Below are 71,592 nucleotides of genomic sequence, written 5' to 3'. Positions count from 1 at the left end.
AAGATGAAGAGCATCAGTGACCTCCATATGGAGTTGCCTCAATTATGTCAAGCTAGCCAATGGGCAAAGAAAATGCCCATGCTTCAACTACACATAAACATGTCCAGAAAGGACAAACAGATGCAGGAAAGTCGATTGCCAAGCTCTGTCAAGGCAGGGGAAGCAAGTCCTTTATAATTCCAGCTTCACAAAAGGTCTGTCATACTGGGCCAGAAGGCTAGAGGTAGATGCTCCAACATTATAGAGAATACTGGGGATTCTCCAGATGGCCAACTACCTCTGTCATTTCTGTAATTTTTGGAAGCTGCATCCCTAAACTTCCTGCATACTCAGATAATATTTATTCATTACCATGTCTCTGATGGGGCTGAAGTCTAGATAGTCGTAGTTCTCCTGTAAGCTTAAGTTGCTTAGGATTTAAGATGGTCTAGGTCTAACCCAGGTTTTTAGGTTAGTAATACAAGTTAGGATAAAAGTTTAGATAGAAACCAAACTTTGAAACACCAAGATAGGATAGGTAATAAATTTTTTTCTTAATTGACAAATAGTGTGGACTGCACATTTTAAACATATACCATACTTTATAGTTTTCATAATTGTTCACCTACCAATTAAAAGCCTATGGCCTATGGCTTAGGCAAGAAATAGAGGTGGGACATCTGGGAGACAGAGAGGATTCTGGGATAGAGAATGTGCCTAGAAAGATGTGAGGAGATGGACACATGGTACTTGAGCACAGGTATCCTGCCACATGGCAAAATGTAGTCAAAAGTATATAGGTTATCTTAAATTATGATTCTAGTCAGGGAAGAGCCTAGCTATATGGCCAAGGTGTTTGTAAATATATTTTGAGCCTGAGTCTTATTTCCAAGAGCATGGAGCTGGGAGGCAGAACCCATGTAACTTCAACATTTTTATACTAAGATTTCCATTGTGGTTACTTTTGAATTTTTGTTTATTTTGAATAATGTCACAATGATCATTAGGTTCAGGAGTCTTCTTCAAGATTTCCTTTAATAGTCTCCCTAGCCTTTTCTCTCTCTTGAAACATAATCTCACTCTTAGTCTATCTCAGTTGACTTAGAATAACCTTTAGGGTATTGGGACACAGATTCTTTTACTGTCACCATGTACACAGATTTGTCCCAAACTTGGCATTTACCTGATTCTAGCTACATAATTCTTGGATTACAGAGGTTCATCTCCATGCTCAGTTTATGGTTTAATTTTCTCAGGTCTGTACTCAGAATGGAAAGGTGGATCATACAGAAGATCTGTTTTAAGTTTTTGAGGAATCTTTACATTGTTAGTCATCATGACTACCAACTACAACTCCCACCAACGTTGCACAAAGCTTCTGCTTTCTCCTTTCTTGTCAGCACTTGTTATCTTCTGGTTTTGTATCCATCCTAAGGGGAATGTAGTACTATTATTGTATTTTTATATGCATTTCCCTGATGACCTTATTTCTACCATTGGTGTATAAATTATACATGTTTTATCTTTTAAAAAGGAATTATTGACCAAGGAATTATAATATACAATTCAATTAGTCTTTGTCTAGTTTCATGAAGTGAAATGTTCTTGTATAGTATATGAATCTATGTCCCAATACTCTAAAGTTTATTCTGAGTCAACTGAGAATAAAAGGGGGCATTAAATAGAATTAAAGAAATAATGATCAAAAATGCCCAATTTTGTTCAAAATATTTTTTGAAAACCTTATGTATCTAAAACCCCAAGAATAACAAAAATAAATTAAACTACTTCAGGCACAACAGAATCAAGTTGCTGAAATCCACTGGCAATGTAATAAAACTTTAAATCTTCAAGGGAATAGAGATATATTATATTGATATAAAGAATGATATTTTCTTAAAATTTATACACATATGAAAAGAATCACCAGATCATAGGAAAGACAATGCCTCAAGTAGACCTCTTATGCTAATAAGTAAGACTCCCAAAGGGTCAATATAAAATGAAGTCAATGTTTTTGTTTGTTTGTTTGCTGGAGTTTTTGTTTACTTTTGTCATTTTTTTGTCTTTTGGGTTCTGTTTTGACTTTTGTTTCTGTGGGAGATTTTTGTTTGTGTGTTTTTGTTCTTTTTTTTTTGTTGTTGTTGTTGATGGGAGCATGAATTGCTTTCAGCTCTTTATAACCTTATTTTGTTCTGAACACCCAGTCCTTAGCTTTGGGAAATTTTCTCTGAGGACATTCAGATCAGTCCTAAGCAAAGAATCCACTTCAGATCCCCACACTTTATTCTCTGCGCAACGCCATTCTTTTTCATATATTACACTTTTCTTACTAGAAATGTGGATAACCTCAAACTTTGATTTTCTTATTCTTAACAGGAGTGATTTAAAAAATATCACAACCTGAAAACTATACTGTGACCAAAAATCCCTCCTTAAACAACAGCATAGAAGAAACCAAACATGATTAATGAACTTTCTTGTCCATGATTAACCCTATGCTGCTGTCAAATGTTTGAGGACCATTGCTTTTTATAAACTTTGTTAAATATTATAGTTGTTTATAAATAAAGAGAAATTCCTGATGCTGCTAATTTTTTCTGGTCAAAGACAGCCTCAAGTTCTCTCTGAACTTACTCTAACATGCCCCACATCAAGTCCACCAGTGATGAGATTGCTAACTCAATTCTACCTCTGTTTTTACAACTCATAAATGGCAAATGCTTCTTTGGAAGTTATAAACCACAGTCATGTGATAAACATCATGACATGGAGGAACACCAAGTAAATCTCCGTAACAGACTAACCCAATGCAAATTAGTCATGAATTCTTCCCACTTCTTAGTGTGAGGCTTACAAAGGTAAGATGGGTGACATATAACTTGCTTGAAACTATACATTGTGTCTTAGCTCCTGTTCTATTGCCCTGAAGAGAGACCATGACTAAGGCAGCTTCTAAAAGAAAGCATTTATTTAGGGGCTTGCTTACAGTTTCAGAAGGTTGGTGTACTGGCTGGTTTTGCTTGTCAATTTGACAGAAGCTAGAAACATCAGAGAAAAAGGAAAGGTTAAGAAAATGTCTTAATGAGATCCAGCGTTTTCTCAATTAGTGATCAGTTGGGGACAGCTCAGTCTACAGTGAGTGGTGTCAACCCTGAGCTAGTGAAACTTTGTTCTATAAGAAAGAAGGCAGAGGAAGTCATGTGAAGCAAGCCAGAAAGCAGCACTCCATGGCCTCCACATCAGCTCCTGCCTCTAGGTTCCAACCCTTTGAGTTGTTCCTATTCTGACTTCCTCCAATAATGGATTATGATCAGGAAGTAATCAGTTGAATAAACCCTATTTTCCCCGATTTGCTTTTTGGTCATGGTGTTCTGATCACTCAATAAAAACTTCAACTCAGACTGTTAGTCTATAATTATCATGGAGGGAAGCATGGCGGCAGGTAGGTAGGACACTGGAGCAGTATCTGGGAGCTTACATTTTACGTCCTGTTTTCAGACAAGAAAAAGAGAAGGAGAGAGAGAGAGAGAGAGAGAGAGAGAGAGAGAGAGAGAGAGACAGAAACTGGGGGCCCTGGTATGGACATTTAAAACCCCAAAACCCACTTCAAATGAATACCTTTTCCAACAAGTCCCAACAAGTCCACACCTCTTAATCCTTCCTAAACAGTTCCACCACCAAGGGACCAAGCACTCAAATATTGAGCCTCTGGGGACAGACACTCAATGCAACATCTTTTACTGTTGTTATTTAAATTTAGAACTGATAAGACTAATAAACCAGGGGCTAATTGTTGTAGGAAAAAATGGCTTGTTGCAGTTTCCAAGAAGTCAGCTCAAATTAAAACAGAGAACCCTATGGGAAGCGCAGGAGCTTCCTAGAGATAGAGACAGTAAGCCTGCATTGGACTTTCATGAAAGGGATAGACTGCATAGGACAAGATCCTGGATACTTGAATACCAGGCAAGACAGAGGGAGCTGGCTTGCAGAGGGCTCTGTTCTCTTGCATATAAGAAGTCTTCTCGAGGTAAGTCATTTGCTATCCTTGGGTAGTGGCAAAACGCAGGCCTCAAAGACTCATAAAACATAGAAAACAAAGTATACAAGACAGGCACAACTGCAGCAATCTGACTGTCTCAAAAATGTTTAATAGCAATGGGGAATGGATGAGACAGAGTCTGGAGTGTTTGGTCCAGATGTGAGTTCAGAGGCTGAGCTTCAGAGAACAGCAGTGAATGGGTCACCTTTCCTTCTCAGCTGGATTGTGACTATCTCCTCTCTGCTTCGAATTTTACTTCTCTCCTCCACACACATACACATGAGTGTTGTTTATATGATGTAAATTATATTGCTGGGGTATTTTTTCATACTGAAAACCTAGCAAGGTACAACCATTCTGGAAATCAGTCTGGAGGTTCCTCAGAAAATTGGACATTGAACTGCCTGAGGACCCAGCTATACCTCTCTTGGGCATATACCCAAAAGATGTCCCAACATATAACAAAGACACATGCTCCACTATGTTCATAGCAGCCTTATTTATAATAGCCAGAAGCTGGAAAGAACACAGATGCCCTTCAACAGAGGAATGGATACAGAAAATGTGGTACATCTACACAATGGAATATTACTCAGCTATCAAAAACAATGACTTTATGAAATTCATAGGCAAATGGATGGAACTGGAAAATATCCTGAGTGAGGTATACCCAATCACAGAAAAACACACATGATATGCACTCATTGATAAGTGGCTATTAGCCCAAATGCTTGAATTACCCTAGATGCACAGAACACTTGAAACTCAAGAAGGATGACCAAAATGCAAATGCTTCACTCTTTCTTTAAAAGGGGAACAAGAATACCCTTGGAAGGGAATAGGGAGGCAAAGTTTAGAACAGAGGCAGAAGGAACACCCATTCAGAACCTGCCCTACATGTGGCCCATACATATACAGCCACCAAACTAGATAAGATGGATGAAGCAAAGAAGTGCAGGCTAACAGGAACCGGATGTAGAGCTCTCCTGAGAGACACACCCAGAATACAGCAAATACATAGGCGAATGCCAGCAGCAAACCACTGAACTGAGAACGGGACCCCCATTGAAGGAATCAGAGAAAGGACTGGAAGAGCTTGAAGGGGCTTGAGACCCCATATGAACAACAATGCCAAGCAACCAGAGCTTCCAGGGACTAAGCCACTACCTAAAGACTATACATGGACTGACCCTGGACTCTGACCTCATAGGTAGCAATGAATATCCTAGTAAGAGCACCAGTGGAAGGGGAAGCCCTTGGTCCTGCCAAGACTGAACACCTAGTGAACGGGATTGTTGTGGGGAGGGAGGAAATGGGGGGAGGATGGGGAGGGGAAGCCCATACAGAAGGGGAGGAGGAGGGGTTAGTGGGATGTTGGCCTGGAAACTGGGAAGGGGAATAACAATCGAAATGTAAATAAGAAATACTCAAGTTAATAAAGATTAAAAAAAGAAAAGAAAACCCAGCAAGTGGCTACTTAGAATGTGTAGAATCAAATCCTAACTTCCTAATAGTTAAAATATAGCTATTAGTCCTATCCCTTTATCACTCCTAGTAGTGTCAGATACACTAAATTTCCCTGGTTCTTTTTTTTTTATTTTATTTTGAGATGAGGGTCTCACTATGCAGTGCTGGCTGGCTAGGAAGTTACTATGTAAACCAGGATGGCCTTATTCTCATAGAAGTCCATCTGCCTCTGCCTCCACACCCAGCATTTAATTCTCCTAGATCTCTTAATCATGAGTCTCCTCAGCCCTTCACACTAGCTCATGCCTGTTCTCACATCACAGGATCCTTCCCACCTTGATTCAGACACATGCCTCTTAGGTTTTGCTCACCATCTCCAATTCTGTCAGCTCTGAGGGTCACGCCCAGACTCCACATGACACTCAGAACTCTGTCGTGGCTCCGGTCACACTTACATGTCATCTCATTCGCTTCTCTCACTTGTCCTCACAAGGACAGAGACCACATAAACGATACCTCATATTCACTTCTGTATTGTGACTCCGAACACAAGGCCGTCTTTCAAGGGACATGGTCTGAATGCTTGTAAGTGAGTGGACCCAAGTAGCTCTAGGACAAGCAGAAGCCCGAGCTGGGACACTGGCTTGATAACTTCCTCAGTTCTCCAACACTTTGCTGGGTGGTTGACTCGAGTGGACCTGGGGAGGTGATTCATCACTCCTCATCTTGAATTAGAACCAAATTTCTTTCCAGGGGAAGAAAGAAAACACTGTATTCTCATGGGAGATTTTATCTCAAAAATTTCACTCTGGATCTTTTAGCTCTTTTTGCCCAAACAAGTTCGCATAGCCATGGGTGTCAGTGAATGCTCTCATCCTCCAGTGATTTTACAGTAAGGATGAAATGACGGTGCTTGAGAGAGCATGAGTCACGGGAGACCCAGTGTTGTCAAGGAGCAAATAACACTTATAAAGATTTCTTTTCATTTTTATTTTTGGCATTAGACCTGACATCATTACTTGTCTGGTTCTATCTTATGAGCCATATTTTCCAGAGAAAGAGAAAGAAATGTATTAAGCAGGATCTGAGGATCTGAGAAAGAAATCTTCAATGGGGGAAAAAAACCCAAACCTTGACATGGAAAAAGAAGTTACTCAAACATCTGCAAAGGAACAAGAGGTGATGGGGGGTTTCTAAGGAATTACAGTGCACTTTGTGTGGTGTCATGATGGGATGGTGATGGTGGATGGAGGTGGTGATGGTGGTGGTGGTGAAGAAGGTGTTGATGGTGGTGAAGGAGGAGGTGGTGGAGAGTCTGTGTGTGTTTGTGTTCTCAAGTGTGCAACCCACAAAGGTGTCAGTCCTCACTAGATTTTTTTGTTTGAGAAAGAATGCCTCAATAGCCTAGATCCAGATCTAGATCCAGCTCCAGCTAGCTAACCCACGAGCCTCCAAGGACCCACTGTCTCTCCCTTTTCTATCCCTGGGAGTACAGATACGGCATTTTATGTGGGTTCTGGGCATCCGGTCCATGCTCTTACATTCACAGAGCAAAGGTTTTCCCAACTGAGTCATATCCTCAAATCTCCAGGGAATTTTAATTGAGTCCTGGCCCAGAAAGTTGGCCTGAAATTGCTGCAGGATACACTAGGCTAGCCAGCAGGGAAAGTGGCTATGTAATCATGGTAACTAAAACAATGCCCCCTACATTTCTTTCATAGGTACATATACACCACCAGGCTAATATATACCATGTTTTTTTTTTTTTGTTTTATTTATTTATTTATTTATTTTATTAACTTGAGTATTTCTTATATACATTTCGAGTGTTATTCCCTTTCCCGGTTTCCGGGCAAAAATCCCCCTCCCCCCTCCCCCTCCCCCTCCCCCTCCCCCTCCCCCTCCCCCCTCCCCTTCCTTATGGGTATTCCCCTCCCAACCCTCCCCCCATTGCCGCCCTCCCCCCAACAGTCTAGTTCACTGGGGGTTCAGTCTTAGCAGGACCCAGGGCTTCCCCTTCCACTAAATTGGAATTTTTTTTTTTTTTTAGTTCTTTTTTTCGGAGCTGGGGACTGAACCCAGGGCCTTGCGCTTCCTAGGCAAGCGCTCTACCACTGAGCTAAATCCCCAACCCCTTATACCATGTTTTTAAGGCAACTTCTATTCACAAGCCACTTGCCACTCTCCAAGAAAACTTTGACTATTAAATGGTAGATTTTTTTATCTTTCTCTTTTAGTTTCTTTTACAAAAGAAGGAGACTCCACACTTCTAAATTTTCTCTTGATTACAGCTTTCTCAGCACTGCTCTCGCCCATGGCCAGGAGACATTCCAGAAACCGTGGAACTCACTAATGAAATCATCCCATCATCACAGAACGATCATGCTGGCCCTCCTGCACTCTGAGGGTGTATTAGGAACAGTAGTGGGGAGGGTGGCCAGTACCAGGTTGAGGGTGGGAGTAGTGTTCTTCCCTGAAGAACACAATTTAGGAAAATCCCATCCAAGTATAAATATTCGCCCTCAAATCTCCAACACCTGCCAGAAGGAGCATGGATGGATATCAAGATAAGGGCGGATTCCAGGGAATGTCATATAGGTAAGACCCTGCAAACCATTTGGGGATTTTAGACAAGGGTTTGTGCAGCTTCAATAGATTACAAGCCTAGGTCACACCGTTCTTTTCACTTCTGAGATTCTGTGATGCTATAATATATCTGCTGGGCACTATACAGCTGCCATGTTTGTTACTCCAAGAGTTCTCTGGTCTGTGATTTTTCTACCTTAACTACTCTCCACTAACACTTTTTTAAAAAGATTTTATTTATTTCATGTCTGTGAGTACACTGTAGCTGTCTTCAGACACACCAGAAGAGGGCAGCAGATCTCATTACAGATGGTTGTGAGCCACCATGGTGTTGCTGGGAATTGAACTCAGGACCTCTGGAAGAGCAGTCAGTGCTCTTAATTGCTGAGCCAAATATAGGCTTTGCAGTTTTCTCTGTTGTGGTCTTTAATATCTTTATAAAAGTGAGGTGAGAGTTAAGTATGGCAGCACATGCAAAGACCAGTGAGGGCTGAGGTTGCTGCCCTACGGAGGAAGCTTTGGGTAGGTGTACATTTTTCTCACTCTCTTCCCTGTGGCAGATTTGTATTGATGTGTTTTAATGTCTTGTTTGTTTATTTTATTTTGAGGCACTGGAAGTGGTACCCAGGGTCTCATGAAAGCTAGCCAAATGCTTTACACTCCTTGCTGTTACTTGGCAAATCTTTAAAAACCTGAAGAAGTAGGAAGGGAAGGAGGGAGTAAATAAGGAAGGTATGTGTACATGTGTGGGTGGGGCAGATCTGTTGGTCCGATGTTACCTTATTTAAGACCTTTAAAAACAGCTAATAATTTCTATGATTTTTTTTTTCCTAGAGTTGAAATGCAGTTTGATGAAGACTGAATCTTAGTTAAGCAAAGTCAGGACAGCAGACCACTCCCTCCTTGACTTCTGCGTCTTCAACCTCTAGAGGGCAGCATGCCATCAAAGAAACTCACCGGGAGCCCAGATAGACCGGGTGTAGCTGACCAGTTGTCTGAAGTTGTTTCATGTTGAGCTTAAAAAGGGAAGGGTGGGCGGCCTGGAAAATCCCAGAAAGATACAGTACCAAAATGTAAGCAACCACTCACTACAATTTGTAATGATTAGTGAATATTAGGTTAATTTGAACCCATCAGATGAATATACCCTGGGAAATAAGTAAGTCTAATGAATATGGATGGTTACCTGCAGGAAGGAAGTCACTAAGGAAGAAGCAGGTGATTTCTCAGACCAGGTACCGTCTTCATAAGTGACTTCCAGCTGTGACCTCATCTCTCCAGACTCTTCAAATCTGTGCATCACAAGTCAGGAACAGAGGCCCCAGCTCTTCCTCCTTCCATACAACCGACTTCCTTTGCTTTATTCTGTGCTCATTTTAGTATAGGGGCCCGAAGTCATCTACATGTGGGATCTTGAGCACTAAGTCAGGGTTTCTAGTGTTAATGTAACTACCCTAACTTAGCCCTGTTATAACCTGCTCATTCAGAATGGGGAAGAGACACAGCTAGACCACAGGAAAGCCCTTGAACACAAGCTTCCGGACCGATCCACACCTGCATGCCCAGGCTTACACAAACTCATGTCTTACATCAGAGGGTTTTGCTCTGCTCTCTAGGGTATTCCGGATCTCAGTCTAACCTCATCCCCTAATCAAAGCCTTATGATTGTAATATGCAAAATGAAGGATGCCAAGTGCCTTCCCCCACCTTCTACAGATGCAGATGCGGACTACTAGAGACTTTGATGCTGAGATCATCTCAGAGAAAACGGAACCCGATCACATCCATTCAGAGGCACACCTTTGATGCCCCTACGCCAACTCTGGGTGACTTGGATAGGTGGTATCTCCTGTCTTCCTCAAAAGATATCTAAGATTGGTTGGGATAAAAAAGCTTTCATTTGTGTGTGGGATGTTGTCAAACAGGACACTAGAAGATTTTTTTTTAAAAAAAAATGAAAAATAGCTCTTCCAATATTGAAAGGCAGTATCCATTAATTCGATCGAACATTATTTTCACAAGCAAATATGTTTGAGAAAATTAGCAAGCAAATGCATAAATAAATTACCGACATTGAAGGCTGTTACTGGCAGGTATGATAACACGTCTCCTGTTGACTAGTTTCCATTTCTTTTGAAGTGAATTTCTGGCTGCCAGTGTTTATGTCACAGATGGTATCCTCACCTGCTTCATTAGGGCCTGTTTAGAATACAGTGCTAATACAGGTTTTATTCCGTGCGAAGCCACCTAGAGATAATTTTAAATGATCAGATCGACTAACAAACACGTAATCAAGGAGCTCTTAAGATTTTATTAAAATTCAGGTCTCTCACCATTAGCAAGCCTGCTTCATTAACATATTAATAGATAATGTTCCTGCTCATAATTAGCGTGGATTTTCTCTGCATCATTGTAGTTGAAAGAATTCAGGTGGGGTTGTGTAAAGTTTTATGTGTTTTTAATTCCTGCTAACAAAGCACCTGGAAGCACCACTGAGCGCTTCTGACCACAGTTTGCGTTTTCATCTGCTTCCTTCTCCCCGAATTCTCCTTCTTCAATTCAATTCTGTGATCGATTCCCCCATAGCCAGGCCACTACGAGTGATAATGGTGAGTCATAAAACACAGCAACCTGGTCCACATACTGAAGACTGGATCCCACCTGCAAGAGAAACGAGGCTTAAAAATATCTAGACTTTGAGAGAAGCAGACACAGGAAAAACTAAACCTTTTTCTTTACAAAAAAAAATAGTAATTTAAAAGTCCAAGTTCTTCAAATCTTTCATACCTAGGACAGAGACTGGAGTTCATGTGAATAGCCCTCCGCCCCCTGCCCCCCAACAATGCTGCTGCTAAAGGCTATGTTTGTGTCTGTGTCCCTACAACAAGCAATGATCTGTGCCTATGTCGATGTCAGTGGCCCATGTTACCACCAAAGGCTACACAGTCATCCCTGGGCTGGGCCGAGGCCCAAGGCCATGTTGATATTGTAGGGCTTCACGGAGCTGGCCCCACCTCTCACGAGCCACAGCATTCAGGCAAGCTGGCCCCAGCCCTCAACTGGACAGAGTGGGAGAGCGGGCCCAGTGGCACAGTCTCAGGAGAGCTGGTATCTCAACCAATTCAGCCTGGGTGATCCCAGGCCAAGATGAGCTGGCCTACCCCGACATCCACCCCATCTATGAACTGCTGGAGCACATGAAGGGCTGGTCCTGCAGAACCAAAGCTGTGGGATCTCCATGACACAGGGCAACAAGACATCCAAGAGGAGTCCAGGTGAGGATTTAGTACTAATAGTGTAGCAGAAGCCAGAGGCCTCAAACCAGGCCAATGACTCACTGCAATGAGCATGTTTGCAAGAAAATCCGTTTGAGCAAAAGGTATACTGTGTGGCGCAGTGTGACACACACTGCAGCTTCCGTGGCAAGATTCTTTTAAATGTGTTAAACGGTTGCAAAGGGCAGAGGGCAGATTGGGGTGCATGATGTGAAAGTCAAAAAAAATCAATAAAAAGTTTTTTTTTTAAGTGCCATCCCTTTTGAGGAATGGTTTCTTACAAGGGGGAAATGATTATCTGTATGTCGATGACCACAAAACTCGAAATGCAGTCATGGTGTTATTTTGGAATATTCTAACTGAAGTAGTACGATAAAGTAACAATTAGGAATTAGATCCTTATCACCCTTAAAGGACCCAATTAAATAAAATAGAAAATTACATTTACATTAGAGCTGGCCAAAGTCTTCTAACGTGGCTTTCTAAACAATTGGCCAGTTCACTTTATCACCACCTTCCTGAAAGTCATGGTTTCCTGTGACTTTGAGTTTATCGGGAAATCAGGGAACACTGCCAGCGTGATCCAGGGACATGGCAACCTCTTGCCTGGGCCAGAGATGATAAGAAGCTTGCACTGGGGGTTGGGGATTTAGCTCAGTGGTAGAGCGCTTGCCTAGGAAGCGCAAGGCCCTGGGTTCGGTCCCCAGCTCCGAAAAAAAAAGAACAAAAAAAAAAAAAAAAAAAAAAAAAGAAGCTTGCACTGGGCTCTGTACTTGCCAGGTGGGTCTCAGTGCCTTAGGTCTCAGAGAACACCTGGACCTGCACTCATTTTATCTAGAAGCAAGTTCAGCCCCAGGGAAGTTTCGCATCCTTCTGTGTCTATCAGTCTTACACAGGGTGCAACTTCCCACCCTTGATTTCTTCTTAGATGTATAGCACACTGTACACACTATAGTATATGGTACTCTGCACACTCAGTTTCTGCAGCGATCAAAGCAGTGGGTTATCTGTTCCATCCAGTGTGGGAGCCAAAAACCCCACGTGGCTACTGAGCACTTAAAATGTGGTAAAGCCACCGAGGAGCTGAATTTTTATTTCATTTGATCTCAATAAAACTTAGATAGCCACGGACAGCCAGTGGCTACTGTGGCTACGGCAGAGAGTTAGCAGTCTGTAGATACAGTCATCAGTGAGCTAGAGACCTCTGGTGGAAGGTAGCGTCACCTACAAGACACATTAGCTGACTTAAGACAGGTGAGCGACTGTTAAAAAGAAGCAGACATTTCTAAACCGCTTACCTATTTTAATGCTAACACCATTGCAGAATGTGTTGTGAAAATTCTCTGTGGACTAAGGGATGAAACACTGAGGAATGTCAAAGCTAATTGCGATGATTAATGGTCACTGGGTGGTACCGAATTCTCCTCAGGCTTATTAACAGACACTGGGATGAATCACAGCGGACTGAAAATTGTTACATTTTAGATCTTTACAGGAGCAATACAATGCAGGAGTTGTCAGGACAGACGAGGACTCATTCTTCAAGACTGGATACAGTCCCAAGGTGTATTCCAGGAAATGGAGAAATGACACTGCAGGTTGACTGAAGTCTGTGCTGAATTCAAGACAACAGCTGCTTGGTTATCCAACTAGAAAACATGTGCCAACGCTGTTTGCACTTCCGATCGCTTCCCTAACCTTAAAGGACTCTCAATTCTTGTATGAGGTTAAAGAGATGTCACCACTTACTGCTCTTACAATGTGTTCCCTAAAGTGATGCCCGCTGATAAATTTGCATCTGTCACTTCCATGTGGCTTGCTGCCTTCCTTTGCCATCAAAAACACAATCACTTACACCACAGTCCTTGCATGCTGTGACTGTGAGGGCTCCTGTTTTTTTCCTAGCTCAGTATCTCACAAGTCACACCCCAGTCCATTGAATTTTATCTTGAGGCAGAGTTTTGGTACATAGCTCTGGCTGATTGTGAGCTTGTAATCCTACTTCTCGGTCTCCTGAAAAACTGAGACTACAGGTGTGGGCAAAGGCTTGTATTCAGTGCCAGGGATTATGCATGCTTTATCCCCAGTCCCATATAATTTAAATAAGTTTAGTTTTCATCTCGATATGAGAATATAACTATTCATTTTCCAGCTATGTCTTTGGGAAAGAGATGGAGTTTCCCCTCGTAACCTTATGTCCTGATGAAGTGACTAAGGTAAGGCCACATGGTCCTGACTCCACTTATTATCTACATAGACACTTCTGTGGTTCTGTGGCCCAACATAGTCACGACTGACTTGGTAAAGCAATTGAGATTTCTATTATGCAAACTTAAACTAGAACAACTGAAGAAGGCATAAGTCAAAATTAGCTGTCATGTGTCTGAAATAACTATGTTAGAATTTTGAGAGGAACTGAATTATATATGTATTTCAATTAGGAAAAAATGTGACATTTGAAACAGCCCCACATCTAAGATGCAGTAGTAATATGTCTTCACACTTATTTATGTCCTCTAATAAAATGCTATGATTATGATCTATGGCTTTTGCTTATTTATATATAAACACGTTTTAGTTCATTTTCTTCTCACTTTCACTATCTGAAGCTGACTTTTCGATGGGATACAGGAAATCTGTCCTGTGCACATATGGCTACCTACATTTTATTTCAATTAAAATTGGAGTCTGGCATGGTGGCACACACCTTTAATCCCAGCACTTGAAGGCAAAGGAAGAGGATTACCCTAACACTGGAACTCATCTCATGAAGATAGTAATGTCAAGGCCAGCCAGATCTACTTAACAAGACTCTTTCTCAAATAACAATAGTGATAATAACAATAAAGTGAAAATAAATTAATTAATTAGGATTGAATATGGTAACTTAGTCCCACTTTTAATTGACTATTACCATATTTTCTTTGAACTTTATAATTATCTACTTTACAAAATACGTTTCTTAAGTCTAATCAATTTAATAGGATCTCATTGATTTTCTGGGTACGTAATCAAAACATATCAGGTTTTTAAAAGTAGGCTTGGATAACTTAACTTGGCAAGGGAGAACTTACATCAGTTAGAAACTCAATGATGTACCTGGCAGTATTAACATTTTAAATGTCTACATAGCAGTAGCAGCTAGTAGACACTGAGTAGGATCTTATGAAGTTCATATCAGAAAGTGCTCCGGATACACTAGGTAGATGCTACTCTTAGCGTCTATTAGAGTCATGTGGAAGTGTGGAGCACTGATTGTTTTGAAGATAGAGACAAGAGAATTGCAAGTTCAAATCATTCTTGACTACATAAGGTTCAAACGTAGCCTGGTTGTAAGATCCTTCCTGGATAAATAAATAGAGTAAATTGTGACAAGAATAATATCAGAGTCCTGTGCTTCTACCAATCAAAGTCCAAGATCAGTTAGTTAATACCTTCTTACTGATCCAGTGAGATGCGTCAGTGGGTAAAGGCCTTTGCCAAGCTTGAGCGCCTAAGCAGAATCCTACATGTGGAATGAGATCCAATTCCAGTTAGATTTTACCTGATCTCCACATGTGCACTGTGGCATGTGAACACACACACACACACACACACACACACACACACACACACACACACAATCTTAAAGTACCTTATTGGGTTTTTTTTTCTGCTGTTCTGGTTTCAATATTGAACACCCTGCATGCCTCAGAAACCCTCAACCCTAGAGAGAAGTCATTCACCAACACCACTGAGAGAGCTTTTGACAAATAAATGCCAATTATCAGTAGACAGCCTAGCTTAGGGAGCCCGCTCATCAGTTTTCTCATCCCTGCACATTCACTGACATCTAGCTAGAAGCTAGCAAGCTGGAGGAGTGGCAGACCGTCTATGCCAGAGCACACTGAGGTTCAAAGCCGCACACCCTTGCTTGGCGCTCTTACAGAAGTGTACGAAACCACTGGTGGACAGTAAGAGGCGTTATCTCTGATTTGCCTCTACAGTTTAAGGTTGAAAATTACTTTATGCGATGAGAAGGCCCTTCAGCTTAAAATGTGATATGAAGTCGAATCCTCTTGTGCCACACTTTACTCTTCCCACTTGTCTGGGAACAGGAGATGAGAAGCACACTTATTCAGCGGAAGAACAACAACGGTAAATGCACAAAACAGTCGTATGGTGCCCTTTTCACATTATTTTTCTTCTGAAGCTGAACACATCCTACCTCTCTTTCTAAATAGACTAAATAAGAGTGTATCTGGAGATTACAAAAAAGTGAGGGTTGTCCTTTTCTTTTTTAACCTTGCAAGACACACGGTGTCTGTGTCTACCTTTCAACCCTGCTATTATAATGTGAAAGCAAACATGAAGAAGCAGCCAAACATGTTTTTTAACATATACATATGAAAACAGACAACAGCTTACTACCTGTTGCTTAGAGCAGTGGGTTTTTTTTTTAATGTTTTATTAGATATATTTCTTTACTTACATTTCAAATGTTATTTCCTTCCCAGTTTCCTGTCCTTAAGCCCCCTCCCCCATATGGGTATTCCCCCCATACATTCCCCCTTACTGCCCCCACATATTCCTCTGCACTGGGGGTCCAACCTTGGCAGGACCAAGAGCTTCCCCTTCTACTGATGCCCGAACAAGGCTATTCTCTGCTACATATGCAGTTGGAGCCCTGGGTCAGTCTTTCAGTAGTGGTTTAGTCCCTGGAAGCTCTGGTTGTTGGCATTGTTGTTTTAATGAGGTTGCAAGCTCCTTCAACTCTTTCAATACTTCCTCTAATTCCCCCCTAGGGGGTTCTATTCTCAGTTCGGTGGTTTGCTGCTAGTATTGACCTCTGTATTGGACATGCTCTGGATGTGTCTCTCAGGAGAGATCTATATCCATGGTCTCTTTCAGCATGCATTTTTTAGCTTCATCAATCTTATCTAGTTTTGGTGGCTGTATATATATATATATATGGGCCACATGTGGGGCACGCTCTGAATGGCCAGTCCTTGAGTCGCTGATCTAAATTTTGCTTCCATATCCCCTCCTATGGATATTTTTTCCCCTTTTAAGAGGGAGTGGGAGCATCCGCATTTTGATCATCCTTCTTGAGCTTCCTGTGGTCTGTGGATTGCATCTTGGATAGTAATTCAAACTTTTTGGCTAATACCCACTTATCAATGAGTGCATACCAAGTGTGTTTTTCTATGATTGAGTTGTCTTACTCAGGATGATATTTTCTAGTTCATTTGCCTACGAATTTCATAAAGTCATTGTTTTTGATAGCTGAGTAATAATCCATTGTGTAGATGTACCACATTTTTTTATTTATTTATTATTTATTAACTTGAGTATTTCTTATATACATTTCGAGTGTTATTCCCTTTCCTGGTTTCCGGGCAAACATCCCCTTCCCCCCTCCCCTTCCCTATGGGTGTTCCTCTCCCAACCCTCCCCCCATTGCCGCCCTCCCCCCAACAGTCTAGTTCACTGGGGGTTCAGTCTTAGCAGGACCCAGGGCTTCCCCTTCCACTGGTGCTCTTACTAGGATATTCATTGCTACCTATGAGGTCAGAGTCCAGGGTCAGTCCATGTATAGTCTTTAGGTATTGGCTTAGTCCCTGGAAGCTCTGGTTGCTTGGCATTGTTGTACATATGGGGTCTCGAGCCCCTTCAAGCTCTTCCAGTTCTTTCTCTTATTCCTTCAACGGGGGTCCCGTTCTCAGTTCAGTGGTTTGCTGCTGGCATTCGCCTCTGTATTTGCTGTATTCTGGCTGTGTCTCTCAGGAGCGATCTACATCCGGCTCCTGTCGGCCTGCACTTCTTTGCTTCATCCATCTTGTCTAATTGGGTGGCTGTATATGTATGGGCCACATGTGGGGCAGGCTCTGAATGGGTGTTCCTTCAGTCTCTGTTTTAATCTTTGCCTCTCTCTTCCCTGCCAAGGGTATTCTTGTTCCCCTTTTAAAGAAGGAGTGAAGCATTCACATTTTGATCATCCATCTTGAGTTTCATTTGTTCTAGGCATCTAGGGTAATTCAAGCATTTGGGCTAATAGCCACTTATCAATGAGTGCATACCATGTATGTCTTTCTGTGATTGGGTTACCTCACTCAGGATGATATTTTCCAGTTCCAACCATTTGCCTACGAATTTCATAAAGTCATTGTTTTTGATAGCTGAGTAATATTCCATTGTGTAGATGTACCACATTTTCTGTATCCATTCCTCTGTTGAAGGGCATCTGGGTTCTTTCCAGCTTCTGGCTATTATAAATAAGGCTGTGATGAACATAGTGGAGCACGTGTCTTTTTTATATGTTGGGGCATCTTTTGGGTATATGCCCAAGAGAGGTATAGCTGGATCCTCAGGCAGTTCAATGTCCAATTTTCTGAGGTACCTCCAGACTGATTTCCAGAATGGTTGTACCAGTCTGCAATCCCACCAACAATGGAGGAGTGTTCCTTTTTCTCTGCATCCTCGCCAGCATCTGCCGTCACCTGAGTTTTTGATCTTAGCCATTCTCACTGGTGTGAGGTGAAATCTCAGGGTTGTTTTGATTTGCATTTCCCTTATGACTAAAGATGTTGAACATTTCTTTAGGTGTTTCTCAGCTGTGAATTGTTTGTTTAGCTCTGAACCCCATTTTTTAATAGGGTTATTTGTCTCCCTGCGGTCTAACTTCTTGAGTTCTTTGTATATTTTGGATATAAGGCCTCTATCTGTTGTAGGATTGGTAAAGATCTTTTCCCAATCTGTTGGTTGCCGTTTTGTCCTAACCACAGTGTCCTTTGCCTTACAGAAGCTTTGCAGTTTTATGAGATCCCATTTGTCGATTCTTGATCTTAGAGCGTAAGCCATTGGTGTTTTGTTCAGGAAATTTTTTCCAGTGCCCATGTGTTCCAGATGCTTCCCTAGTTTTTCTTCTATTAGTTTGAGTGTGTCTGGTTTGATGTGGAGGTCCTTGATCCACTTGGACTTAAGCTTTGTACAGGGTGATAAGCATGGATCGATCTGCATTCTTCTACATGTTGACCTCCAGTTGAACCAGCACCATTTGCTGAAAATGCTATCTTTTTTCCATTGGATGGTTTTGGCTCCTTTGTCAAAAATCAAGTGACCATAGGTGTGTGGGTTCATTTCTGGGTCTTCAATTTTGTTCCATTGGTCTATCTGTCTGTCTCTGTACCAATACCATGCAGTTTTTATCACTATTGCTCTGTAATACTGCTTGAGTTCAGGGATAGTGATTCCCCCTGAAGTCCTTTTATTGTTGAGGGTAGTTTTAGCTATCCTGGGTTTTTTGTTATTCCAGATGAATTTGCAAATTGTTCTGTCTAACTCTTTGAAGAATTGGATTGGTATTTTGATGGGGATTGCATTGAATCTGTAGATCGCTTTTGGTAAAATGGCCATTTTTACTATATTAATCCTGCCAATCCATGAGCATGGGAGATCTTTCCATCTTCTGAGGTCTTCTTCAATTTCTTCCTTCAGTGTCTTGAAGTTCTTATTGTACAGATCTTTTACTTGCTTGGTTAAAGTCACACCGAGATACTTTATATTATTTGGGTCTATTATGAAGGGTGTCGTTTCCCAAATTTCTTTCTCAGCTTCTTTCTCTTTTGGTACCACATTTTTTTTAATCCATTCCTCTGTTGAAGGGCATCTGTATTCTCTCCAGCTTCTGACTATTATAAATAAGACTGCAGTGAACATAATGAAGCATGTGTCTTTGTTGTATGTTGGAGCATCTTTTGGGTATATGCCCAGGAGAGGTATAGCTGGGTCCTCAGGTAGTGGAATGTCCAATTTTCTGAGGAACCTCCAGACTGATTTCCAGAATGGTTGTACCAGTTTGCAATCCCACCAACAATGGAGGAGAGTTCCTCTTTCTCCACATCCTTGCCAGCATCTGCTGTCACCTGAGTTTTTTATCTTAGCCATTCTGACTGGTGTGGGGTCGAATCTCAGGGTTGTTTTGATTTGCATTTCCCTGATGACTAAGGATGTTGAACATTTCTTTAGGTGCCTTTTGGCCATTCAATAATCCTCAGCTGAGAATGTTTTGTTTAGCTCTGTACCCCATTTTTTAATAGGGTTATTTGGCCCTCTGGAGTCTAACTTCTTGAGTTCTTTGTGTATTTTGGATATTGGCTCTCTATCAGTTGTAGGGTTGGTAAAGATCTTTTCCCAATCTGTTGGTTGCTGTTTTGTCCTAACGGCAGTGTCTTTCACCTTACAGAAGCTTTGCAGTTTTATGAGGTCCCATTTGTCGATTCTTGATCTTAGAGCATAAGCCACTGGTGTTTTGTTCAGGAAATTTTCCCTACTGCCTATGTGTTCGAGACTCTTCCTTACTTTTTCTTCTATTAGTTTGAGTGTATCTGGTTGATGTGGAGGTCTTTGATCCACTTGTACTTAAGCTTTGTACATGGTGATAAGAATGGATCGATTTGCATTCTTCTACATGCTGACCACCAGTTGAACCAGCACCATTTGTTGAAAATGCTATCTTTTTTCCATTGGATGGTTTTGGCTCCTTTGTCAAAGATCAAGTGACCATAGGTGTGTGGGTTCATTTCTGGGTCTTCAATTCTGTTCCATTGGTCTATCTGTCTGTCTCTGTACCAATACCATACAGTTTTTATCACTATTGCTCTGTAACACTGCTTCAAGTCAGGGATGGTGATTACCCCAGAAGTTCTTTTATTGTTGAGTATAGTTTTCGCTATCCTAGGTTTTTTGTTATTCCAGATGAATTTGCAAATTGCTTTTTCTATCTCTATAAAGAGCAGTGGTTCTTAACCTTCTTAATGCTGGGACCTTTAAATACAGTTCCTCATGTTATGGTGACCTGAAACCATAAAATTATTTTCATTGCTACTTCATAACTGTAATTTTGCTACCATTATGAATCATTATATAAATACAGGAAATGCAGGATACACAACCCCTGTGAAAGGGTCATTCGACTTTTCAAAGGGTCACGACCAATAAGTTGAGAGCTGCTGACTTGACCACTGGACCTCAAGAGAGTGAGCATCACTAACTAAGACTGTGAATAAAATAAATGAGAAAGGAGTTGAAAACCATGCTGGTCTCTTTTGGATCCAATATCTGGAATATATAGCGATACCAACATATGGCAATATATCTGTAAATCCTTGGGTTCTTCTGCAAATTGTATGTCTAGAGGTTAATATCACATATTTGTAACATTTTAGCTGACAGGAAAGATGACAATAGCATGTAAAATGTAATCTCAAACATAGTTTTCCCAATGCTATTTACACTGTGGTAAGATAAAGCAAAAATGTTCAACAGAGAAAAGGAAGATCTCACTATGGAGAAAATCGGGGACAATATCTTTACTTCAGTGTTCTAAGAGTCACTGTAAATGTCAATCAAGCAAAGGATGAACACTGAGGCACACTGAACAGGTAGGAAGATGCAATTGGTATTCCTTTTTTTTTAAGCTATATTTCTTTTTTTATTGGATATTTTTTATTTACATTTCAAATGTTATTCCATTTCCCTTCCATAAGTCCCCTATCCCACCCTTTCTATAAGGGTGTTCCTCCTCACAAACCATCCCCCTTCCCCCTCCCTGCCCTGACATTCCCCTACCATGGGGGTTCCGGCCTTGGCAGGACCAAGGGCGTCTCCTTCCACTGGTGCCCAACAAGGCCATCCTCTGCTACATATGCAGCTGGAGCCATGGGTCTGTCATTGTGTAGTCTTTGGGTAGTGGTTTAGTCCCTGGGAGCTCTAGTTGGTTGTTATTGTTGCAACCAACAATATGGGGTTGCAAGCCTTGTCAATTTGACTATATCTGGATTGAACTACAAGCCAGAATTGGAGGGCTTGATCTTGAGACTGGAAGACACAAGTTTCTGACCTGGATCTTGGCATGGAGATCTTGAGCCATAGTGGCCATGAAAAGCTTAGGCCCAGGCAAGCTAGTACACACCTTTAATCCTAGGAGACTGAGGTAAGGAGATCTCTGAGTTCAAGGTCAGCCTGGGATAAAGCAAGTCCCAGGTCCAGGCATGGTGGTACACACCTTTAATCTGGGCCACACCTTCTGCTGGAGACCTGCATAAGAACATTGGAAGAAGGAAGATTCACTCTTTTTTGCCTGCTGGCATTTACTTGCCAGCACGTCTGTTGGAATTTATTTCTGCAGAAGACCAGCTGAAACAACTAGCCTCTTGGTACAGATCAGCTACTAGATTCTTGGACTTCCCATTCACAGGCGACCATTGTTGGGGAGTTGGACTGCAGACTGTAAGTCATAACAACAAATTCCCTTAATATATAGAGAACCTTGACTAATACAGAAGACATAGCATTCTATTGAAAATTCCTCCATAACATACTGGGTTGTCTTGTGGCAGGAAGCTACTGCAGAAGGAAGCCAAGTACTCTGCTACAGTCATGTGTACTCTGAAAGACTAAATATATCAGCACAGGAATACCACAAGTTGAACCCGAGATCTGATTTAGCTTTGTTTTTGGTCTTTTGTGGGGGTTTTTGGGTTTTTTTTCTGTTGTTTTGTTTTGTTTTGTTGTTTTGGGGGATTTTGGTGGTTGGTCTTGATTTTTGGCATTCGACCAAAATCAATCTGAAATCAATAGGGCATGGTGGTTCACATCCATAATCCTAGTACCCAGGAAGCAGAAGCAGGAGGATCTCTGAGTTTGAGGCCAGCTTGGTCTACAGAGAGAGTTGCATGGCAGTCTGTGCTACATCATAAGATCTTTTCTCAGAAAAAAACAAAACACACACACGTTCTGGATTGCTTGCTTGCAAAACATATTGAAAGGTCTTTCTTAAAATGTTTTTCTAGGCCTTTTAACTGCAAAAAATTAAAGTTTTAAAAATGCCCTCAAAGTAAAGAAAGGGCCTTCCCTACTCAGGTAATGTTAGTTTGCGCAACATCGGCTACCCCCGCAGTTGTGAACCCCGATGTGGGTGCTGTAAGCAGAATTTGGGTCCTCTGCAAGAACAGCAAGGGCTCTTGATCCCTGAGTCACCCCTTCGTCTTTTAGGTTCAGGAGGTAAGAACGCTGGATACACTTCCAGAGGACCAGAGTTCCATTCCTGACACGATGGCTCAACGACCATGACTCCAGTTCTGGGGAATCTACTGCCCTCTTGTGGCTGCCATTGTCACCATGCATGCACACTGCCCAGACATACATGGAAGCAAAACACCCATACACACTAAGAAAGTGAATAAACAAATATTAAAAACATGAGGCTAAGACATAACTTTGTAATAATAAATGCTAAATCGGGGAGTCCTCTGAATAGTGGCTGTGAGTCCATGATGGTGAAAAGCTCTTGTCTGCGTGTGTGAGTTAATTAAAGAAGCCGGAGCCGGTGCTGGTCTCGTACCAGCAGCCGCTCTAAGGAGCACTGTTTTTCACTTGGTGCCTTCAGTCTACTGTGTGCTACTTGCTTTCTTTGGAGTAAGAAAACCCATAGAGAGCTTGGAAATTATTAACATTCACTAGGGTTTGGATTTACAATGTAGCAGAACAATCCTGGAGTAGTTAAGGATTCAGGCTCCGATCTGTCTTCAGGATACATAAATGCACAAACACAGGATAATCAGTGTTCTTAAATTCAGAAACACCCAAAACCCCAATTATTTATACTACTACAAATTAAGTAAATGTAAGCAGAGTAAATTGTATTTTTTTCCACACTAAACTGCGTTTCCTATATCCTATACTATGTACCTAGTGCACATATAAATAATTTTTTTCTATTTGAGTCAAGTCCTCCATGCGATGACATTAAAACCTGCATGTTGCATAATTTGATTTATGTGAAATGACTAAGATTTATGAAGAAATAAACTAACAATTGATCGGGTCTGAGAGCTGGAAATGGAGGTTAAACTCTAATGGACGTAGGTCTGCCTTTTGTTTGTCTGTGTTTATTTGAGCTGAAGGAGATTTTCTTTTCTTTTTTTTTTTTCCAGAGCTGGGGACCGAACCCAGGGCTTTGCGCTTGCTAGGCAAGTGCTCTACCACTGAGCTAAATCCCCAACCCCCGAGATTTTCTCATAACTGGACTGCTAACATGGCTGCCTCGCAGCTCTGAAAATATACCAAGGCCACTAAAGTATGCATTTGTAATGAGAAAAGTACATAAGTTAAAGATCAATACCGTTCAAATGTAACCCATATTCAGTCCCAGAATCTTTCTTCATTTCTCATTCTTTTTCTTCCTTTTGGCCACTTAAAAAAATCCTCCTAAGGAGGATTTTAAAAGTTCATCTCATCACTCTGGAACTAAAATATTAAAAATTCATTTGAATTACATTACATTCAGAAAAAATACAGCTAAGAAAGTAAGAGACAATGGCAACTATAAAATTATGGCTTGTTTTATGACCTCTTTTGTTTTTGAACATATTTTTTATTTTTTTCACTTCAAGATGAGCAGTCTTTCAAAACTTCTAGGTCTCTTAGTCTTATAAATATGTTTGTGCAGGATATTTGATCACAAGAATTAGTCACGAGTCCAGAGCATGTTAGTACAAATCTGGTTAAAATCTGATAAGCACTCAATAGGACCAAGAGCAGCAATAGCCGGGCTTTTGTCATAAATACTTGGTACACACGCTTCGAACCATCTCCGCGTCCACAGCATCAATCCTTGCTTCAAGCTTGGGGATGGGAATTCTCCCATTACAGCATAGCATCTGCCTAGCGATGTCTTCACAAATTGGAGTTGATCCTTCAGGCTGCAGCAGCCACCTTCAGTCTTCAGAAGGTTTTTGGCCCGTGCAACCTCACTCTCAGAAACAGCTGTGCACAGACGCATCCGTTCTTTGTGTACAGTGTGCAGCGTGTCAGCAACTGCGGCTTGTTCACCAACCATATAGAGCCCCCACAATCCTGTGTCTGTGTAGGAGGTGTCGAAGGACTGGAAGCTGTGGCAGAGATTGTCATGGCAAGTGAGCTGGACCAGCTTGCATGATAAATTCATTCCTCCTCCGAAAGAGCGATCCCAGTGGCCTATCAGTGTGTTTGCAACCATGAGACCATGAGTGTGTCTGGGTGTGCCCAAAAACCTGCTTCGATAGCTATTGCGAGGTGCGCCAGCGGCACCTGAATCAGCCCTCACCCTAATCTCACTTCCAGTGAGTTTACAGGGAGGCAGAGCTGGTACATCTCCTTTACATGCTCACAAAGAGTCACCAAAATGAAACTTCGCTCACTCCAGCAGTTCGTTATGGCAAACACCTCCAGCAGCAGCCAGCACGATTCTTGGTCCCTTATAATGTATAGTTGCGTAACCCACTGAGTCAGTCCTTACGGTTTATAGATTTGATATTCTCAGTTGGCCCCAGAATTGTCCGTCCAAGTGCGGTGTTTTGATAGGCTGTGGCATACAGATAATCAAAAACAACTTCTTGCAAGTTGGTCTCAACTTCCTGCGTTTCTCTGAGCATGACTCCACGCTCACGTTCAATCTCTTCCTCTCCCAGTGTACTGTTCTGAATTATGTCAGCAAAATTTCTACAGCTCTTGGCAAATCTTTGGAGAACGCTTTAGCATTGTAATTCAGCAACAGCTGCCACTGCCATCTCTGTTGTGAGTAGGTGGAGGGGTGTATGTGCTTTCTTAATTACTTTAAATTAATAATATACATAATACATTTCAAGTCTCTGTGTACGAAAACTTTTAAAGAATTATTTATTTATTTTAGTTATGTGAGTACACTGTAGCTGTCTTCACACACACACCAGAAGAGGGCATCAGATCTCATTACAGGTGGTTGTGAGCCACCATGTGGTTGCTGGGAATTGAACTCAGGACCTCTGCAAGAGCAGTCAGTGCTGTTAACTTCTGAGCCACCTCTCCAGCCCGTGAAAATTTTTTGATGAAAAAATGTCCAATCACAATGTCATAGTTCATTTTGCACCATTGTCACAGAGTGCCTGAGGCTGGGTAATTTCTAAGAAAAAGAGATTTGCTTATTGACAAGGTAAGAAGGCTCATATCAAGTTAGGGTCTTCATGTTATATCATCCCAATGATATAAGGCAGGAAAGAAATCAAGAGGAACAAGGAGGTGGGGGCGGGGAAGAGAGAGAGCACACAAAGGAGCCAAAATCACTCTTTCATTAGATACTAATCTGTGCTAGCTAACCAACCCCTCAGCCCTCTCTAGTGGCAACTGCAGTATTCCATCCTGAAGGGCATCACCTAGTCACCCCTGAGGGTCCCATCCCCTTCTCACTGTCGAATCGCGATTAAACTTTTAGTACACTAACTTGGGAGGTACACCGAAAATACTGCATGACAAAGAGAAAGAGGAGACAAACAGGGCTGCCAGGGTCAGCAGAACTGGAGCCCCTCCCCCGGACTCCTGGGGATTACTGTGTGACCAGTACCAAAAGCTTTAGCACATAGTGTTTGTCTTGCTGAAGGAACTGGAGTTTACAAATGAGCAGCAGTGGAAAGCTACATGTAAGTGAGCATTATTGTCATCCTTGGCTCTCACTGTAAGTGAGCCTTACCAATTGTTGGCTATCACTGTACACAGGCACTTGACTAGTGTTACACACACACACACACCGCTAATACCGCGAGCGTTACCATCCATAGAATGCAGATGAAGACACTCAGGTTCGCACAAGTGAAATCTAAATAACTTGCCCAAGCCCTCACAAATAGTACAGTTATGTATATCATGTGTGCGTGCGTGCGTGTGTGCGTGCGTGCGTGTGTGCGTGTGTGCGTGTGTGCGTGTGTGCGTGTGTGCGTGTGTGTACCGAATCCCATACTTCAGCAAAAGTGAAATCTTGGAAAGTTACTTCTGTAGACTGAATCTGAGAAAACAGTGATGAACTGATATTCTGTTTCTTCTAGTTGCACGGTATAGAACAGAAATCAGTCTTAATCAATGATGAAGTTTTTTAAATCTTCGTCTGTTCACACACATGAACACATGATATAAATAATTTTGTTCCCAGACTGTAGAATCTTCTTCTCCAGGGTATAAAATGCACCTTAGAGATTTAACTCATGGCAAAGGGAAACGTGTCTTATTACTATTCAATTTCAAATGACCCCTGTGTTGAGATTTGTCTGTCTTTGATCAGAGATCCTTCCCGAAGAAGGTTAATTTTATGAAATTTCCTGGATTGTGTTAAGTAACAGCACATAGCTCTGGTGTGAATGAGAGGTGGGCTGGGCACAGAGCATGATGTCTTAGGAGTTGCTATTTTGATACTTTGCCAGTGCTGGTCCAATGACAGGGAGAGAAGGCTCATAAGAAGGCTCTGGTTAGGGAACTAAATATCTGTTACATCTGTAATTATATGTGGCATTTTGGTTCTGTAATTAAATTCCAAACAAGTCACATGCAGAAATTTAAATGCTGTTACAAAAATGAATAAAATGAGCTTTCAGATTTATGAATATGATTTGAATAAAGATCGTCGATCACTCAAACCAGCAGGTTTATGGCTGCAAAAATGAACTGAATCTAGCTGTGATGAGGGCACTGGACTTGGTGCCACCAAACACTATCATACGGAAGATAATTGCAATAAGCCCTCGTAAGGAGAAAAATCCAATTTTTAAGTTAAAGATGGTCATAGTTTTCACGTACTTTCTACATGATTTAAATTACCTTGCAGAGAATAACCTATAATACTTAGTAAAATGGAATAGTATTTTTCTCAGTCCCTTGCAAAGTAGCCCAGAGTGGGACTGCCACTACACAAACACAGGGATGGGGTGGGGGCAGGGGAGCAGCAAAGGCGCCTCCTCCAGAAGGATCTACTTGAGGACTTCCTGAGACACTAAGGATTGCTGATGCAGACGGTGCTAGCCAATCAGAACTGCTGTTTGGAAGAGATACTTATTTGGGACCAATGGGCTGCGGGTGGAGGTTATTAAAGAAGCTTGCAGCAGCGTTCAGAGGAGCTTGCTACTCAGTTCTCACCAGCTCTCAGAATCTGTGCCATTGATTCTGCACCACCTCACCTCCAACACCCGGGGGCCAGTAGGGCCAGGCAGCCGGAAGTCGGGGGCACAGGCAGCAGCCCAGGTATAAAGAAGAGATTCATCCGAATTGGCATCAAAATCACAGTTGTGTGGTAACAGTTGCTTAGGCTAGCTGAACAATTTTTGGTTATAAAGGGTTCTTATACCAGGCATGGTGGCACATGCCTTTAATCCCAGCGCAAGGAAGGCAGAGGCAGGTGGATTTCTCTGAATTAGAGGCCAGTTTGATCTACACGGTGAGTTCCGGGACAGTCAAAGAAACCGTCTTTCGAAAAACAAAAACAAATGTGCTGTAATTCGCTGTTTTATATATTTTTATCCTGGCTGTGGCAGAAATCCTGACAAAGCAACTTAAGGAAGGAAGGGGCTATTTTGGCTCACAGGCAGAGGCCTAGTTCCTCAAGGTGGAGAAAGCACAGCAGCAGGACCCGAGTCAGCTCCTCACGTCAGGCCTGTAATCGGGAAGCACAGAGAGATAAACGCTCTCGCTCAGATAAAAACAACAATGTTCAATTATCTTCACATTGAAAAAGATTGAAATAGCAGTAACATGCAGCAATTGCCAAGGTGTTAAGAAATGCCTTCACAGGAGAAATACAAAGAGATGCGGTATTTTACAAAGTGGTTTGTTCAGATCCACGAAAATCTGAATTATTTCAATCTAGTAATCTTAATTCTACTCTATTGTAGGAGGGTAATAATAAAAATGAATTTATACTTTTGGACTTGACTATTCTGATATTAATTATAAAAGAAAAATGGAGAATAGTGAAATAATTGTCCAAACAAAAACGGTGAGGCAAGCTTTTATCTGCTCACAAAACAGTGATTTTGTTTTTAAAGTAGAATAAGGCGTAATGTGCTTATCACTTAGTATAGATGCAAGTAAAGGTATAATAATTATGTAACCCACACTTACTACCAAGGAAAACACACTCAAGGCTAAAAGACTGAAGGAAATGTTCCAAAATGCTATCAACAATTGAATTTGAGTGGTCTAAAGGGTTTTGTCTTCTGTTCATGCCTTTTAACATTTTAAGTGGGTGTAATTGTTAAAATACAAAAACCCACATGGGAATCAATCACCAGTATGCAGGTCTATCTGTGATGGTAGGAAAGTAAATCATACTCTCAGATTTTCTGAATCTGTCTACCCAAGACCTTACCTACACTATGCTTTTATATAAATTCCATAGCATTTTCATAGATCTGTAAGTATTTTGCAGCTGCTTCAATTTTATTGCTTATAAAAGAAATTAGATAATTTCCTGTGTTTTACTGTTCCCAGTGCAGAGTCCCACATGTACTATGCAATTGTTTCTATAATTTTCTGGAAAAAATGCAAGAAAATTATGATAAAATAGTCGTGGTTGCTAGGGGATAGGAAGGGAAAGAAGGGTACTGGCTGGGCTGGAGAGGGAGTCGGTGGATAAAATGCATGTTAGTCAAGCAAGAGGACATGAATTCATATCCCCAGTACACTTATAGAGGGCCAGGCATGGCCATGGGTGTCTGTCATCCCAGAGCTGGGGGAGCATGGCAGATCCTGGGGGTAGGTGACTACTCAGTCAAGTCAAACGGCAAGCTCCAGTTTCAGTGAGAGACCCTGCCTCAAAATAACAAGAAAGCAAAGCATAGAGCAGCAGCTGTCAACCCGTGAGTCAGTCATGACCCCAAGGGATTACATTATCAGATGTCCTGCATATCAGATATTTACATTGCAATTCATAACAGTAGCAAAATTACAGCTACGAAGTATCAACCAAATAATTTTATAGTTGGAGGTCACCACAACATAAGGAACTGTATTAAAGGGCTGGAGCATTAGGAAGATTGAGAACTGCCATTGAAGAAGGCAGTAAACTATAGGCAGGTCTGAGATGTGCACCTGTAGGCATACAGCACTAACAGACACACACCAACCACAACAACACTCATGGGAGAGTTCAGGGAGTAACAAAACTATATTGTGTCTTATTTCTGGTGGTGGCTTTACATGGTCATGCTTTAAGCAAAACATAACTCTGCATCACAAGGGCTGTACTTACTTATCTGTGAGAAGATTCCATGGGGAATGTAAGATGTCTCATCAGATGATGGTGATTGCAGCTTGAGCCTGACACCTTGACTTTAATCTCTGCAACTCAGGTACAGAAGGAAGGAGAGATTGGCTTCCACAAGTTGTCTTCTGGACTCCACATGTTCGCCTCATTCACCTGCACAAGTTATGCGTGTGCAGCCATGCGTGTGTGCACACACACAGCCATGATTAAGTGACTTTCTTTTAAAAGACTTCTATGCCCTTGAAAGTACTGGTCCCCTTATCTTGGCATTAAGGTTTGGTCTGGATAAAGAAAAACAAACAAACCAACAAACCAGAGAAACTAACACTGCATAGAGTCCCTGTTAGAATGCTAGAAGAAGTTAGGAAGTTTCCCACGCATTATCTCATTCTCTAATCACACTTTCTCAAAACAAGATGCTATTATCCCCACTTTTTCAGGTAAAGCCACTGAGGCTTGTTGTGATTAGGCAACCCAAAAGGAATGCATTGAGAGGCCTTCATTCTTAACTGAATCCTACCTTATCTATACCTACACAACTCCATGTTCTATGTGCTATGTGGGCTCAGAGAGGAGCCAGCGTCCCCAATGGCCCTGATTGTCCTCATTGCTTCTATTTAAAGACCATGCTGGCACTTAAGCAAACAACCCTTGTCTTCTGCAGTTGGTGAGCTTTCTGTAGTCTTGTCTGGCATACGTGAAGGAAGATTAAGTAGCTCAAAAGTCTCTGGAGATGGAGACAGAGAGAAAGGACAACGGAAGTAGAGACCAAAGTGGATCTGAGGATTTGAGAAAGGCTGATGGTCGGTTACACTGAGGAGCTACACAGAAATCTCACCACTTCGTCATACACATTGCATTAAGTTTCCAGTTTACGTGTCACTGAAAACTAGGCTTTGAGTTTGTCTGTCCAGGTCAAGCACACAAAACAGTCTGGTCAGAGATTTGAGCTCAACACTTGTGATCTTGTGATTCCCAATTAGCCTCAGTTTCTGCATCTGAAAAGTGGAGATCACCATGTTTTGAGGAGATGTTGTGAAAAAAGAAAGAGGTAAGATGTGGGGAACTTCCCAGCTCCTTCTAGCATTCTGTTTATGGTTTATATTCTGAGAAAAACTTGGAGCCAAACTGAAGAGGCAGAGTGTGGCAGTCTTATGTCCCCCACATTCTCATGTCAGTTGGCTTCTATTCATCACCGAGATAAGCCTCCTGTGACTCCACCTTTCTTCTGTACAATAGATGTGAGTCATTGCCCTTCCATGGTGAACATGTAGATGTCACTGACGAAAGCTGTGGTAAGCTGAGGCCCTACCTGATGTCTACAGAAAAGGGTCTGTGGAACATGTCTTAGTTGCTCAAGTCTCCCATCTTCTCACACTTCTGGGAACATGTTAGAAATACCTGTCCTGTACCTTTATGAGTTTGTGAGGCCATGTGTCTAGCTTAGCCCATGGTTCTTGGATCTTGGACAGAAATGAAATGTTGGTCTTCTAGATCTGATAGTTGTCCTTGGCAGTGAGAGGGGAATCCTGTGACAAGATTCCTTCTCTAGCAGCCTGGGTCCCTGCAACCTTACAAAGGAAAGCCCTCACCAAGTCCTGATGGGGATCAGTCATTGCCTGAAGTTACTGAGATACAAGGAATGTTTACTACTGCTGCATGGCCTATTCAGACTGGCAGATGCCTGTAGGTTCTGTGTGACATTTGCTGTTTTTGATGCCTTGGCAGGGTCAGAATAATGATTGGTGACATTTATTTCTGGTTAAACAGGAGATTTTCTGCTCTTTTAAGGAAATATGATATAAGATGCCTCAAACCAAAAAAAAAAAAAAAATACAGCACTATGTCAGAGATGACCTTGCTGGGTAGTGGCAGTGCACACCTTTAATCCCAGCACTGAGGAGGATCTCTTAGTTTGAGGACAGCCTGGTCTACTAGAGAAACCCTGTCTCAAACAAAACAAAACAAGCAAAAGTTCTAAACTTCTGTAATAGTAGGAAAACAACTGAATTAGTTTTTTTATCTTAAAACAATTAAGCGAATTAAGCTTCCATATTCCTTTATTATAATGTTTCTTTAAGAAAAGCACAGTGAGCACTCTAACTGCCACCTTGTGTCCCCGTGTGTGTGTGTGTGTGTGTGTGTGTGTGTCCCTGTTGTCAGTTGGTCTTCCCAAAACTCCCTGAGCTCCCCGTAGTCCCCTTTGAAGCCTCATTTCTACTCTGACAAGGTGAAAGAAACGATCATGAACCAGGAAAACCTCACCAAACTACAGGCACAAGTGCACACTGGTGGGAAAGGAACTGCTCATAGAAAGAAGGCAGTTCACAGAACTGCCACAGCAGATCATAGAAAACTCACAGACTGTCTTAGTCAGGGTTTCTATTCCTGCACAAGCATCATGACCAAGAAACAAATTGGGGAGGAAAGGATTTATTCAGTTTACACTTCCACACTGCTGTTCATCACCAAACAACTGGAACTCATGCAGGAGCTGATGCAGAGGCCTTGAAGGGATGTTACTTACTAGCTTGCTTCCCCTGGCTTGCTCAGCTTGCTTTCTTATAGAACCCAGGACTACCAGCCCAGGGATGGCACCACCCACAAGGGGCCCTCCTACCCTTGATCACTAAGAAAATGCCTTACAGCTGGATCTCATGGAGGCATTTTCTCAAGGGAGGCTTCTTTCTTTGTAATATGTTCAGCTTGTGTCAAGTTGACACAAAAACCATCCAGAACAGAGACAGTATGAAGCTTAACAAGAAGGAAGGCCCAAGTGTGGATACTTCATTTCCACTTAGAATGGGGAAGAAAATAATCATGAGAGGCAGAGGTAGGGAGGGATCTGGGTGGGAGAGGGGAGGGGGAGGGAAAAGGGAGTCAGGTCAGGTATGGGGAGGAGACAGGAGGGAAGCCCAGAGGATCAGGAGAATGAAAAGAAATATGCAGTAGTGTGGGGTGGAGGGTGGGAATAAGGGAACCTCTAGGAAGTCCCAGATATCAGGGGTGTAAGAGGGTCCCAGGACCCAGTGGGGATGACCTTAGCTGAAGTGCCCAACAGTGGGGAGATAGAACCTGAAGAGACCACCTCCAGTAGATCGATATATCCCCTATTTGAGGCATAGAGCCACTCACCCATCTTCAAAATTCTTGACCCAGAATTGTTCCTGTCTAAAGGAAATGCTGAGACAAAAATGAAGCAGAGACTGAGGGAAAGACCATCCAGAGACCAACCCAATTTGGGAATCATCCCATGTGCAGGCACCAAACCCTGACACTATTACTGATGCCATGTTGTGCTTGCAGACAGGAGCCTAGCATGGCTGTCCTCTGAGAGGCTCTACCAGCAGCTGACTGAGACAAATGCAGACACTTACAGCCAACCATTAGATTGAGGTTAGGGACCACTATGGAAGAGTTAGGGGAAGGACTGAGGGAGCTGAAGAAAATCGTAACCCCATAGAAAAAACAACAGTCTCAACTAATCCAGACTCCTCAGAGTTCCCAGAGGCTAAGCCACCAACCAAAGAGCATACATGGTCCCCACTACAGATGTAGCAGAGGACTGCCTTGTCTGGCCTCAATGGGAAAGGATGTGCTTTATCTTGTAGATACTTGAGGCCCCAGATTAGGGGGATGCTGGTGAGGTGAGGTAGAATTGGGTGGGTGGGTAGGAGAGTACCCTCTCAGAAGCAAAGGGGAGAGGGGATAGGGTGAAGAACTCATGGAATGGGGACCAGAAAGGGAGCAACATTTGGACTATAAATAAATAAATAAATAAATAAATAAATAAACAAACAAACAACAACAACAACAACATACAGGTAAACAATATCTCTGGTATTGAAGAGGTGAACATGTTTATAAACCAAAGAAGAGTGTCCATTTTAACAGCTCAAGTTCAGGCATCTCTGGCCTCACCATTATAGGCCATGTTGAGACAAACCAGCTGAGAGACATGCTTCCCAGCATCCTTAAACCAGCTTGGTGCAGACGGTGTGACTAATTTAAGGAGACTGGCTGAAGCTCTGCCAGAACAATCTGTGGATGGAAAAGCACCACTTATTCCTGGAGAGGTCGATGGTAGTGATGATGGTGATAGTGGTGATGATGGTGGTGGTGATGATGGTGGTTGTGATGATGATGGTGGTGGTGGTGGTGATGATGATAATGGAGTTCCAGATCTGGTGGAGAATTTTGATGATGCTTCTAAAAACGAAGCAGACTGAACTGAGGCAGCGTCTGAAGGTGACCCTTGCAGAAGCTATAGGAGCTGCTATTTTAGAACATGACTGCTTTTTAAAACTCTTATGTTTATGGGTCTGATAAAATCTATATCTCTAATATTTAAGTCCAAGCTCCCTGGACATTTACAGATCTTTTCAGTTTTTGCTTATACCTAATTCATTCTTTGGGACAAATTGAGCTGAAGAATCCTGGGAATAAAGTCTGGGAAAGTTTAATAAAATTCTTTGCCTAGTTAAGAGAAAGAAAGAAATAAGCAACCAAACAAAAGTACAGTGAATTTATAAATAAATTCTTCATATCAACAGAATTGAGTTAATAGGACATGGTTAGTCCCACCTATGATCCCAGAATCTGGGATGCAGGAGAATTTGTGGCCAGACTGGGCTACTTATAAAGCTAAGGCCAACCTGGGCTATGTAGTAAGACCTTGACTCAAAAAGTTACAGCTAGGCCTAGATGCAGAGCCCAGCAACCCAAGCTATTCTGGAGAAGGAGACAGGAGAATTATTAAAGTCAAGATCTACCTTAGCTGCAGGGTGAATTCAAAGCCAGAGCACACAATTCAGTAGACCTGCCTCTGTCTAGTCAGAGAAAAGGAGCCGGACAAAAGTGCTACACCCAGTGCTTGTGCATCCTAACATAAGGCCCCAGGTTCAATGCCCAGCACCAAAAATGTTTCTTAACATGCTAATGTTCACAGTTATCATAACTCTATCATCTATGTCATAATCTGATTCAAGAACATAAAAGGAAAATGTACTCACAATAAGCTTTTTTTGCTCTAGCTTTCACCTTGCTGGCACATGCAACATTTCTTTGAAGCTAGCCGTCATCCTTAAGTTATGTTTTATAATGTTATAAACCCTAAGTGAAGGGGGACATGTGTTTCTCCCTGACAGTAAAATGTCCTGAAGACCGACAAGGCTCCAGATGCTTGCTCTAAGATTCGCAGAATGTCCTGGTGATAGTCCGCAGACTCAAGGTACATCATTTACTCTAAGACACACCTCAAACTCTTCCAGTTTGAGCATTTAATGACCATGATGTTCCTCTAGATTGTGTAGATATAAATCTGCCACTCTCTTACGATTAATATTTTATACCTCAAAGTAACTATTTTATTTCTTTATAGATAGCTTGACCACTTTTATCTAAAGGTTCCTAGATTGTGCGTGTATGTGCAGTGTATACATATCTGTTCACAGGTGCACAGGTGTGGTCATACATGTATGGAGGTCAGACGTTGATACTGGATATCTTTCTTTTTCTCCTTTTCCCCTTTTTCCCTTTTTCTCCCTTTCTTTCTTTCTTTCTCTCTCTCTTTCTTTCTTTCTTTCTTTCTTTCTCTCTCTTTCTTCCTTTCTTTCTTTCTTTCTCTCTTTCTTTCTTCCTTTCCTTTCCTTTATTTTTTGTTTTATTTTTCAAGACAGGGTTTCTCTGTGTAGCATTTGCTTTCCTGAAACTCTATCTGTAGACTAGGACAGCCTCAAACTCTGCCTGCTTCTGCCTCCTGAGTGCTGGGATTAAAGGCAATTACCATCACTGCTTGGCCCTCAATGTCTTTCTTAATTGTCCACCTCCTATTTTTGAGACAGAACTTCTCACTGAACCAGAAGCTCACCGTTCTGCTTAACTGATTGGCCAGTGAGACCCTGGTTGCCCTGTCTAAATTACTCAAATGCTGGGATTAAAATTTAGCATCAGCACACCTGGCTTTAACGTGGTTGCTGGGACTCTAAGTTTAGGTCCAAATGTTTGCACAACGCATACTTTATCCCTGGGTCACCTAGCTCTGGAATTTTTTTATTTTATTTTTCTTGGAGTTTATGTATTTACATTTCAAAAGTTATCCCCTTTCCCTCCTCTCCCATATCCCCTCTCCCTGCTTCTGTGAGGGTGCTCCCACTCCCAAGCACCCACTCCCACCTCAACGCCTTGGCATTCCCCTACACTGGGGAAACAAGCCTTCACAAGACCAAGGGCTTTTTCACCTATTGATGGTGGACAATGCCATCCTCTGCTACATATGTGACTGGAGCCATGGGTCCTTCCATGTGTACTCTTTGGTTGGTGGTTTAGTCCCTGGGAGCTCTGGGGGGTTTGGTTGGTTGATATTGTTCTTCGTATGATGTTGCAAACCCCTTCAGTTCCTTGGGTCTTTTCTCTAACTCCTCCATTGGGGTCCCCTTGTTTAGTCCAATGGTTAGCTGCAACCATCCTCATCTGTATCAGTAGGGCTCTGGCAGAGTCTCTCAGGAGACACCCATATCTGGCTCCTGTCAGCAAGCACTTCTTGGTATCAGCAATAGTGACTGGCTTTGGTGCCTGCATATGGGATGGATCCCCAGGTGGGGCAGTCTCTGAATGACCTTTTCTTCAGTCCCTGCTCCATTCTTTGTCCCTGTATTTCCTCCTGTGAGAATTTTGTTCTCCCTTCTAAGAAAGAATGAAATATCCACATTTTGGTCTTCCTTCTTGAGCTTCATATGATCTGTGAATTTTTTCTTAGCTAATATCCACTTAGTGAGTGCATACCTACCATGTGTGTTCTTTTGTGACTGGGTTATCTTACTCAGGATGATATTTTCTAGGTCATTCTATTTGTCTTAAGAATTTTATGAAGTCGGGCTGGAGAGATGGCTCAGCGGTTAAGAGCACCGACTGCTCTTCCAGAGGTCATGAGTTCAATTCCCAGCAACCACATGGTGGCTCACAACCATCTGTAAAGAGATCTGATGCCCTCTTCTGGTGTATCTGAAGACAGCTACAGTGTACTTATATATAATAAATAAATAAATCTTAAAAAAAAAGAATTTTATGAAGTCATTGTTTTTAATAGCTGAGTAGTACTTCATTGGGTAAATGTACCACATTTTCTGTATCCATTCCTCTGTTGAAGGACATCTGGGTTCTTTGCAACTTCTGGCTATTATAAATAAGGCTGCAATGAACATAGTGGAGCACGTGTCTTTGTGATAGTTTGGAGCATCTTTTGGGTATATGCCCAGGAGTGGTATAGCAGGGTCCTCAAGTAGTTCCATGTCCAATTTTCTGAGGAACCTCCAGACTGATTCCCAGCTTGCAATCCCACCAACAATGGAGCAGCAACAATGGAACAGTGTTCCTCTTTCTCCACATCCTTACCACCATCTGCTGTTATCTGAGGGGTTTTTTGTTTTATTTTTATCTTAGCCATTCTGACTGGGGTGAGGTGAAATCTGAGGGTTCTTTTGATTTGCATTTCCCTGATGACTAAGGATGTTGAACATTTCTTTAGGTGTTCTCAACCATTCAGTATTCCTTAGTTAAGAAGTCTTTGTTTAACTCTGTACCCCATTTTTAATAGGGTTATTTGATTCTCTAGAATATAACTTCTTGAGTTCTTTGTATATATTGGATATTGGCCCTCTATCAGATATAGGATTGGTAAAGATCTTTTCCCAATCTGTTGGTTACCATTTGGTCCTAATGACAGTGTCCTTTGCCTTACAGAAGGTTTGCAGTTTTATGAGGATCCATTTGTTGATTCTTGATCTTAGAGCATAAGCTATTGGTGTTTTGTTCAGGAAATTTTCCCCAGTGCTCATGTATTCAAGTATCTTCCCTACTTTCTCTTCTATTAATTTGAATGTATCTGGCTTTATGTGGAGGTCCTTTATCCACTTGGACTTGAGCTTTGTAAAATAAGAATGGATCATTTTGCATTCTTCTACATGCTGACCTCCAGTTGAACCAGCACCATTTGTTGAAAAGCTGTCTGTTTTCCACTGGATGGTTTTAGCTCCTTTGTCAAAGATCAAGTGACCACAGATGTATGGGTTTATTTCTGGTCTTCAATTCTATTTCATTGATCTACCTTCCTGTCTCTGTATGAATACAATGCAGTTTTTTTTTAATCATGATTGCTCTGTAATACAGCTTGAGGTCAGGAATGGTGATTCACCTCAAAGTTCTTTTATTGTTGAGGATGGTTCTCCACTATCCAGGATGTTTTGCTTTTCCAAATGAATTTTCAAATTTCTCTTTCTAATTCTACGAAGAATTGAGTTAGAATTTTGATGGGGATTGCATCGAATCTGTAGATTGCTTTCCACAAGATGGCTATTTTTACTATATTAATCCTGCTAATCCATGAGCATGTGAGATCTTCCAATGTACTGAGATTTTCTTCAATTTCTTTCTTCAGAGAGTTAAAGTTCTTATCATACAGATCTTTCACTTGCTTTGTTAGAATCACACCAAGGTATTTTATGTTATTTGCGACTATTATGAAGGGTATCATTTCCCTAATTTCTTTCTCAGCCTGTTTATCCTTTGAATAGATAAAGGCTACTAATTTGTTTGAGTTAATTTTATACCCAGCCACTTTTCCGAAGTTCTTTATCAGGCTTAGTAGTTCTTTGGTGGAACTTTTGGGGTCACTTAAGTATGCTATCATTTCATCTGCAAATAGTGATATTTTGACTTCTTCCTTTACAATTTGTATCCCTTTGACCTCCTTTTGTTGTCTGATTGTTCTGGCTAGGACTTCGAGTACTATATTGAATAAGTAGGGAGAGAGTGAGCAGCCTTGTCTAGTCCCTGATTTTAGTGAGACTGTTTCAAATTTCTATTTAGTTTGAGGTTGGCTACTGGTTTCCTGTATATTGCTTTTACTATGTTTAGGTATGGGCCTTGAATTCCTGATGTTTCCAAGACTTTTTACATGAAGGGGTGTTGAATTTTGTCACATGCCTTCTCAGCATCTAATGAATGATCATGGGAGGTTTTTTTTTTTTCCTTGAGTTTGCTTATATAGTGGATTACATTGTTGGGTTTTTGTATATCGAAAAATCCCTGCATCCCTGGCATGAATCCTACTTGATCATGGTGAATGACAGTTTCGATGTGTTCTTGGATTCAGTTTATGAGAGTATTGGTGAGTGTTTTTGTACCAATATTCATGAGGGAATTGGTCTGAAGTTGTCTTTCTTTGTAGGGTCTTTGTGTGGCTTAAGTATAACTAATTGTGGCTTCAAAGAAAGAATTAGTGTTCCTTGTGTTTCTATTTTGTGGAATAGTTTGAAGAATATTGCTATTAGGTCTTCTATGAAGGTCTGAAAACCCATCTGGTCCTGGACTTTCTTTGATTGGGAGACTTTTAATAAATAACTGCTTCTATTTCTTTAGGGGTTATGGAACTATTTAGATGGTTTATCTGATCCTGATCTAACTTTGGTACCTGGTATCCGTCTAGAAAATTATCCACTTCCTTCCAATTTTCCGGTTTTGTTGAGTATAAGCTTTTGTAGTAGGATCTGATAAATTTTTTGATTTCCTCAGTTTCTGTTGTTATGTCTCCCTCTTCATTTCTTATTTTATTAATTTGGATACAGTCTCTCTGCCCTGTGGTTAGGCTGGCTAAGTATTTATCTATCTTGTTGATTTTCTCAAAGAACCATCTCCTGGTTTCGTTGCTTCTTTCTATGGTTCTTTTTGTTTCTACTTGGTTGATTTCAGGCCTGAGTTTGATTATTTCCTGCGCTCTACACTTCTTGAGTGAACTTGCTTCTCTTTTGTTCTGGAGCTTTCAGGTGTGCTGTCAAGCTGTTAGCGTATGCTCTCTTCAGTTTCTTTTTGGAGGCACTCAGAGCTATGAGTTTCCCTCTTAGCACTGCTTTCATTGTATCCCATAAGTCTGTGGCTTCATTTTGATTAAATTCTAAAAAGTCATTAATTTCTGTATTTCTTCATTCACCACATTGTCATTAAGTAAGAGTTGTTCAGCTCCCATGTGCATGTGGGCTTTCAGTTGTTTTTGCTGTTATTGAAGACCAGCCAGCCTTAGGCCATGGTGATCTGATAGCACGCATGGGATTATTTCAATCTCCTTATATCTATTGAGGCCTGTTCTGTGACCAATTGTATGGGCAATTTTTGGGAAGGTACCATGAGATGCTGAGAAGAAGATATATTCCTTTGATTTAGGATGAAATGTTCTATAGATATCTGTTAAATCCAATTAGTTCCTAACTTCTGTTAGTTTCTCTGTCTCTTGTTTAGTTTCTGTTTCCGTGATCTGTACATTGATGATAGTGGTGTGCTGAAGTCTCCTATTATTATGTGTGGCTCAATGTATGCTTTGAGCTTTAGAAAAGTTTCTTTTATGAATGTGGGTGCCCTTGCATTTGGAGCATAGATGTTCAGGATTGAGAGTTCATCTGGGTGGATTTTTCCTTTGAGTATAAAATGTCTTTCCTTATCTTTTTGATAACTCTTGGCTGGAAGTCGATTTTATTTGATATTAAGATGGCTACTCCAGCCTGTTTCTTAAAACCATTTGCTTTGAAAATTCTTATTCAGCCTTTTACTCTGACGTAGTCTCTGTCTTTGTCACTGAGGTGTATTTCCTGTATGCAGCAAAATGCTGGGTGCTGTTTATGTATCAAGTTTGTTAGTCTATGTCTTTTTTTATTGGGGAATTGAGTCCATTGATGTTGAGAGATATTAGGGATCAATGACAGTTGTTTCCTATTATTTCTGTCTTTAGAGTTAGAATTATGTTTGTGTGGTTATCTTCTTTTGGGTTAGTTGAATTTAGATTACTTTCTTGCTTTTCCTAGTGTGTAGTTTCCCTCCTTGTGTTGGAGTTTTTCATCTGTCATCCTTTGTAGGGCTGGATTTGTGGAAATATATTGTGAAAATTTGGTTTTGTCATGGAGTATCTTGGTTTCTCCATCTAAGGTAATTGAAAGTTTTGCTGAGTATAGTAGCCTGGGCTAGCATTTGTGTTCTCTTAGAGTCTGTATGACATCTGTCCAGGATCTTTTAGCTTTCATAGTCTCTGTTGAGAAGTCTGGTGTAATTCTGATAGGTCTGCCTTTATATGTTACTTGACCTTTTTCCCTTACTGCTTTTAATATTCTTTCTTTGCTTTGTGTATTTGGTGTTTTGACTATTATATGATGGGAGAGATTTTTTTCTGGTCCAATCTATTTGGAGTTCTGTAGGCTTCTTGTATGCTTATGGGCATCTCTTTCTTTAGGTTGGGGAAGTTTTCTTCTAAAATTTTGTTGAAAATATTTACTGGTCCTTTAAGTTGAGAATCTTCTTTCTCTTCTATACCCATTATTCTTAGGTTTGATCTTCTCATTCTGTCCTGCATGTTTTGGGTTAGGAGCTTTTTGCTTTTTGCATTTTCTTTGACTGTTGTGTCAATGTTTTCTCTGATATCTTCTGAACCTGAGATTCTCTCTTCAATATCTTGTATTCTATTTGTGATGCTTGCACCTATGACTCATGATCTTTTTCCTAGGTTTTCTATTTCCAGGGTTGTCTCCCTTTGTGATTTCTTTATTGTTTCTATTTCCATTTTTAAATCTTGGATGCTTTTGTTGAGTTCCTTCACCTGTTTGGTTATGTTATCCTGTAATTCTTTAAGGGATTCTTTAAGGGATTTTTGTGTTTCCTCTTTTTGGGCTTCTATTTGTTTACCTGTGCTGTCCTGTATTTCTTTAAGGGTCATCCTTCTTGAATTCTGAGAACTTTGCAGTCATTCTGGATGGCTTACAACCCCAGTTCCTGCTGCTGGATTAATGAAGCATAGCTATGTTTATGAGTGAGGTTGCTTTTCAGGCCATTCAGATTCTCATTTAGCTACTGTTAGCTGTTGGAGCCTGAGCAAGCCACTTAAAATTTCAAAATCTCAATTTTCTTATCTCATATGATGTGATGAAGATTGTGAATCCATTCCAATGTCTATTGTGTAATAAATTTTTAATAAATTATGACATCATCAACAACAACAAAAAAGGGGTCATCCTTCTTAAAGTCCTCTAACATCATCATGAGATGTGATTTTAGATCCAAATTTTGCTTTTCCAGTATGTTTGGATATCCAGTATTTGCATTAGTGGGAAAACTGGGCTCGATGTTGCCATAGTTGTAGTTTCTGTTGCTTAGTTTCTTGTGCTTGCCTCTTGCCATCTGTTATCTCTGATGTTAGTTGATTTTTCTGTCTCTGACCAGATCTTGTCTTGTGGGTCTGTGAGCCTGTGATCTTTGAATTGAGATCACTCCTGACAGACCAGCTCTCTGCTAGCAGGTTTTGTGTCAGAGAGCTGTGGGACAGCCCAAACTCTGGGCGCAGATGGAGACTGGAAGGGTATGTTCCTGGAGTGTCTGCTGTTGTACAGTCAATGGGAAGAATGTGGGCTGTGGGCTTAGGAGGGAGAGTGCTCCTTGCACACTAGCTCTCTTTGGGCAGGTTTTGTGTCCAAGGGCTATGGGACAGTCCAGCTCTGGGTGTAGATCTGAAATTTCTTTACTCTGAAAAACATTTGGCACTTAGTAAAACATTCCAAATGCAACAATACATTATTTAATTTGATCCTATCGACAAGCCAAACAGTTGCTTGCCTTGTTTCATGGGTCACGTAATATGCCATTACCTTTACCTGGATTGTCAGCTGGGCTGAAAGATGCATAGTGATCATACTTATGAGTCTAGTAGTTGGTCTAGCCTGTCTGATAAGGGGATATGCAGCCTCTCATCCTTCAGTAGATTGCAATGGATTTTTGTTTTTGTCACTGCTCTAAAAGAGGAAGCTCTCCCATAAATCACGGCTCCCATCAAATTCTGCCAGCCACAGCAGAGTCCACCAGATTGAAGGAGTTGGGTAAGACTTTTTCTAGCGGAAGATGGTGTGCAATGCTTTTACTGCTACTGTCTCTCGTCTGCATAATCATTTACTTCCCTCTTACAAACATCTGATGCTTAACTCCTCCCAAGCTCTCTGAAAGTTTCATGGAGCTCAAATACCTGATTCAGTACCTCATGTGGACCTGCATCAGTATGGCCAAAGCCCCTTCTATGTGGCAGCCGCTATCTAATCATCAATCAACTAAAACAAATCAAGCAAACTTAATAAGCCCCATAGTAAATAATTGGGGGAGGGTATGTCGTAAATTGACTGCAGTGCGATAAGTCAAAAGCACTTAGTGGATAATTCTATCCCATGAGCCATGTCTCCCGAGCCCTGAACTAGAGGAAGCTTGAACGGTCCCACCAACAGTGTGCACCAGCTGTACACAACAGTACTGACACCCCATCATCCCGAGTCCAGCTGAGTCTATCATTGCCTTAATCTAAGGGAAATCAGCAGGGAGAAATTTGTCCAGAAAACAATGATACAGGCATGAGCTTTGAGTTGTCAGTCAGAGTCGTTCAGGAGATTCCCAAACGCTAAAGGCTGTTGCTGTTGGTTGCCTCACAGTGGTGGAAGGTAAGTTCATGTTGCTGAAGACATCATATATTTCAGGCATAGGACACAGAGGACTTGAGCTGGACCCAAGCTGAACGTCTCCTCCCTGAGGACTAGCTCGTGTGGTAACAGAATATGCTTCCAAAGGAGGAAAGTAAAGAACAGTCCTCCAGGGCCTGTGAACTGCAGCAATGGTCAGCATAGCACAGTAACCCTATAGCAACAATAGCACCATGTATGCCTTAGAGGAAGCCAACAACTCTCTCTGCCTGTACAGCAGGAGGGAAGCCTAGTTAACTACCCAGGGCCAGGGAAGCCGCAGGTCTTAGAGGAGAGCCTACAACTGCCACTTTACTAACCTAGTCAGTACTTAGCCCTGACATTATTCAATTCACAGCAGGTAAAATGTAGTTAATAACACACACACAGACACACAGGCAGGCAGGTAGACATGCATGCATGCACACACGCATGCACGCACACGTGTGTAACAGCAATTAAAGAGGCGATGAAAATGGGGTTATACATGGAAGGGTTTGGAAGAAGGAAAAGGAAGAGGAGAAAGACATAATTAGATTATAATTTCAAAAAAAGTAAACAGTATCGAAATAAAAATCTCTGGTACAGGTACTAGCATAGTTTTGTTGATTTCTAGCTATCTTTTTCCATCTGAAGAGACACAGTTCTTTATTCAGCTTATGACATTACTCTTATTATAACCTTAATTATCTCTTCTGTTTCAAGCACCCCAAGTTTCTTTATTAGTACTGACTACACATATGCAGGCCACTGACTTCTGGCTTACGTTTTTATTTTTATTCTCTATCATTCTCCTTTGTGATTTCACCAGAGCTGTCACTTATCCATTATGTATCACTAGCTTGGATGTTGGTTCTTTAACCTACCAGGTAAAGACAATATGTTAGGATTCTGAATGCGCGAGCCACCACAAAGGAGCAGTTGTTAAGTTCATTGAGGAAATCTGACCGTGTTGTGGGCAGCAGTTGATACTCACACATCTTCCTAGGCGTGTTAATGGGTTTATAGACAAATTTTCAATAGAAAGAAATAAAGAAAGTCTTTATGGATCAGAGACAGCACAATACTTTACAGGTAAAATCATGATAGGTTTTAGGTTTGCTCTAAAATAATCTAATAAAAAATTGAGTTGAGGAAGATAGATTTGAGAAGGACACAAAATGTTAGCAATTGTCTTAACTGGGTAGTGAGTAGATGGTGGCTTTTGTATCAATCTATGTATTCTGGGGTTTTAAAAGGCCTGATTGTGTGCTGTTAAATAGAAACTTAAGGTGCATCGCTCCCCTGTTAATTTTTTACCTTATGCCACCCTGCTTTAATATTTCTGCATCTCGATACCCCCCTCCAACTGTCTCCTGCTATATCTCGTGTATTATGTCTTATTTCAGAAAAGTTTAAGCCTTCCTTTTTATTTCCCTAGATTGATACACCACCTTTGCTGGAAATCTTTTCCCACCGCACTTGAAGCTACCTTCTGCAGTTTGCACTTTTCAGTATCCATCCCTTTCCCTTAAGTTAGTTACTCCCTTCCTGTGCATAAGCCCTGAAGGTATGGGTTTTGCTCCCTCGCCGCCCCCCCCCAAACAACAAACGATATCAGGGTACACGTTTCCTCGTTATCACCTCGGTTAGAGTTTCTATTTTGGTCCAAGTCTGGTTAATATAAATTTTAGTCAGCCAGAATCTTAGGGTGCCAAAGGATGCAGAAAGACTGAAAGCTCTAGGCAAAGGAATCCCTCCTCTGGCTATCCCTCCACTGTGACTAATGAGGCTACTATACTGGAAACCGAAAGCTAGTACTCTGCTTCTAGTTGGCCAGCTACTCAGTTAAATCCAAGTGTTTTGCAAAGGCTCCTTGATGCTGTTGCCAGCTCCAGGGGTCTTGGGGCCCCACCACTTGACCAACCTGTTCTCAGAGGTTTCCTATGGCCATTCCTTTTGATAATGCTGATGTACACTACTGAAACAGAACCCGAGTGGGCTCCATGGAAACAACCCCGTCTGTGATGGCTTTGTGCCAACTGGCTATGCTGAACTCAATTTTCAGAACTCTTTTTCCTGGATGTTTGCAGTTTGAGTGAGCTCCACGGGCATTCTTGTATGAGGTTTAAAGGGTGAATGTGGAGCTTCGGCCACTTTTAAAACTCACACACACAGTCAGCCACCCCGTGGCTCATCTTGGTTTGCCGGACCTCGGTCTTCTGAATTCTATCCAAGCTTCACCAGCTCCCAGGACAGGAGTTAGCTCCATGACTGAAGGTACAGGCAGGGCACCTATGCCATGAAAGCTTAGTGAAAATGACTGCTTTCAATTCATCCCTGAAGGCTTCACATCATGCTACATGGTCCAGCTTCCCTTTTCTCTCCTACACATCACACTTGCCTTTCTTCCTCTGCAGGTTATGTTAGGAATTTCAAACCTTAATACTAGGTAAAATTAATCTTTACAGAGACTATAGGCTAGTTTTTGCAATAGATGTCAAGTCCTGTAAAACAATGCTGTGTACATAATATATATTGTATATTATAAATTTTCTTTAGTCAATCTAGGATTTAGTTGCATCTAGGATGCAAGAGAGGGATACAGAAATACTGAAAACTATAGATAGAAGAATATATATGGGGTGTATTGATATATACTATATTATATATGAAGCTTATAACTCAGTTGATCTCTTATCCATCTGCTAGTTTGTCTATTCATCACCAATTTAACATCTATTTAATCTTTATGCCTTTATATCCTATGCTTCTTAGTAGTGTTCTGGATTCTTATATTAAATCTCAAAAAAAACCCAAAAATCAAAAATAACCCAAACAAATAAAACAAACAACAAAAAGAAAAATAAGGTCTTTTCAGATAATAAGAGGTATAGATGTCACCACCATCAGACTTAAACTACAAGGTATTTAAGGAAGTTCTGAGGAAAACAGGGTCCACCCAAAAGAATGAGAAGTGCCCCAGGATGTTAGTTTATGAGTAGGTACAAAAGGTGGTTTTTTGTGGCTTTAAATTTTTAATAATCGATGGTTTTCTGCACACACAGAAATAAAACATAGAATAACACAAATTGTGTGAAGGAAAAGCAAACTCTAACTTTTGCAAGCCGTACGTGAAGTGTTGTTTGAAAGTAAGCTACAAGAGGCCCTGAGAAATGCTTCAGCAGTGAGGAAGGAGCACTGGCTGCTTTTCCAGATGGCCCAGGACTGATTGCAGCAGCCAAATGGTGGCTCAGGACCATCTGTAACTCCTGTTCCAGGGCATCCAATGCCCTCTTCTGCCCTGCATGGCATTATGTGCACATGGTGCCCATGCATATATGCAAAAGAAAGCAAACCATGGTAAATTAATGATGCTTTTCCCCCCAGAGACAAGGTTTCACTGTGCAACAGTCCTGACTGTTCTGGAACTCACTTTATAGGCCAGGCTGGCCTCTAACTCTCAGAGATCCACTTCCCACACCCAGCTCTAAAGATGCATATTTTAATGCTATATATACCACTTGTAAGAAGAGCGACAGAACTGGTAATGATAACATTGAAATATAATATTTTAAATTCTCAAGTGATAAAGGCTGAAAAGAGAAAGAAAAGACAAAGGAAAGGAAAAATATTGGATGGATGCTAGTTTGGTAATATTTGAAATTACTATAAATACAACCAGGGCAGAGATGTAACTCAGTGGTAGAAGTACAGAGCCTTGGGTTTAATCATTCGCGCTATAAGTCAAAAAGTCCAAATATATGTATGTGTGTGTGTGGTCAGATATACATGCACACACATACATATTAAACATTTATACCATATATATTTATACATATCTGTGCATATATTATATGTACATATATTACATATACATGACACATTTTCGTGGTCAAATCTTTTAAAATCTGCTAATCCAAGAAATACTTTTATTTAATGGTAGTAATTAAGATATTTATGCCAACAATAGTAACAATCTTGACTACATCTTGAGTACTATAACCAAACTCTGAGTGGGGAACTCCCTCCTGGTGTCTAATAACACAGAATCATAAAGCTGTGTGTAGACTGTGTGCTTTTGATCATGTACCTGATCCCCACCCCACCCTGTGCTATTTCCCACTCTGCTTCTCAGATCAGACGCTTTCTATTGATCTATTTTCAAGTTGTTCTGCTGTTTCCAATTTCCTCTTCATCTCATACAGTGATTGAACCTTTTCATGTAAGATGTTACAGTTTTACTTCCCAAATTTCTACTGGATTTTAAAAACAGGTTCTATTTACTTGATAGCATTCCCTATTTGTTTAGTTGCTGTTGAAATATTTTGTCTTTGGATATGAATATATAAGAGAGGGTTGGAGGGGGGCTGGAGAGATGGCTCAGTGGTTAAGAGCACTGACTGCTCTTCCTGAGGTCCTGAGTTCAAATCCCAGCAACCACATGGTGGCTCACAACCATCTGTAATGAGATCTGATGCCCTCTTCTGGTGTGTCTGAAGGCAGCTACAGTGTACTCATATACAATAAAATAAAAATCTTAAAAAAAATAAGTTTAAAAAAAAGAGAGGGTTGGAGTGAGAAGGAAGGAAAGAGAGAGAACACATTTAATACACTTTGCTGCTATTTCCAAACCTTGGTCACCTTGAGGTATGTTTTGATTAACTGTATTGTCTTATCTTAGGAATTATTAGGAATCATTTCATGTTTTGTATGCTGGTATTTTTATTACAACATGCCATTAGATGAATATATTTTAGAATGCCTGAATTCTTCTACTTCTAGGATTTTAGATAGTCTTTCTGCCTCCAACTACAATGCTTGATATTTCACATAAACGCTCTGGCCCTTTGGCTTGTCTTCCATGTGTCCGTGCTGGGCGCTGCACATGAAGCAGCGTTTGGAGGTAATTCTCACCTAGTGAATGCTCCCTCTATTCATCATTATGCCTGCTTTGAACAACCTGCCTTCAAGTAATGACAGGTGCATATGTGCCTCTGTGCACGTGCGTGTGTGTGTGTGTGTGTGTGTGTGTGTGTGTGTGAGCCTATGTGCATGTGTGTATGTGCATGTGTGTGTAACTGTGTGTGCCTATGTGTATGCTTCTCTGTATATGTATGTACTGTGTGTGCCTATGTGTGTGTGTGTATGTGCTTCTGTGTGTGCATGCATGCACATGCGTGTGTGTGTTTGTTTGTTGTTTGTTGTGTGTGTTTGTGTGTATGTGTATATGTATGTGTACCGTGTGTGCCTGTGTGTGTATGAGTGTTCCCTAGGCTGTGTAACTTATCTTGGAGGGGCCTAGCCTGGTATAAGGTGTTTTTTACTACTATAATCCACTCAAACATATACACTTAAAAAACAAGTGTTCGGTGCTTCTTGTGCACTCTGAAGCTTGAGAGCTGCTGTGTTAGACAAACTCCTGTGTTTAACTTTGTCTTCTGAGAAGTTATTTTCCTTACTCCAAAGAAGTTCAGCTCTTCAGGTACATTAGTCACTCTCCTCTAAAGCTGTAAGAAAAGTACTGTAAGCCTGGTGGCAATATTTCCTCCAGAGTGAGTTTGTTCAGTGCTATTTCCACAAAGTGACTGGCAATTGTTAGCTGAAACTCGGGGAAACATTGTAACAGAGTAGAAACAGCAGTGCTAGATCATAGTGCCTTGGCTTCAAATGTGGTAATGTAGAAATCCAGTAATGTAAAAATACCTGGATGACTCCTTACATGGTAATAAAAGTTGTGTGTATAATTTGATAGAGCAATTACATACACATTAATGTTTAGGAGTTGGGCTAGAAGAAAGGGGGAGCAATGCAAAAGTCTGTGTAGAAGGTAGATTCCAAATTATCTTCCTAATAACTCTCAGGTTCTGAGATGTGAGTGGAGGATGGACAGAGATTGCTCCTTGTTTGGTTTTGGTTTTGCAATACGATCACCTTCTACAACTAAGGCTGTCAGCCCTCCTGCCTCACCCTCCCAACTTCTGGGATTACAAGTCATACCCAGCTGAGAATTCTTTAATGTTTTTCTTCAATTAGGCCATGACTTCTCTTCTGTTATAGAATTCATGTTCACAACAAAACCTTGCTCTGGTACTTATTAGCTATGTAATATCCATCAATCTGGATCTTGGTTAAAAACTGGGGAAATGGGCCAGCGAGATGGCTCGGTGGCTCCGAGCATGCTCTGTTTTTGCACTCTTCTCGTTTCTGCCCTCTGCCCTTGCAACGTGTGTCCTAGTGTGTCCCACAGTATACCCTTTTGCCCAAACTTCTTTGCTTGCAAATGTCCATTGCAATGCCCATGGGTCTGGTACAAGGATTCTGGCTTCTGCTACACTCAACACTGGATTCTTACTGGGACTCCCTTGGGCATCTCATTGGTGCCATGTGTTAGAGATCCTGTAGTTTTGGTTCTATAGAGCTGTCTCCTTCATGCACTCTGGAAATTCATCCATGGGGTATATGATGGTGGAGGGGGGCCCATTCAAACCCCTGAAACTGGCCCAGAGAGGTATCTGGGCTGGTGAGCTCTGGGCTTTCCTGCTCTCATGGCCTTGGGGTCAGCTCACTAGCAATCCTCACTACCAGTGTACCTTCTGCCCAAATAAGGTGCTGGGCCCACTCTCTCAAATGAAGGGGGTACATCTTACCTTTGACTATGTTACCACAAGGCAGACAAGTACAGGGCCAGCTCTCCCATGCTCATGCCTTCAGGGCCATCTTACTTATGCCTCCACTACCAGAGTCAACTCTTGTGCTGCCCAGGCAAAGTGCAGGGCCTGCTCTCCCAAATGCTGCAGCTGTGGAGGGGCAGGGCCAGCCCTCCTTCTCGCATGCCAGCAGGCCCACTTCTTTCTCAATGCCCAGGTGAGGACTGGGGCCATTTCTGCACAGCCTTCAGATATCAACATGTCCTAAGGCAGCAGACCAGACCAAGGATGTCACTTGGCCTTTGGTGGCAACAGATCCCTGCTGTTTCAAGGCTGTGAACCCAGATATGGCTCACCAGTGGCAGCACAAGCCAGGACCCCACCATGTTCTAGGTAGCATCACCAGCAACTCACATCAGGATGTTCCTCACTACCTTCAAGTCTCCAGTTCTGCCTCCCTTCATTGTACCCATATCCTTCTGTTTCTCTTTCTCTTCCATTTCTCCACCACTTACTTGCTCCTCTTAGAGGGAACCAGGGTCTCCGAGTGTCTGGAGTTTTCTCAGGAGTGGTCTCTGGAGTGCTATGCCCTGCTCTTGTATTATGGCATCGGGCAAGGGTCATCTTGGGGATGGTTTTCCCCCCAGCCCCAAGTGTGTGCATGACCAGTGGTCATCCCAGGACAGCTCCTTGTCCAGGCCCCATGGTGCCAGTCTGATGGTCATCTTGGTTGGGTCCCAGGCAGGGTTCTTCTAGCCTTTGACTTGCTCTCAGTTCTGGGAAGTTTGGGGGGCTGTGCAGCACAGGACTGGTGGGTGCCTCAGGCTCACTCTTTTCAGGGAGTGTTAGGCTGCTAATCATTCAGGAGATCACATGTCAGACCACTGAGTGTAGACGTTGCCTCTCTGCCACTGACCGATGTACATGTGACACAGCAGTCACACCCGCAATGCACGCACACACTTTTAAATCTTTAAAAATAAACCTTCCAGTTGTCATGGTGATGCAGGCCTATAATTTTATGCTCACAAGGCTTTGAAGAAGAGTTTAAGCAAGAGTTTAAGAAGAGCTACACAATGAGAATCTGTCTTAAAATATAAAACAGTGTTGAAGAGATGATCCGGTGAGTGAAACTGTTAAAAGGTGCTTACCTGGGATCCACGGTAAAAGCCAGATGGATGGAGTAGCACATTTCCAAAGCACACAGGCACACAGGCACACAGACACACAGGCACACAGACACACAGACACACAGACACACAAACACACAGACAAACATACACAGAGAGACACAGAAACACACAGACACTGACACACACAGACAGACAGACACACAGATAAACACACAGACAGATAGACACACAGACACACACACAGAGAGAGAGAGAGGGAGAGAGAGAGAGAGAGAAGAGAATTAATTTTTTTTTCATATCAAAATCTGGATGGAGTTTGTGGAAACTCTAGTGAACCTTTCACAATACTCCTTGATCTTGTACATCCCTGGAGACAGTGGAAACCAGAAGACAATGGAACATCTTTAAGGTGATGAGAGGAAAATTATGCTGTCACCTAGTGTGGTGGATTGAATATGTTTGACCCAGAAAGTGGCACTATTAATAGGTGTGGCCTTGTTGGAAGAAGTGTGTCATTGTGGACATGGGCTTTAAGACCCTCCTCTTAGTTGCCTGGAAGCCAATCTAATCCTGCTTGCCTTCAGAACAACATGTAGAACTCTCAGTTCCTCCAGCACCATGCTTGCCTGGATGCTGCCTTGTTCCTGCCTTGATGATAATGGACTGAACCTCTGAACCTGTATGCTAGCCCCAATTAAATGCTATCCTTATAAGAGGTGCCTTGGTCATGGATGGTGTCTCTTCATAGCAGTAAACCCTAACTAAGACACCTGTAGTCCTATACCTAACATGTCTTTGAAAAATAAAGATTAAATAAAAACATTTTCAAATGTGCAAAGTCTGAAAGTGAAGGAGCTGCTGGCTGCTGGGAAAGGGAGAATCAGTGTGTGCCCCAGATAGATTGCTTATGCTCTAGTGGATGGCCCGACACTCTGCACGTGACCAGCACTAATTGGACAAAATAAAACAAACAAAAAGTTAAAGAAGTGGTGCTTTCCTTTAATCCCAGCACTTGTGAGGCATAGCCTGGCATAGCTCTATGATGTAAAGGCCAGTCAGGTCTACAAAGTGATCTGGAGGCCAGCCATAGCTACTGAATGATGCTGTGTCAAAAATTGAAAGAGAATATGAAAGTGCAAGGGAAATGTTTCCGGATGGAATGAGGGAGTTGGCAGGGAGTCAGAGGTGGATATTATCAAAACATTTTGTCTATATGTTTGAAATTCTCAAATGATAAAATATTAATATATATCAGATCATTGATTAAGTGCCAAGCTTCATCACACACATGCACACAGTTATTTACTTATTTTAGACACAGGGTCTTACTATATATCCCAAATTGGCCTAGACCTTGCCATCTTCTTGCCTAAGGCTCCCAATGCTGAGATAGTCATGTACCATAGGAACTAGCTGTATATCATGTGACATAGAAACCAGCTGTATATTTTGCTAAAATAACGCTGATTTCCAGGATCGAATCAAGGGACAAGAACATTTATAAATATACGCTTATAAAATAATTGGCACGCACCTTTAATCCCAGCACTCAGGAGGCAGAGACAGGAGGATTTATGAGTTCAAGGCCAACCTGGTCTACAGAGCAAATTGCAGGACAGCCAGGGCTATGAAAATCCAAAATAAATTAATAAATTGGTAATACTATTACTACTACTACTACTACTACTACTACTAAATGAATTGTATAAATTACAATATAATTATTGTATGTATTTATATATTTACAAAATATACCTTATCTAAAATTTTTAATGTAAAATTAAGACAACACTAAAAATGTAGAAAAGCTTTTTTCTTTTTCTTTTTGGTGTAAAATAGGGAATGCCTTTGTTTTATGAAGCTAGAAGGGATTTTGAAATTTTCCAATGAGAAACTCATCTAATAACTTCATGTTGACTTTTTTTTTTTTTTTTTTTTTTTTTGGCCTCAGTTCAGCCATAGGTCGAATTACTAGATTGAGATACACCATCTCTTCTGGAACATAGTATGATCTACCTCTAATTTAAACTCGACTTTTGCTGTCACAGCCTGCTTGGATTAGAATGCTGGAAAGGGCTGACTCACTGACAGAAGGCTTGGAGAGGACAGACAGAGAGGACCAGTAGCCTCCTCTCCACTCTCAGTCTCATCCCCTTTGTCTTTGGGGCATGTAGGGCAGCCACATATGGAGGACTGACTGAGTGCACTCTTGCAGACCCAGATAACACTGTTTTCCTTCTCACTGATCTCAGCACCCTGCTTGGGAATCTGTAGAAAAACACTCAAAAGTAATTCTTCTCACAGAAAAAATAATTCTAGCAAGAAATAAGGGTTTACAAAGGGAATGGAAATTCAGGAGTAGTGACTATGTGTGTGGTATGAAAGACTCTAGTATTTAGAAGTCTTTGAGAGGTAACTGTGAGGGCTGGTGAGATGGCTCAGTTCTCAGAGTCCGTGTCCAGTGGCTCACAACCACCTGCGTCAGGAAAACTGGCTTCCCTCTGCCAGACAGTGGGAGTTTGCACTCACATGCACACACCACTACCCAGACACACGCATGTGCACACAGTAAACATAAAATTTTATTTTCATGTAAATATAAAAATAAAATAAGTCTCTAGAATAGAAACACACAAAAAAGCTAACTGTGGAAAATAAAGGCAGTAAACATTTGCTGTAGAGTTTATATTTAGAAGTATGACATATAGCATCAATAATACAAAACCTGGAAGGGAGGAAACAGACGTATGTGGTTGCCATGTTCCAGTACAACATGGAGAGGTTTAGTACTTGATGGTAGACTATGACAAACAATACCAAAGCAACTACAGAAAAGGACAGAAAGTTAGAATTTATGTTCTATTTGTTTCTTATATTACTTTGTTTGTGTTTTGTGACAAGGTTTACTATGTAGACCAAGCAGGCCTCGGACTCAGATGTCTGCCTATCTCTCTTCGGAGTGTGGGCATTAAAGGTGTGTGTCCCATACTAGACTAAGAATTTTTGCAGAAGCTAAAAGAAATGGTAAGAAAAACTCAATCTAAAAAAAAATGACAAGAAAAGAGAATATAGGTGATGTCTCACGTAGAATAGAGACAGCAAGATGGCAGATTTCAACCCAATAGTACCAGTGCTGAGGATGTAGCTCAGTGGTAGAGCCCATTCAAGGCCTCAGGTTAAGTACTCAGCACCTCCCCCTCTACACATGCAAAACAATAAGCCTAATCACATAAATGAAACTACCATAGGCATTCCAACTACAGGTAAACAGGCGAAGACCGCCAACGACACACAATAAATAAGGAAAAGCAAAATTCAGTATCTGCTACTCGCAAGAACCCACACTAATTATACAGAAATGAAAGGAGGAAGATAGCTATTCCAGTCTAATAGTAAAAAGAAATCTATATCCGTATTTAAAGAAAAAAAAAAGACTTCTGAAAGTGGTGAGCCATAAGGGAGAAAAGCAGGCTCATTCCACAGCAATAAAACCCTGAATTCCAGAGGCCCTGGCAAGTCTAAATGTTTATACGACTCATGAAAGAATTACAAAATAGACAGAGCCAACGCTGTTAGAACTACAAGAGCAGAGGAGCTCACAGTTACAGCTGGGGATGTCTACATCTCTGTCAATGACTGATGGAACAAGTGGGCAGAATTACAGCAAGTGTCTGAAGCAAGCTGACCCAAATGACAGTTATAGAACACTCCGTCCCACAACAGCGGGGTAAACGTGAGATGCCAATGTATGCATCTGCCAAGATAGGTCACATTCTGGGACACTGACTAAATCCCCTGCAACTTTGAAAAGATTCCGCCCAGATAAAAAATAATCACTCCGATCACAATAAAATCAAACAAATGATTAATAACCGCAGTCTCTCTGGAAAGACCACAGATGTTTAAAAGTTAAAGAGGTTAAATTACATAACTTATGTCAAAAGACTTCGGAGAAAGCAGATCCCAGCACTCAGGAGGCTGAGAAAAGTCAGGCGCCCTAGACACAGCGAAGAGCATAAGTTTAAAGCCAGTGCACACTGTATAGCTAGGTCTGGTTAAAAAATAATGCAGATGAATCTTCAGTTTGTGTCAACAGAAAGAGTGGGAGTCTAAGGTATACAGACTTCTCCAGGTATTTGTTTTTTGAAGTTATTTTTTAAGAGTTATTTATTTTATTTATACAAGTACACTGACGCTGTCTTCAGACACACCAGAAGAGGGCATCAGATCCCATTACAAGTGGTTGTGAGCCACCATGTGGTTGCTGGGAATTGAACTCAGATCCTCTGGAAGAGCAGTCAGTGCTCTTAACCACTGAACCATCTCCTCAGCCCCTCCAGGTAGTTGTTTTTTAAGTATATTTTTATTTGTGTTTGAGAAATATGACATATGAAATGTGTTTTGATCAATTAACCCTACACCTCCCCTCCAATTCATCCTACACTCAATGATGATTAATTCAATCATGTATTCATTCATTCATTCATTCATCCATTCACGTATTCATTTAATTGTTCAAGCACAGAAGTTCTGAATATCAACATTAGCACAGAATTACAGAATGGAACATACGCTTAAAATACATTTCTCAAGCTTAAAGTTCTTCTTAATTTATTTATTAAAAGTGATAGAGCGAGATGAAGAGATGACTCAGAGGTTAGAAGAACCGACTGCTCTTCCAGAGCTCTGAGTTCAATTCCCAGCAACCACGTGGTGGCTCACAACCATCTGTAATGGGATCCGATGTCCTCTTCTGGTGAGTCTAAGACAGCTACAGTGGTGTACTCACATATGTAAAATAAATAAAAACCAGTCAACAGAACCTATGCATTTTATCTTAGGAGTAGTTACAAACGGGAATGTTGCAGATAAAAGAACGACTCTTTCATTGAGGCTGTCTTCCTACATTTTCCAGTGGGCACTCAATACCACCACCAGCAGCTGTCAAGAGAGGAATACAGAAAGACATAGGTGAGGTTATGTAAAACTGGAGAGAGATTGGAGAAACGAAGTCACAAGCCAAGGAATGTCAAAAGCGAGAAGGGGCCACAAGGTACATGCCCCAGGGCCTGTGGAGAGGATGTCATCCTGCTGACATGTTCATTTCGGACTCTGGCTCCCAGACCCGGGAGAAGAAGAACTGTGTTCTTTTAACACTTCAGCATTGCTCTAACTTGTTACAGCGGCCTCAGAAAACCAGCATCACTTCGAACGAATTGTCTTACTTTCCACTCAGAAATGAACAAGCACATTTTGGTATAACTATAAAAATGAAATGCTGGCACCAGAGAGATGGCTCAACAGTGAAGAGCACTGACTGCTCTTCCAAGGGGTCCAGGTTCAATTCCCAGCATTCACATGGCAGCTCACTCCTGTTTGTAACACCAGTTTGAAGGCATATGACACCGTCTTTCGGTCTCTGTGAACAATAGACACCCTTGAGGTACCTAGACAAGCATACGGGTAAAACACCCATACACATAAAGTAAAATTTTGAATTAAGAAATGGAATAGTATACAAGAATCAGAAGAAAAGCTTCTTTAAGCATCAAAATGGATGTGCAAAAATGTTGATGATAATTATAACAAGTGAGTAAAAGACAAAATAGTTTGATTTCATTTATGGAAAATCCTAAAAAGTTACACTCTGTAATATGCAGCGTGTGTATTAATTACACTGTGGTAATCACCTAGTGACCGTGATAAGAACATAGAAGAAGGGGAGATAGATATCGTACAGGGATATGAGTTATCATGTTCATTTTCTTACCTGTGGACACATTTTCATAGATATACACAAAGGTCAACACTTACTAATTTTTACAGCTAAACCTATAAGCAGCTAAATATGCATCCATTATAGTCTGTAAAAGCTGAACTAAATGTGGGCATTTTAGATCATCCATGGACAGGTTAAGAATAGGTGAGAGGGAGGTGGGGGATTTGCTTATGGGCACAGATTGCACTGTGAACTGTGGAAAGGGGTGTGCATTAAGCTGGAGCAAGCCTTACAGCTAAAACAAGAGCTAAAGGTGTGGCGACTAGGGATGGTTGGCAGTGGTTATGGTGGAGAAAGAGAAGCACTTATGGGACTGGATTTAAGAGACAGCCATGATGAAGAGCGAGGGAGGGGACAGCTCTCTACCTAGGGAGCTGCTCTGAGCTGAGCTGTGTACTACGAGTACATGTGTGTTGGAGTCCCAAGTTACTGCTATTGTATTTAGAAATAAGGCCTTCAGAGTGAGCATTATTAATCCATGGGTTACTATGTCTAAGTACATGACGACGACAGCTATTGTAAAAACAACAGAAATGTATTCCTCAGAGTTCAGGGGGAGATATAAAAACTATGATCTAGCTGACGGAATCTGATGGAGACCTTCCTGTTACACCCTCTGGAGGAGAGGAACGCCTTGTGCCAACACCACAGAGGAACATGGGGACAAGCTGCCAGATGACTCATGACATCTGTGTTGTGAGGGGCTAAAAACTCATTAAGCAGGACGAAGCCATTTTAACCACATATGCTCTTAAAGGCATCATCCTTTAATCCTATAATATTGATGATATCTGGATGTTAGAAGGGATACTTTCAAAGATGAAATCAAATCATGAGCATGGAGCCCTAACAGAATAAAACCATGGTCTTATAAAAATGTATGTCTCTTAGAGCTGTAGCAATGACTCACCCACTTAGAGCACTTGCTGCCCTTCTACAGGACCTGATACTGTTTCCCGCATTCACAATAGTGGCCCACTACCTTCTTTAACTCCAGTTCCAGGGGACCTGATGCCCTCTTCTGTCCTCCACAAGCAGTGCAGGCCTTTGGTACAGAGATAGACCATCATAAGACTAAACATACACATAAAATAAAGACAAGTAAATCTCAAAAAATGTAATTATGCATCTTTCTCTACTGTGCAGAAGGTGGTTGTCAACAAACTAAAGAGAATCCTCAACAGAAAGTGAATCCCGCTGGGCCTTCATCTTGAGAGTGAGAAAGATAGCAGGTAAGAGCATTTGCTGCTGTTGGGTTCCCAAATTAGGTTCCCAGCACCCACATGACAACTCACAACTAATTGTATGCAACTCCCGTGTCATCTTCTTCCTTGGCCACTGCATGAATGTGATGCACATACATATACACAAACAAAACGCTCTGTGGACTAAGGCGCCCACTCTGACCTTTTGTTACAGTAGCCCGAGCTAATTATTAGGAAAGCTTATTGGAGGAGTCAGATGGTGGGAGCAAAGACTGTGTGGATATACTAAAGGTGTGACCAAATTATGAGCCCAAGCAACGATCAGTAAGACAGCCTTCATAAGATCGGATTGGAATGAGTCAGGCATAATAGGCAATCACAAGAAGAAACCACCCGGAAGGTAATTCAGCGGCATGAGAGAGAGCTTGACTAGAAAAATGAACTTCAGAACTTTCAGAAACAGGTGATGACTGGTGGGTCATGGGGATAAATACTCAGGACAGGAGTCCAACAATGGATTCTGAGAAGAAATGTCAAGAGACAGAAGAAGGGGGACTATGGCAGAGTGGTGACTTCGAAAGGCCAAAGTCTCTCCTGAGTTTCAAGGTAAGCCCTTAGTTGTAAGCCCTGTACCTGTCAAAAAACATTGTATTAAGTTACAGACTTTCAACATATAATAGCACAAAGTAAACATTTCCTTCCAGAAGGGAAAAATGCTGGCATAGGAGGAGAAGACCAAAGCAAAGCAAGACTAAGAACCACCAAGGCAAGCAACCCCTGGCTTGATTCCAGCATCGAGGGTATGGGTTAGAAGCATTGTGTAAGTTCAGATAGGGTTGGGCACCCACCCATATGCCCTGCAGTTTACGGCACAGATGCTCTAGAGGCTTCTTTGGGAGCAGCTCTACTCATGGCCTCTACTTTCCTTGATACATGTCCACAGCCATAGCCTCTGCAAAATAGTCTCCATTGCAACTTAGACATCACCCTCACCTCCACACATGAGCTCCAGGCAGTCTTCTCTTTGCTTTCTACCCACTCTTGAGCTTCATCAGCTTTAGACCTGAACCCTTGCATTCTTCATGCTTGCAAAACCAGCACTCTGGATGGTGTTACAGTCCGCTACCAGGTTAAGACATAAGCAAGCCCCCTTTACTAGGGCTGCAAGGGCCTCTGAGTACCTTTACATGTGGCTAGCCCTAGGGAAACCCTTGCCTGGAGACCCCTTTTCCAGTACAGCATTCCAACTCTCTTTTGAAATAAAAGTTTATCTAGTGACTTCATATTTTTATACCCTGGAGATTTTAGTTCATATGTCTGGCCCCCAAAAGACCTGTCCTATTGTCCCAGTATAAAATATGCGGCTTCTCTTTAATTCTTTGACCACTCATGTTCTCTACTCTGTCCACATAAAATGTGCCCTTTTCTTAAGCCTGCTTGTTTTCATATATTTCTGAGCTGTTTCTTGCCCCTGATTCTCAATGTTAACCAGACTAAAAGCAAGCAGAAATAACTGTGCTCCAGCCTAAATAATATACTGTCTTAAAAGAATCAATTAGCCCATAGGATTAGCCTATAGGTGTGTCTGTAGGTGGTATAGGTCTGGCCAGGTGGTCTTGGATCTTACTTAGGTGATGATAATTCTAGAAAGCTTCTAGCTCCAAGAGTTTTTTAATTAATTAATTAATGTAATATATATGAGTTCTAGAAGTATGACCAAAATGTGAATACTTCACTCCTTCTTTAAAAGGAGAACAAGAATACCCTTGGGAAGGAATAGGGAGGCAAAGTTTAGAACAGAGGCAGAAGGAACACCCATTCAGAGCCTGCCCCACATGTGGCCCATGCATATGCAGCCACTAAACTAGATAAGACGGATGAAGCAAAGAAGTGCAGGCTGACAGGAACCAGATGTAGATCTCTCCTGAGAGACATAGGCAGAATACAGCAAATACATAGGCGAATGCCGTCATTAAACCACTGAACTGAGAATAGGACCCCCGTTGAAGGAATCTTAGAAAGGACTGAAAGAGCTTGAAGGGGCTTGAGACCCCATATGTACAACAATGCCAACCAACCAGAGCTTCCAGGGACTAAGCCACTACCCAAAGACTATACATGGACTGACCCTGGGCTCCAACCTCATAGGTAGCAATGAATAGCCTAGTAAGAGCACCAGTGGAAGGGGAAGCCCTTGGTCCTGCCAAGACTGAACCCCCAGTGAACGTGATTGTTGGGTGGAGGGCGGTAATGGGGGGAGGATGGGGAGGGGAACACCCATAGAGAAGGGGAGGAGGAGAGGTTAGGGGGATGTTGGCCTGGAAACCGGGAGAGGGAATAACAGTGGAAATGTAAATAAGAAATACCCAAGTTAATAATATATATGAGTTCTGTAGCTGTCTTCAGACACACCAGGAGACAGCATCAGATCTCATTACAGATGGTTGTGAGCCACCATGTGAGTGCTGGGAATTGAACTCGGGACCTCTGGAAGAACTGTCAGTGCTTTTAACCACTGAACAATCTCTCCATCCCAGCTCTAAGAGTTTTGGCCTCTATTCTATTACTGCTTTGACACAAAGCAGAGCCCCCAGTGTCAGGCAACCCAGCAAGTACCTCTCATTGCTTCAGGCTTTGGAAGTGCGGAAAGTAAAAAGCCCCTTCATCACCAAATGCATGTCCACTTGCCCTCAGACTCGAAGAGAAAATTCCTGTAACACAAGTAAAGTCTAATTAGATGAAAAATGTGGTATTGTTGTGGCTTCTCCAGTCTTGATTTACAGAAGGAAACTTTCAAGCAAGTGCCTTGTTAATTCTGAGTCAATCACACACTATATTGCCAAAGCTTTGAGTGCATCTGTGAAAAGCCTGACACGTTGAACTAGTGAGTAATATGGTTAAGAGTTGAGAGGATGGGTGGTGGAAGGTTAACCACTACCAGTCTGTTCCAACTTACCAGTCCTCCTTTCTATGACCTAATTACTTGCAAAGCTTCCCCAAGAGGCTGTAGAGATACATTCCTACTGGTGACCAGTAGAGGGCGCCGCGGATCGCCTCAGTCTGCAGCTGTCCGGCTTCAACCCCTAGACAGTGAAGAGGAATCCAGACTGTCAGGCAGAGATCACCCAAGCGGGCCTGGGAAAGTGCTGTGGCTATTAGAAACTTTTCCTGAAGGCAAGTGTTGGAAAGGTGGGACGATGTAAAAAAAGGGAAAGGTCGTAGGGAGAAGAACTGGAGAAGGGAACCGCGTTGTAGCGACTTCACTGGAAATAAAGAAAGCATGCTATAGGCAACAAAATTTAAAAGGTGATAGAAGGCTGAAGGAGGGTCAATCACTTAAAGCTGAATGAGATGCCCTGGAAATGTAGCTCATTTGCAAAGCGCTCGCCTAGCATGTGCGAAGTCTCGAGTTCCAACCGCAGCACCCAATAATAATAATAACAATTTATAATATAAAAAGCTAAATGAAGGTGCCCAGATCCTGGGACAAAGCAACCCCGCCTTCCTAAGGATCTTTGTTAGCATTCAGCGCCTCTAAAACACTCTTTAGAGTAGTGTTGACTGGCTGATGTTCTCAGTCCCCAACTCCCCTTCCTCAGAGGAGAAACTGAGTAAGGAGACCAGACCAACTCTCAACAAACTCTGAGTGTGCCCAGAGCTGTCTGCGCCCTGCTTCAAGTTCTCATCCCTGTCTGTCACATCTCGCGCGTCCCTCATTTCAAAGTATGATTTAGTGCTTCCCATTTCTTTTGTCATCTACTCCTCAGATTCACTCCTGTCTCAAACCCCGGCCCACCAGAGGGCGTCCCTAGAATTTTGGAGCCGGTAGGTAAGGGGTTTGATTACAACTAGGGACTGAGATTTCAAGACCCCTAAGAGGGCTCGATCTGAGGGAAGAGCAAGGGAAGAGCAGGGAAGAGTGACCTCCTCCATGTCTGAGGCTTGCGGACAGAACTTTCTGACAGAATCTCATTTTCACAAGAGTGTCCTCCTCAAGTCATAGAGGGAGATGCTGTAGCCTCTGTGATGTCCCTACCCTGTCTCCACAGGCCTCGACTTAAGGAAGTATCTCAAGCCAAGAAGAGAATTGGCAGTGGGATCTCTTCCTTGCAACACTCCAAAGCTGTCCTGATTCTCAGCCTGCCTAGTGAGGACCCCAAAGAGGCTTTCAAAGCTTGGGAAAGCATAGGAGGGGTCCTGAAAACTTTTCAGAGACCAGATGCCAGACTCCATGTTTAGAAGGAACTTCTTGGATCTCTGGGTTAGAGAATAGTAAACCCCCTCTCCCCACTTTCTGCTGTTCTTGTGCCAAGTTGCCTCCACCCCACCCTTTAAAAAATTGTGTGTGTGCGTGCGTGCATGCACGCACACGTGTGCCTGCATGTGTGTGTGAGTGTGAGTGTGTGTGTGTGTGTGTGTGTGTGTGTGTGTGTGTGTTGCATGTGCCTGGTTCCTGTAGAGACTGGAAAAGGATATTAGATTCCTTGGAACTGGAATTACAGAAGGTTATATAAACCCTGTGTTGGGAACAGAACCCATGTTCTCTGCAAGTGTTCTTAACCGCTGAAACATCACCCCAGCCCGTTGTTCAAGTCCTCCTGAGCACAGCAAAGATGCTACACCTGCAGTGGCTGTCAGAGTATCGGGTGTTGGCTTCTTACAGAGCATCAAAAGCTTGATCCCCAAGTTTAGGTCTGAAAACACTGGATTACAATAATCCCTGTGTGCTAAAAGTTTAAAGACGATGAAACTCTTGCACAGCATCTTAGCACGGATTAGCTAAGACACTGACACGGCAAAGTAGGAAGTTATGTGAGGCAGGCTTCACACACACACACACACACACACACACACACACACACACACACACTGTGTGTGCATGTTCGTGAAGGGGATGGTGAGAGGTCACACAATGAGACAGTGGTAAAGCTAGGACTCAGCCACCAAGGTTTCTGAACTCTACTCAAGGGCTTCTTCTGCCCCCCACAAAGCACTAAACCTTGAGGGAAATAGTAGCTAAACTGGGATGCAAAGCTTCACTAGGACCCCCTCCCCTTTCTCAATGCTTTTACAAAGTAATTATACATCGCTGGAGTGATTCAGTGCTAATATGGGAGCTTCAGGTGGGGAAGGGTCGTATATAGATTGTTAGTAGCTAAATCTTTTGACCAAACCCACCTAATATCTGATACAGCATGGATTCAAAGAGTAGTTGCTAAGTAAATCATGAATTGTGAGATAACACTTTAACTTTGTAGCATTAAAAGGAACACACTTAGTGCCCTAGGCAGCTGTGAAGGGTTTGATGGGAGTTAGAAGTAAACAAGCTGGGGGTAGGTGGCAGATGGTGGATCTGGTTTGGGAGTCCTCTTCAGTGAGCTTTCGAAGAGACAGTAGAGGGGAGAAGGGAACGTCCCTCTGCTACAGGGTGCTGCAAAGACTGGTGGTTACTCTGCTCCTCTAATGAGGTCTGAGTCTCTGCAACCCTTTGATTCCTAACTGGTGAGATTAAAGTGGCCCTGTGGAGTTGAACCGGGGAATAGCTGAGCTCTGTACTACCCGTCACAGGGCCAGTCCACTGACAGTGCAGGAGGTGCCAGCCATGAGACATGTACTAGGTTTTCAAGTGTTAATCCTCAGCTACAAGAGTGGGGAGGGAATATCTCTGGTTTAACCTGAGTGGGCCCTGTACAAGATGAGTCAGTGAGGCAACAGGCAGGCTCTTTAGTCAGAAAGAGAAGCTGAACCTGGGGAGAACCCTTTAGATCTTTGTTTGGATGAGTTCAGGGATAAATAGGTGTTTTTGTTTTTGTTTTTGTTTTTGTTTTGTTTTGTTTTTGCCAAAGGCTCTTGAGAATGCAGGCTTATTCTTAAGTGTCAGTCTTCATAGGAAAGAATGCAGAATGGTGGCTGTTTTTGAAGAGGCAGGAGTGAGAGAAGTTCATTTGGTTCAAATCACGGGATGCAGCAGAGCCCCTCACCCCACCCCCCACTTCCACCCAACCCGTATTCTAGATAGGAGCTGTTGCTGTTAGTGCCACCGTGAGAAGTTTGAAGTTCAGTCCAGTTCCCCTCCCCTCAAGGGTAAATCCTGGGGGTTGCCAGGTGACTCTGCCTCTAACTCTGCCTGAAGCTCAGGACCTCACCCAGTGCTGGATAACTGGGAAATGGTGCCCCTGGTTACAGCAGAGCTGAGATCACGCTTGTTCACACTCTCCCAAACTGGTGAAGGCCCAGGCTGCAAGACCCAGAGACTGTAGAAGACTGAACAAACCTTTCACTCCAGACTAGCAGGCCCCTGAAGAAAGCAAGGGATTTGATATTAACCACAGAAACAGAACTATCGACCTTGGCAGTCAGCTTAGTTTTCTTCCCTCAAAGCTTTGGGTGTGTTTTTGATGTGCCTGAATTTGTTTAAATCTCACAAAATCTTTTGAAGAATTACCTTCTTCTGTAAGTGGCACTAAAACGGGGAGAGACAAATGACACCCTACACTTGGTGTTCCTATGACCACCAACAATTACAAAGTAACGGGGTTAAAGGGAGACGGAGGACCAGGGACTTCTGATAAGATTCCTTTCCCAAAGCTAGCAGGGTTGGGTCAAGCCTTCAGACCAACTCTGCATTGCGCTTTGCCTGCCCTTTCTAACGTTCACTTGATCCAGCGTGGCTTCCCTTCCCTGCACTCCAGACACCGTAGACCAAAGTGCTGTCGATGGGGTCTGAGCTCATCTTGAGAGCGCCCCCCAGAGAAGTCCCTGAGAAAGGAGAGTGGAGAGCTCCGTTTTCCACTTGCCCTTAGCCACACAAGACACAACGCACCTGGCCGCTTAAAGTCGGGGTTCCCTGCTTCAAAGCGACCTCGGGGGGCGGTTCGAAAATGCGGGCCCAGATGGGAGGCCCGCGGGTGCCCAGAGCCTTCTTTTCCCTTCCCGACGGAGGTAGGTGGTGAGGAAAGCTAATGTTAGTATAGTCGTCGGCTTTGTGTTGAGGGAGTAGAGAGCACTCTTCAAGGAGAGATCTTAAAAAGCAAATAAAACAACTTTCCATACTATAATTGCTATTAATGGAATGGAGCCTACCCTGCTGAATTAAGTAGTTCAAAACTGCTTGTTCATTATCGGGAGCTCCCTCACTACAAGGAGGGGAAAGAAAAATGTGAAAACAAAAACCAAAATCAAGAAGCCTCCTTGACTGGCCGCCGAAGTGTCTAGGAGGCACCTGCCGGGCCAGGAAGCACTCCACCCTCCCAGTCTCTAGCGCGCCAAGAAACCTCAAACAGCAGACAAGCAAAGCCAAAACAAAAACAAACAATAACGAAAACGCTTAAATTCCAAGGAGAAAAACGGAGGTGGTCTCCAAATCTGTGCCATGCAGGGCTTGGCTGGGTAACCCACTTAGCTGCTGATCCTGACCTGGTAACAGCAAGGAGGCTGACGCCCCCGGCCCCGCTAGGGAGCACAGCCCACAGCTCCCCCTTGCCAGGCGCCCAAGGACCCTCAAGGCGCGGGGCTCACACTTGAAGCCTGGGAACGCTCAGACAGGAAACCCACTTCCTCCTAAGCAGTTTCTTGCTAGCCGGATGAGAGGCGCCCAATTGAAGCAGAATGATCCTCATCTACTAATATCCAGCGTAGCCACAAAGCAACCGGCCATTTACGCCGCCACTTTAGACAAAGATATTTGGTTATTCCCGGGGAAGCGAGTGCACTTTTGCATGGCTGTGCTCCGGGAGGAGGCGAGCCTCAGCCCAGCCTCCCGCCCGCTGGGCTGCGGGCTTCGAAATATTCGCCTCCTCCCGGACAACGAGTTCCACCGGGGTTCAGACTCAATTCCACTCTGCAACGGACCTGAGGGCTCTCACGCGGCTCCCCGCCCGGGCTTTCCTTGAAGCATCGAAGGGGGAAACGGCGGGGATCTCAACTGGGGTGCTGGGACTGGGATGTCCTCGGAAAGACAGCACCAGCTTCTGAAGCCGAAGTATCCAGGCCATGGGCAAGGGTCGGGGGCACCAGGTTTGTTCGAGATGGGGCAACTTCCGTGGTGGACTCTAACGTTAATCCCTGCACCCTTATCCTCCTAGCTCAGAAGGCCAGCGGTGTTCTTGCCTGGGCCGGCAAAAGGGGTGGAGAAAGGGAGCGGTGGGGTGGGGTGGGCTGGGGGGCTGGTCCGCTAGGGAGCCAGGAGCTTGGTGGGGGGTGGCGCGGGGATCCGTGACAGCCTCCCGGAGGCAGTCGTTCCCTTACTCAGCTCCCCCTCCGCCCGCTGGGATTCTCTGGGGTAAGGGGAAAGGGGGCGGGGAGCAGAGGTGTCCCTCTGACGGCGGCAGAAGAAGCAGACAGACTGACAGACACATAGACCAACAGTGCAGCCCCAGGGTTCATCCCCAGACTCGCACACTCTTTTGGTGGTGACTGGGGCTCAGCGCCGCGAAGCCCGATGTGGTCCGGAGGCGGTGGGAAGGCGCGGGGCTGGGAGGCCGCAGCGGGAGGGAGGAGCAGCCCCGGCAGGCTCAGGTGAAACCCCGCTCCCTGCTCCTCAGCCTTCTTTTCCCCAAAGACCAGCCCCTGACCCCGGAACCCCGACCGAATTGGACCGCGGTTCCACTTTGTAACTCCCCAAGTTGGTTGCAAAGCAGTATTCACCTTCCGTCCTCCTTTCCATCCCTCCCTTGGGTTATTCTCTACCCCACCTCTGGCCCTCCCGCTCTCGGTTCCCTCCTCCTTTCCCTCCCCCGCCTTTTCCTTGCGCGCCACAGGCACCCCACAAAAATGGGGGTGGGGGTGTCCAAGGGAGGGGGAAAGTAATGCTTTGGTTCTCTCTCTCTCTCTCTCTCTCTCTCTCTCTCTCTCTCTCTCTCTCTCTCTCTCTCTCTCTCTCCTTCTTTCTCTCTTTGAGACCTAAAAATCTTGACAAGTGAAGCTTAAAGGTGTTTACCTTGTCATCAGCATGTAAGCTAATTATCTCGGGCAAGATGTAGGCTTCTATTGTCTTGTTGCTTTAGCGCTTATGCCCCGCCTCTGGTGGCTGCCTAAAACCTGGCGCCGGGCTAAAACAAACGCGAGGCAGCCCCCGAGCCTCCACTCAAGCCAATTAAGGCGGACTCGGTCCACTCCGTTACGTGTACATCCAACAAGATCGGCGTTAAGGTAACACCAGAATATTTGGCAAAGGGAGAAAAAAAAAGTAGCGAGGCTTCGCCTTCCCCCTCTCCCTTTTTTTTTCCTCCTCTTCCTTCCTCCTCCAGCCGACGCCGAATCATGTCGATGAGTCCAAAGCACACGACTCCGTTCTCAGTGTCTGACATCTTGAGTCCCCTGGAGGAAAGCTACAAGAAAGTGGGCATGGAGGGCGGCGGCCTCGGGGCTCCGCTCGCAGCTTACAGACAGGGCCAGGCGGCCCCGCCGGCCGCGGCCATGCAGCAGCACGCCGTGGGGCACCACGGCGCCGTCACCGCCGCCTACCACATGACGGCGGCGGGGGTGCCCCAGCTCTCCCACTCCGCCGTGGGGGGCTACTGCAACGGCAACCTGGGCAACGTGAGCGAGCTGCCACCTTACCAGGACACCATGCGGAACAGCGCTTCGGGCCCCGGATGGTACGGCGCCAACCCAGATCCGCGCTTCCCCGCCAGTAAGTGAGGCCACCCCGCCGCGGGGCCACGGGCCGAGCACCGGAGGCGCGGTCAGCGCGGCCCGCTAGGTGCGGCGCCCGCCAGTTGCACTAGGCATCGGGGTGGGCAGCCGAACAGTCTCCTATAGGAGTGGGGTGCGGGCGCTGGACTTTCTTCGTCCCGCTGGGCAAGGGTTTCAAATGAGGCACTTAGAAGAGCTGGGGTCCTGCGGACAGGTGCTGGCACCCGGCCACTGCAGGCGCCAACAACAGGCTTGATGCTGAAGACTTCAGGGAGCTGAGGGAAGCCCACCCGGAGTTAGGGGCTCGGGCCACAGGAGTTAGAGGAGACCAGGAGGGACAAGTAGAGAGAGCCGCTCTGCTGGGACGCATCCCGGCCCGGCTGCCTGGATTTCTAAAAATCTCTGGGCGGGTTGGGTGGGCTCTAAATGGGTCGGGCGGATGGGTGCCCTCACCTAGAGCTCGCAAGAGAGAAAAACGAGAGGCCGAGCGCCTGGAAGTTGGGGACGTTTGAAAGTGAAAACTCCCTTTTGCTAAGCTCCTGAAGTTGGGGGTCTACCTTCCCACCCCAGCTCTCTGCACCCCTGGGTTTCCCACCTGGCTTGGGCACGAAAGGAGCCGAAGCGCCCTTTTCCCTCACTGCACATTCTGGGTCTAGAGACACTGACACCGATGAGGAGTAGCTAGACTTGAACCCCTTAAGCAGTTCGACGGCACGGCCCGGAGAAGGCACTAGCCACTCCCCAGCTAGCTGAGCCTCTTTCGGGGAAAGAGCACTGGGTGGCCTAGGTGAGGAGGATGTCGTCGAAAATTGGGGTTGGCGGGCCAAGGGCACAGAAACCGGGCTTGCCCTGGCCTCGGCCCCAGCCGACGCTGTGCGTTTGTTGCTTACAGTCTCCCGCTTCATGGGCCCGGCGAGCGGCATGAATATGAGCGGCATGGGCGGCCTGGGCTCGCTGGGGGACGTGAGCAAGAACATGGCCCCGCTGCCCAGCGCACCCCGCCGGAAGCGTCGGGTGCTCTTCTCCCAGGCGCAGGTGTACGAGCTCGAGCGACGCTTCAAGCAGCAGAAGTACCTGTCGGCGCCGGAGCGCGAGCATCTGGCCAGCATGATTCACCTGACACCCACGCAGGTCAAGATCTGGTTCCAGAACCACCGCTACAAGATGAAGCGCCAGGCGAAGGACAAGGCGGCGCAGCAGCAACTGCAGCAGGACAGCGGCGGCGGCGGAGGCGGCGGCGGCGGCGCGGGTTGCCCGCAGCAGCAGCAAGCTCAGCAGCAGTCGCCGCGCCGGGTGGCCGTGCCGGTCCTGGTGAAAGACGGCAAACCCTGCCAAGCGGGCGCCCCTGCACCGGGAGCCGCCAGCCTGCAAGGCCACGCGCAACAACAAGCTCAGCAGCAGGCGCAGGCGGCACAAGCGGCTGCCGCGGCCATCTCTGTGGGCAGCGGTGGTGCGGGTCTAGGAGCACACCCAGGCCACCAGCCCGGCAGCGCAGGGCAGTCCCCGGACCTGGCGCACCACGCAGCCAGCCCCGCAGCGCTGCAGGGCCAGGTCTCTAGCCTATCTCATCTGAACTCCTCTGGCTCGGACTATGGCGCCATGTCTTGCTCTACTTTGCTTTATGGTCGGACCTGGTGAGATGTGGGACGCGCCTGAGCCCTGTGCGACCTCACCGCTTTCCCTCTACCCTCCGCAAAGACCACCATTCGCCCGCTGCTCCACGCCCTTCTACTTTTTTCTCATGTTTAGACCAAGGAAAAGTACACAAAGACCAAACTGCTGGACTCCTTCTTCTTCTTCTTCTTCTTCTTCTTCTTCTTCTTCTTCTTCTTCTTCTTCTTCTTCTTCTTCTTCTTCTTCTTCTTCTTCTTCTTCTTCTTCTTCTTCTTCTTCTTTTCTTCTTCTTCTTCTTCTCCTTCTTCTTTTTCTGCTTCTTCTTCTTCTTCCTCTTCTTCCTCTTCTTCCTCCTCCTCCTTCTTCCTCCTTTTTCTCCTTGTCCCCACTCCTCCTTTTCTCTTTCTCCTTTTCCTACGTTTCCCCTTTTTTTCCTTCATCCTTCTCCCTTTCCTTTCTCTTTCCTACCTAAAACTTGTGGACTTTTTTTTAACATAAAAAGAAAATAGAAACAGTCAAGCAAATCCAACCCCTTTACGAATTCTTTAACCAGAGAAGGACAAAGAACAAATTTGGGGGTCTTTCTGGTAGTTCAAATGGGTTCTCAAGCTTAGGCATGGCACAATTTTGGGGCCTGCTCTATGCTTCCACGGCCCTGAACTCTGAAGCCGGAAAACTTCCCTGTGGATGCACTCTGCCAGCAAAGAGAGCTTGCTTGTAAATACCAGGATTTTTCGTTTGTTTGTTTCAGAAGGGAGGACAGAAACTGGAGAGAGGAAAGATTCTTCAGCATAACCCACTTGTCCCTGACACAAAGGAAGTGTCCCCTCCCAGGTGCCCTCTGGCCCTATAGGTTCAGTCCAGGCTGGCCTTTCAGAAAATTGTTTTAGGTTTGATGTGAACTTGTAGCTGTAAAATGCTGTCAAAAGTTGGACTAAATGCCTAGTTTTTAGTAACCTGTACATTATGTTGTAAAAAGAACTCCAGTCCCAGTCCCTGGCCCCTCACTTTTTAAAAGGGCATCATGGACAAGCCTGTGTATATTACTCCACGGTTTGGTATTTGCAGCACCAGTTGCCCCCTCCCTTTTTTCTGTTGTAACTTATGTAGATATTTGGCTTAAATATAGTTCCTAAGAAGCTTCTAATAAATTATACGAATTTAAAAAGATGCTTTTTCTGATTAAAACCCTTTTTCTTTTTGTTTGGTTTTGATTTGACTTTTACTGGGTTTGGGAGGACGTGTGGGATTAAGTCTGACTGGATCCAAATTTGTGGGTTTGAGCTCAGAGATTCTGACCCAGGTAAGGAAGCCAGTTCCAGAGTTTCTATCCCAAAGAAAAAGGAATTTTGCTCAGTTTTGAACTTTAGTGGAACCAAATCTTAAGCAGTCCCAGGATTATTTAATAGAGAGAATAAAGAGTAAACTGGTTCTTTAGAAGGAGGAGATAGAGGAAGAAAAAGGAAAAAATGGGCTTTTTATTCTTTTTAAAGAGCTAAGCTTTCGTGGTTTTGTTTTCCTTTATTATTGTTTGGTTTGGGTTTTTTTCTTTTTTCCTTTTTCTTTTTTTGGAGGGGGGCTTCAAAAGCTGGTCTTTTAAAGTAACTCCAAAGAAACTTTCAGTTTTAGTGAATAAATTACTTCTGTACAGTTGAATGCCAAACCTGTATTTCTTCTCGTCACCCAAACTCCTCATGCTTAGAATCTGTCTGATGACTGTTTTCAGAAGTGAAGTGTTTCTGGGTTTATTTCAACACTCTAAGTCCAGACCCCTCGTGCTCAGGATTACCAGCTTGGGCTTGCCTCTATCAAGACATCGGGGGCTGAGGGAAGGTTTTTATCCCAGCACATTTCACATCCGGAGACCTAAATTCTAGCAAGCAATCTTTCTCCTGTCCCCAACTTTCTACCAATCCTCCAAAACAAAACTAAAATAATTTTAAATCCCTCCCGTCTCTGACTTTTTCATCTTCGTTATCAGGTATGTATGTCAGGTCATGGTGGGGGTGGTGGGAGTGGTAAAAGAGTAGTTAGGAGCAGAAACGAAAAAATATAACTCCTTGGTTGAACTCTTGCTTTTTATGATCACCCCTGGCAAAGACGTACAGACATGGCAGCCTGTGGACTGCAGATAGACACCAGGTGCCCGAAAGATCTGTAATGATGACTGATTAACTTTTGGCACAAGGTCACTTTTCACTGAAATAGTCAACTATCTTTTCCTTTCTATCCTCCATCTTTCCTCCTTCCTTCTCTTCTATCAATTCTGTTTTCAACTTTTCTCCACTTCGTCTCTCCTCCAGGACCTTGGGTTTTTTTTTGGGGGGGGGTTGTTTTTTGGTTTTTGTTTTTAAGTATGGACTTGAATATGACAGTCTTTTCACTGATGTCCAGGGAATTTCTACCTTACAGTGCCCGGGGAATGGGATCTGGGGCTAGCTTTCTTCCTGAGAAAACCAGTCCTGGCTTTTGGGATATGGCTTCTCATATCTTGAAAGTACTCTGATATTCTGAAAGGATGGTTGGTTGACACTACTGAGAGTCTACAGGGAGTGTGGGAAGTTACTCTTAGCAAACCTCATATTTTGGAAAGACAGAACCCAGGAAAGTTTAATAATTCCTGTAGGGACAGGAGT

The 71,592-nt window shown here is 43.1% G+C and overlaps 1 protein-coding gene, 1 long non-coding RNA gene and 3 pseudogenes across 9 annotated transcripts; 2 read left to right on the top strand and 3 right to left on the bottom strand.

The window, feature by feature from the left end:
- Window positions 1-23,743: 23,743 nt before the first annotated feature.
- On the bottom strand, window positions 23,744-31,047 carry Pmpcb-ps2 (peptidase, mitochondrial processing subunit beta, pseudogene 2; annotated as a pseudogene).
- A 43-nt stretch (window positions 31,048-31,090) lies between these two features.
- Window positions 31,091-33,946, top strand: LOC134479125 (transcription factor BTF3-like; annotated as a pseudogene).
- Window positions 33,947-50,430: 16,484 nt separating this feature from the next.
- LOC120093467 (small nucleolar RNA SNORA17) lies at window positions 50,431-50,549 on the bottom strand (annotated as a pseudogene).
- Window positions 50,550-55,306: 4,757 nt separating this feature from the next.
- On the bottom strand, window positions 55,307-66,780 carry LOC102552092 (uncharacterized). 5 transcript variants are annotated; one of them, XR_005505966.2, is made up of 5 exons: window positions 66,645-66,780; window positions 60,663-60,789; window positions 60,323-60,417; window positions 57,412-57,546; window positions 55,307-56,141 (listed from the first exon to the last, which is right to left on the bottom strand). It is a non-coding gene; the product is annotated as an uncharacterized LOC102552092 (long non-coding RNA). The 5 variants fall into 5 exon arrangements; XR_005505967.2 differs by having other exon boundaries at window positions 55,307-55,663; window positions 66,645-66,779; XR_010052251.1 differs by lacking the exon at window positions 57,412-57,546 and having other exon boundaries at window positions 55,307-55,663.
- Nkx2-1 (NK2 homeobox 1) lies at window positions 65,883-70,158 on the top strand. Of its 4 annotated transcripts, none has more exons than XM_006240117.5 (3): window positions 65,883-66,223; window positions 66,955-67,340; window positions 68,235-70,126. In XM_006240117.5, exons 1-3 carry the CDS (start codon window positions 66,147-66,149, stop codon window positions 68,978-68,980), a joined length of 1,209 nt encoding a protein of 402 aa, XP_006240179.1. In that variant the 5' UTR covers window positions 65,883-66,146; the 3' UTR covers window positions 68,981-70,126. The 4 variants fall into 4 exon arrangements, with proteins under 4 accessions (XP_006240179.1, XP_006240178.1, NP_037225.1 ...); XM_006240116.4 differs by lacking the exon at window positions 65,883-66,223 and adding an exon at window positions 66,717-66,856; NM_013093.1 differs by lacking the exon at window positions 65,883-66,223 and having other exon boundaries at window positions 66,968-67,340; window positions 68,235-70,158.
- The last annotated feature ends 1,434 nt before the right edge of the window (window positions 70,159-71,592 follow it).

The sequence above is a fragment of the Rattus norvegicus genome, chromosome 6 (genome assembly GCF_036323735.1).
Source record: "Rattus norvegicus strain BN/NHsdMcwi chromosome 6, GRCr8, whole genome shotgun sequence".
Lineage (NCBI taxonomy): Eukaryota > Metazoa > Chordata > Mammalia > Rodentia > Muridae > Rattus > Rattus norvegicus.
The sequence above is the reverse complement of the archived record's forward strand: the minus strand, read 5'-3'. Positions and strand labels throughout refer to the sequence as shown.

What these genes read in the sequence shown, in the direction of transcription:
- Nkx2-1 (XM_006240116.4), top strand. Translation starts at nt 66,717, where the DNA reads ATGCCCCGCCTCTGGTGGCTGCCTAAAACCTGGCGCCGGGCTAAAACA. An exon ending in CCAACAAGATCGGCGTTAAG is followed by an intron (nt 66,857 to 66,954) that starts GTAACACCAGAA and finishes TTCCTCCTCCAG; the next exon opens with CCGACGCCGAATCATGTCGA. An exon ending in AGATCCGCGCTTCCCCGCCA is followed by an intron (nt 67,341 to 68,234) that starts GTAAGTGAGGCC and finishes TGTTGCTTACAG; the next exon opens with TCTCCCGCTTCATGGGCCCG.